Source organism: Mya arenaria, chromosome 9 (assembly GCF_026914265.1).
Source record: "Mya arenaria isolate MELC-2E11 chromosome 9, ASM2691426v1".
Taxonomy (NCBI): Eukaryota; Metazoa; Mollusca; class Bivalvia; order Myida; family Myidae; genus Mya; species Mya arenaria.
The window spans coordinates 3,787,504-3,859,592 of record NC_069130.1 but is presented as its reverse complement, the minus strand read 5'-3'; the positions used below and the strand labels follow the sequence as shown (position 1 = coordinate 3,859,592).

The 72,089-nt window shown below is 34.9% G+C and overlaps 5 protein-coding genes across 5 annotated transcripts; 1 reads left to right on the top strand and 4 right to left on the bottom strand.

Annotated features, from left to right (window-relative positions):
• Positions 1-15,311: 15,311 nt before the first annotated feature.
• On the bottom strand, positions 15,312-23,572 carry LOC128202824 (neuronal acetylcholine receptor subunit beta-3-like). Its single transcript, XM_052903979.1, has 3 exons — positions 23,003-23,572; positions 16,357-16,454; positions 15,312-16,107 (listed from the first exon to the last, which is right to left on the bottom strand). Exons 1-3 carry the CDS (start codon positions 23,570-23,572, stop codon positions 15,312-15,314), a joined length of 1,464 nt encoding a protein of 487 aa, XP_052759939.1.
• Positions 23,573-23,790: 218 nt separating this feature from the next.
• LOC128202823 (uncharacterized) lies at positions 23,791-34,749 on the top strand. Its single transcript, XM_052903978.1, has 4 exons — positions 23,791-23,818; positions 33,736-33,883; positions 34,094-34,181; positions 34,624-34,749. The coding sequence occupies exons 1-4, from the start codon at positions 23,791-23,793 to the stop codon at positions 34,723-34,725; spliced, it is 366 nt and encodes a 121-aa protein (XP_052759938.1). The 3' UTR covers positions 34,726-34,749.
• A 256-nt stretch (positions 34,750-35,005) lies between these two features.
• LOC128202822 (putative nuclease HARBI1) lies at positions 35,006-37,123 on the bottom strand. The gene is made up of 4 exons (XM_052903977.1): positions 36,604-37,123; positions 35,929-36,064; positions 35,363-35,513; positions 35,006-35,206 (listed from the first exon to the last, which is right to left on the bottom strand). The coding sequence occupies exons 1-4, from the start codon at positions 37,121-37,123 to the stop codon at positions 35,018-35,020; spliced, it is 996 nt and encodes a 331-aa protein (XP_052759937.1). The 3' UTR covers positions 35,006-35,017.
• A 5,766-nt stretch (positions 37,124-42,889) lies between these two features.
• Positions 42,890-51,013, bottom strand: LOC128203437 (uncharacterized). Its single transcript, XM_052904850.1, has 5 exons — positions 50,922-51,013; positions 50,605-50,783; positions 48,641-48,712; positions 45,620-45,946; positions 42,890-45,518 (listed from the first exon to the last, which is right to left on the bottom strand). Exons 1-5 carry the CDS (start codon positions 50,935-50,937, stop codon positions 45,249-45,251), a joined length of 864 nt encoding a protein of 287 aa, XP_052760810.1. The 5' UTR covers positions 50,938-51,013; the 3' UTR covers positions 42,890-45,248.
• An 18,490-nt stretch (positions 51,014-69,503) lies between these two features.
• LOC128202821 (5-hydroxytryptamine receptor 3A-like) lies at positions 69,504-70,178 on the bottom strand. Its single transcript, XM_052903975.1, has one exon. It carries the CDS (start codon positions 70,176-70,178, stop codon positions 69,504-69,506), a length of 675 nt encoding a protein of 224 aa, XP_052759935.1.
• Between the last annotated feature and the right edge of the window lie 1,911 nt (positions 70,179-72,089).

Sequence of the window (72,089 nt, the reverse complement as noted above, 5' to 3'; positions counted from 1 at the left end):
CGGAACCTAAATTTTACCCAATTTTACAATTGATTGTATTTGATTGTTTACAGATGTGCCAGTTATATCATGTCTTATTCTAAAACAAAATTGAATGACATATTCGTCTCAATAAAACTGAAAGTCACTGGATTTATACTTGTTTGCATTTTATGGAGTCATTAAAGTTTCATTATGTGTGGAAAAGTGATAAAAAAGCTTGTAACAATGAAAAGAATATTATTCCAACTAGGTCTTTTGTTAAGAATTAATGAACAATGTGACAGGGTTGGCATACATTGCCGAAAAGCTTTAGAGACTTGACTTGATATTTCATATTTTAAGCTTATTTGTACAAAAAATGTTCAACTGAGTATCCATCAGTTATTGTTTTGTGTTTTTTTTTATAAAAAAACACCAATTTACTCAAAGAAATTAAGATTAAGATTAATTGATTAGGACAAACCTTTTGCGTACGAACGTTTAATGTATTGGCTTATCAACTTATGGACTTAGGTAGGAGGAAAAGTGACCTCTATTTGAAACATGATTTGCCGTGAACAAGAACTAGTAAAGGTCTGCCAACTAAGCTATCTCGGCTTTTAATCCAACGCACTTTGTATGGTACTCTGTCCATTAAACTAAGTGGTTAGCTGATCCCCTACCAGTCCCAGCCCCATCTCCACAGGACTTGGCACACCATAAATGATAAGGGTGCAGCCCGAACCCTATGTTACTGAAACAGTTTCCCAATTGCTTTTTGAATTTTCTCAAATATGTTGGATAATGGCCCCGCTGTTCCGATTGGAATAAATAAAGCCGGAACAACAGGAATTGCTCATAAGAGATACGATAAAGCTATTCAACTTCCTTACCTAGGTAAAAATATGTTATCATTTATTTTAATAATAGAAAGGATCATTGTACAAACTGGGAGGAAAAAACTCAGAATGAAACTATAATAAAACAATATAAAAGATACAAATTCTGTGTAAAATATTTCAAACCGTATGAAACAATTGCATGTGTGTACCTATTGTAAACAAAGTATAAGTCTTGTAAACTGTTATTGAACACAGACTAATTTAGTGATTAATCGCTTACGTAAATATATTGCTTTCAGAAAAAGATTTTGCTACTAGCTATTTGACATATGAACTTCTGTAGAAAAAAACTTAATATTAAGTCAAGGAATATCCTGATTGGCATATGTAAGATGTAAGTAACAACACAATATTATTCCGATTTGATACAAAGAAAACTCATACATTAAGACAAATGCATACAGATACTGGCCTGATGTACACAAATTGAAATCAACTCGATTAGGCCTTCAATAAAGATTTAAACCAGTAGTATCTAAACTTCATCATGGACTTTCCAAACCCCTGATAACAGCTATATTGGTTCAACCAGTTATTGATTTGATGAATAGAAAGTATTTGTCTCTCTAATATTTGCTTATGTGGAGTACCTATGAAGTTTTCAAGACGCTTTTTCTCAGAACATAGTTTAATATATATGTTCATAAAAGAAATCAACCATTTGAATCGACAACAAAACAAATTTAATTTAACCGAAGGCCTGAACAAAGGTTTTTACTATGTGGACGACGTTGACGTCAGAAAACAGCATGTAGTAACTTCGCTGTTTGCACAAGAAATTCTAAGTTCGAAGGAAGCGAATAAAAATGAGTAAAGTAAATAGTAGGTAAACCTTGAATCTTACAGTACACTACGTAAAGAAATGAAACAAATAGGCAAAAAATACTTCAGCAAGAGCTATTATCTTCTAGAACTTACGTCACTAGCCAAATCGATGAAGTGTTACATATTGATTCTAATCTTTAATATCAAGTTGTGTTAAATGATGATCATGATAAATACAGTAGCAAAGTTTATGAAAATTCTGAAATAAATATGTTTTGGTCCATCAACAATTCTTTAGATGTAGTCAAGGATTTTGTACACTTACACAAATAATGTCTTTCAAAATGATGTTATGAACTTTTGTTTATTGAAAGATAGCAAATCGAAACGCTTGATCCGATTCGATTCAATTATCGATAGCAAATGGTGTCCGATTTTCAAACACTACTTGGGGTCATATCATAGTTGTGTTTGACCCGTCATATGATGTACTATCGAGCCACGTGACGAAAATAGTTTGCCGCGTGAAGCTCCAAATGTATTGCACCTACTCTCATAAAAGATTTCACAGAAATTTGGTCAGCATGCGCGGTTGTACACCTGCGATATGTTTGTTACAGTTCAATTTAACAAATGTGCAGATATAGCCCAAATACATGAGTTAGTGCGAAAACAGACATTTCATCTTCTGTAACTAAGTGCATGACCCAGTACCGTTATAACGTTCCAAGGGCAAGCAGCTTGATTACCAGGGTAACAGGAACAACAGGCCCGCACAGCTCATACCAACGGCCAGGGGCTCGAGTGGGTGTTATATACGCATTGTTTGATGGAGGAGACCACTTGTCACTACTCGTGTAGTCAATATCCAATTGGTATTCGTTATTATCAGAAACATTTTTTCATAATAAAGCAAGTAAATAAATATAATCAGTTTCCTGATCATTCGTTTGCCGTTTTGTTTGGCAGAATGGATTTCTTTTGCTTTAACCACATAATATAATATTGTTATACTTGAAACGGCTTTGCGAAATGTTATGAGCCCAACAGCCTTTTAAACCCGTTTCAATGTTCAGGGTAAAAGCAGACATCAAAGCATTTAAATCCAGAAAATGAGTTTTTTTATTGAAACAAAAATACACGTCATTCATGAAAAATAAATACATTGAACCATTTAAATACAATTTTGTTTAACTGTTTTAACATTAAAATAATAATAATAGTAATACATGTTCAGATAATACAGGTTTATTTATTGTATATCAAGAGAATAACAAATATCTTGCCTCGGCGTTTTGTGGTCGATTATAGGTGATATCTAAAAAGGTGTATATTGTCTCAGCGTCGGTTACATTTAAAATGAGTTCTGAGCACGGCAAACACATATATTTAATAACTATCAAAATTGCAAAACATCAATAAGAAAAATCAGCAAACCTTAAAATAATCACACAATCCATTAAAATGATAGCAATTTAGATAATGAATTTTTATATTTCTTCTTAATATATAGTCTTGTATTCAAAGTATTTGTTTTAATTCAGACCAATGCCTTATATGTGGGAAAAGTTCGCTAAAACGATCTGAATAACAATTTTCCTGGATTCATCTCTATAAATATTTAATTTTATTCTTTGGAGGAAGTATGCTAAAGAATGCAGTGTTTGTGTTCGAATACGTCTTTCTTGTTATTCGCTTATAACGTTTTCAAAATACCTATATAGTATTGGCATATCTCCAACTGTTACCTAAAATTAAATCCACACTCTGTAATATCATTTTCGTTATAATAGGCATTATGTAAGACAAATACAGACAACTATTGGAGAGGGTGTTTGATCAGTTTCTTTTCCATTTGTTTTTTAACATTTAAAATACCGAGCGTATAAATATCTGCCATTTTTATATCACAGTCAGACTGATCATTTTTTTTTATTTAAGACAATCTTTGGATGTATTCGTTGTACTCCGATTTTAGATGCAACACTTGCATAATAGTCATGACAAGGTTTAAAAAAATCTTTAATACATAATAACACTCATGTGGATGAATCATACAACGGGTAAGTATGTAAACATGAGACAAACATGAAGTACAACATGAAACTAAGTTTAATGAAGTCATAAACCAGGTGTTGCAGGCTAAAACATCAGGAAATTCTTACCAGCACACAGAACACCAATTAGGAGGATGACCTAATGCAAAAAATGTGAATGAGAAAAATGACTTCAAAGTTAACCAATATATAATCACATATAATCACATCAAACCAACAATGGGCCGATTGTGAAGAACTTTTTTAAAGTTAACAACGTGATTAAGGTCATCGATGTTGACTTTTAAACATAAACTATTTGATAATGTGCTATATTAACAAATAAACAGTTACCTCAAATCTTGTTAACTTTAACAAAGATCTAAACAATCGGCTAAGTATATATATAAAAACAATCCGAAATAAGGTCATGGCAAAATATTCTTAAGTTTCTAAGGCACATTCTATAAAAAATGCTATGGAGAGCAGGATTCCAAAACCTTTGGGTATGTGGATCTTGTATCACAAAAATAAGTATTAAACATAATACTATTTCAAAAGATTTGAGTTTTTGGAGAAATTGTACTGTAAAATATTTGTTAATAAAATGTTAAGTTCGCTAGGTATTGATATTTATGTTGCTAGTACGTACTTACAATGTTTTTGACTGCGACTCAATCGAATAACTATTTAGCTTGTGTTTGTATACTTAAAATCGAATTTAAGTTGTCTTCATAATAGTGTGTAATCTCTCCCACTTACTCTTTATAACTTTCGCTTAACCTGCTTACAACAAACAACAGCTGACTGATGATTTATTGAAGTAATGTATTATTAATTGAATTTGAAGAACAATGCCTTCTCTTTGGACAAAATATAATGTTGACCGCTAAGTTGATTGATTCCATTAATAATAATATGATAAATAAATCACACAAGAACATTTAACAGCATATTCAATTTAAAACAAATCACAGCACAGCACAATACAGCACAGCAAAAACACAGAAAACAGCCCCCTGCAAGTGAGATGTTAACATCTTTTTGATTTACGTATTTTAATAATAGTATATTTATATACCCTATAAGTATTATATGGTCGTCTCTTGCGTATAATATAACGTAACAAATCGGAGATTATTATTCTTTATCACGTCTCCACCATGATTGTTCAACACCATTGGCCAAGCCCTGGTTACGCGATGACCCCATACCTTTCCGTATTGGGTCACTAACCTTTATATCGTACCAAAATGGCTTCCCGATACCGATGAATAAATGAAACATTACCAACAAGTGTTGGCGCCTTGATCAATGTAAACAAGCTGTCATCGTTATGAATACGTCACGTTTTAGTAGGTGACCCGATATGGGATATACGGGGCGCATGCAACCATATTCGGTCACAATCTTCGCTCTCTCCCGACCTGGTTTATATCGTGTCACCTAACAAACAGTTATATACTTATAACAGTTTTGAAAAACATGAGGATACATGCAAAATAAAGCACAATGATGTATTTTCTAAGAATTCATTCAAGGTAAATTTAAATGTACATAAATTGTTTTCCCGGTTTGAACAAATATACATCAATTCGATTTTGCAGTCGTATTACAACTTCTGAAATCGCAAAACCGCCAATATGCATAGCAACTTTCGGTCTGTCTAATATGTGAACACTTTGAGTAGCAAGGCAGAATCTAAGACTTTTACTTCAAGAGTTATCCCATGACTTTCAAAGTGATTCATGTTGTGGAGGTAAAATAGATTATCACAATAAAATGACACCGAACTCATTTTTAAATGTCAAGTGGGGCGTCGAAATTCATATCTTACATATGTATTTTATGACTTTTGATCATGGAGAAAATATAAACTTACCGAATTTGAATGGATCGAGAGTTCATTTAACATTTGTATCTCCGATACAACTTTTTTTTAAAAAACAGAACACAAATATGGCCAAAATTTTTATATGTTGCCACTTTACTCTGTACTAATAAACTAGTGGAATTTAAAAATGAAATAAAAATTATATTCAAATTTCATAGCTTAGATGGGCTTAATGTAAAACGTTATGATTGAATGTTTAATGTTTAAAACTCTGGTGAGGTCGGAGAGGAATTTCATAACCTATTCAAGTGTACCTTTTTACAAAAACGAACAGCACTTATTCCAGAACTTCATTAAAGTAATAGTAATTGTCTATGATACGAATCCCTTATGCAAGCAAAAATTAAGCAAAAAAGTTACAAACGCTTTGTCAACTATTCAAACTTGTAGCTCTTATAATGCAACACTATAAATACCTCCCCCCTCCAACCCCAACGACAGGTCGTAAAATTTGTAAAGATTTGTTGAAGCGTTAATTCACATTTTGATATGTGTGCTCCCGCTATTTCACTTATAAATTACCACTGCCTGTTTATTAAGATATATTATAAGAAGTATACTTTATTAAAACTTCTATCACACGTACTCGAATATATGTGCTTAGTGTACAAATAAACTTGCGTAGAACGCCATTATTGAGCACCGCTAAACTGGTTTCAATTGTCAGTTTGAACATATCAATAAATTTTGATTATGTAATTTAAAGCTTCTCTCCATGAGTAATACATTTTTAATTTTCAATATTTGCATAATTGGTGTTAATATGTAAGGTTTCCACGAAACTTTTGAATATAAAAACAAATGGAGGTTGACATTGTGGAATTGTGGAGTCCATGTATCAATAATATTAGGCAGCAGCAGTGGTGAGCACAGGCATTGACCTGGTCGTGGCTTCCGGTTCCATATTAAGGTCAGGGTCGTCAAAGGTCACATTTCGAAGAAGAATCGAAAAGAAGATCCCGGTTACCAAGGTGATGGTCACGAGGAAAGATCCGAACAGAAATGTGTCCAGCTGTTGAAAGAAGTTTCTCCAAGTATATATAACTGTGTTCACAGGGATTTCAGGGTCCACAGGAACTACTTTGTTCTGACCACCTGCGCGCCGGAACCAGTTAAGAGGACACTCCTTTTCACCTAAAGCGTTTTCAAGTTTTGATTGAATGATTGTGTAAAAGACGGACACAACACTGAGACAGAGCAGGACGATGATAAACATAATGAATAAGGAAACCTCAACGGAATTGTGTGGTAATGTGTCGCTCAACATCGAAATGTAGACGGAATAGGCCAAGAAAACCGTGATGGAAAACGAACCCTTCTCACCGGAGTTGGACGGAACAAGAAATACACAGATATTGAGGAGCTCTAACATCATAAGAGGTGCCACTACGGTAAACATGGTGAAGTCAGCTCTTCGCTGCATCCGGAACTCGATGTCGATGTTGTAGTTGTTGTCGCGGATATAACGGGTGCGACTGACGCCGACGATAATCCAGGCTGGGTTTTCAACGTATTCGCTCATGTCAACGTTCTTGTAATGATCCAGCTCTAGTGTGTCTACCGACTCGCCGGAAACGTAAAACGTTAACGTGCATAATTGGGTTATTCCAGATATCTGAGAAACCTGCCTTGTCTAATAAATTCTTAACATTAGATGCCCAATTGCTTTCTTTTCTCGAGCAATGTGAACTAACATAATATCGTATTGTGTTTGTACAATTGTATTATTAGATTCTAGTATTTAACACATCTATTAATATACAAAGGGTATCTCCCAAGCTCGCCATACACGGCTGGTGTAGATGTTGAAGTTTTGATATATAACACTGTTGTACAGAATTTCAAATGGTAGGTTCTAGTTCCTTGTTCTTACTAAATCCCCATATCTCACATTCGTAATTTAATTAATAAACATCAAAGGCATCAAATAACGGACACACAGTACTCAGCTTAAACAAAGGTTTAATATTTTCTAACAATTTTTAAATGCCTCTAATCCTTTACCAATGAAAGTGCTTTGACTGAGTATGGAATTTCCAGTGTAATTAAATACAGTACCTAAAAAATTAAAACTACTTAAAACTTCTAGGGTTAAATCACCATCATACAGTGCACGTTTATCTATTTTAAACATTAACGCAAAATTATCCCATAGAAATTGCGCTGGGTATAAGACATTTAGTTATACATGCCGCAGTGTTTAAGGAAAGAATACTGTTGAACTTTATTTTTAAATCGAGATTAAATGTAAGACCAAACATTATTCAAAGGAGATACTTTGAACAAACGTATGCTGATGCTTTTAGATAATTTATCTTAACAGATTGAAATCTGGTTTTAGGCATATCAAGCATGCATGCTGTATCCTATTATTACGTCTTTAACAAAGGCAGTGATTTTCCAGGCCACAGAGTTATGATCAAAAGGGATGTTTTGATATTATTTACCAACGAGTATTGATCACAGATTATTTCTTGGTAGAGAAGCTACAGAAACAAGCTCAGTAGCAAAAAGTTTAAACATAAACCCGGTTTACTGGCACTGGGTAAACGCCAAAGACATAGAACATAAAATCACAAACACGAAACATGGAAGAACAGCACAAAACTCCTCAAACAGCATAGTGCATAAATACATTCAAGACTTTCTTAGCTTATATGGATTGTGTTTAAGCATTGAAATATTTCTTTTCTATTGTGAGCCCTGAACCGAAACATTATTGACAGTCATGAGAGTTTTTGCGTTTTTGTTCAAGCATGCAGCCTCCGAATTTATTATTAGTTTCCAAATAAAAAAAACAAGTTATACTTGGTATCGATGTGTACAATCCATTGAAACTTACTAACTGAAGTACCACAAAGTTTACAATTAATTTATTTTCCGCAGTTTTGTCGTATTTTCCCATTAAAAAAGATTACTAGGTATGTCTACCTAGTAGAAATAGTTCATTATGCGTGATTGGCTAGTCGATGTTATCAGTTGTTACCAAGTTAGGTATATAGCTTAAATATTCCAACTGTTTTGGGTAAGCCTTCGTAGCACTTGACTGCAATTTTGGCGACACCGGTTCGAAGCCGGTCTCCGTCTCGATTTTGTTTACATTTTGGTATATTTTGACAATTATGATATTAAAGAGTAAAGCATTTTATTAAATAATTGTCCTGAGATTCGTTACAGAAAAACTCTTTTTTGGTGCCAATCTAGTGTACAGGCCTTTTAAACATTACAACTATTATGAAGTCTCCCATGCTACTCAATTTACATAAAAGGGCTTTGCAAAGTTATAAAAATGCGAGCGGAACCTAAATTTTACCCAATTTTACAATTGAATGTATTTGATTGTTTACAGATGTGCCAGTTATATCATGTCTTATTCTTAAAACAAAATTGAATGACATATTCGTCTCAATAAAACTGAAAGTCACTGGATTTATACTTGTTTGCATTTTATGGAGTCATTAAAGTTTCATTATGTGTGGAAAAGTGAGAAAAAAGCTTGGAACAATGAAAAGAATATTATTCCAACTAGGTCTTTTGTTAAGAATTAATGAACAACGTGACAGGGTTGGCATACATTGCCGAAAAGCTTTAGAGACTTGACTTGATATTTCATATTTTAAGCTTATTTGTACAAAAAATGTTCAACTGAGTATCCATCAGTTACTGTTTTGTGTTGTTTTTTTATAAAAAAAACCCCAATTTACTCAAAGAAATTAAGATTAAGATTAATTGATTAGGACAAACCTTTTGCGTACGAACGTTTAATGTATGGGCTTATCAACTTATGGACTTATGTAGGAGGAAAAGTGACCTCTATTTGAAAAATGATTTGCCGTGAACAAGAACTAGTAAAGGTCTGCCAACTAAGCTATCTCGGCTTTTAATCCAACGCACTTTGTATGGTACTCTGTCCATTAAACTAAGTGGTTAGCTGATCCCCTACCAGTCCCAGCCCCATCTCCACAGGACTTGGCACACCAGAAATGATAAGGGTGCAGCCCGAACCCTATGTTACTGAAACAGTTTCCCAATTGCTTTTTGAATTTTCTCAAATATGTTGGATAATGGCCCCGCTGTTCCGATTGGAATAAATAAAGCCGGAACAACAGGAATTGCTCATAAGAGATACGATAAAGCTATTCAACTTCCTTACCTAGGTAAAAATATGTTATCATTTATTTTAATAATAGAAAGGATCATTGTACAAACTGGGAGGAAAAAACCCAGAATGAAACTATAATAAAACAATATAAAAGATACAAATTCTGTGTAAAATATTTCAAACCGTATGAAACAATTGCAAAAGATACAAATTCTGTGTAAAATATTTCAAACCGTATGAAACAATTGCATGTGTGTACCTATTGTAAACAAAGTATAAGTCTTGTAAACTGTTATTGAACACAGACTAATTTAGTGATTAATCACTTACGTAAATATATTGCTTTCAGAAAAAGATTTTGCTACTAGCTATTTGACATATGAACTTCTGTAGAAAAAAACTTAATATTAAGTCAAGGAATATCCTGATTGGCATATGTAAGATGTAAGTAACAACACAATATTATTCTGATTTGATACAAAGAAAACTCATACATTAAGACAAATGCATACAGATACTGGCCTGATGTACACAAATTGAAATCAACTCGATTAGGCCTTCAATAAAGATTTAAACCAGTAGTATCTAAACTTCATCATGGACTTTCCAAACCCCTGATAACAGCTATATTGGTTCAACCAGTTATTGATTTGATGAATAAAAAGTATTTGTCTCTCTAATATTTGCTTATGTGGAGTACCTATGAAGTTTTCAAGACGCTTTTTCTCAGAACATAGTTTAATATATATGTTCATAAAAGAAATCAACCAACTAATTTTGAATCGACAACAAAACAAATTTAATTTAACCGAAGGCCTGAACAAAGGTTTTTACTATGTGGACGACGTTGACGTCAGAAAACAGCATGTAGTAACTTCGCTGTTTGCACAAGAAATTCTAAGTTCGAAGGAAGCGAATAAAAATGAGTAAAGTAAATAGTAGGTAAACCTTGAATCTTACAGTACACTACGTAAAGAAATGAAACAAATAGGCAAAAAATACTTCAGCAAGAGCTGTTATCTTCTAGAACTTACGTCACTAGCCAAATCGATGAAGTGTTACATATTGATTCTAATCTTTAATATCAAGTTGTGTAAAATGATGATCATGATAAATACAGTAGCAAAGTTTATGAAAATTCTGAAATAAATATGTTTTGGTCCATCAACAATTCTTTAGATGTAGTCAAAGATTTTGTACGCTTACACAAATAATGTCTTTCAAAATGATATTATGAACTTTTGTTTATTGAAAGATAGCAAATCGAAACGCTTGATCCGATTCGATTCAATTATCGATAGCAAATGGTGTCCGATTTTCAAACACTACTTAGGGTCATATCATAGTTGTTTTTGACCCGTCATATGATGTACTATCGAGCCACGTGGCGAAAATAGTTTGCCGCGTGTAGCTCCAAACGTATTGCACCTACTCTCATAAAAGATTTCACAGAAATTTGGTCAGCATGCGCGGTTGTACACCTGCGATATGTTTGTTACAGCTCAATTTAACAAATGTGCAGATATAGCCCAAATACATGAGTTAGTGCGAAAACAGACATTTCATCTTCTGTAACTAAGTGCATGACCCAGTACCGTTATAACGTTCCAAGGGCAAGCAGCTTGATTACCAGGGTAACAGGAACAACAGGCCCGCACAGCTCATACCAACGGCCAGGGGCTCGAGTGGGTGTTATATACGCATTGTTTGATGGAGGAGACCACTTGTCACTACTCGTGTAGTCAATATCCAATTGGTATTCGTTATTATCAGAAACATTTTTTCATAATAAAGCAAGTAAATAAATATAATCAGTTTCCTGATCATTCGTTTGCCGTTTTGTTTGGCAGAATGGATTTCTTTTGCTTTAACCACATAATATAATATTGTTATACTTGAAACGGCTTTGCGAAATGTTATGAGCCCAACAGCCTTTTAAACCCGTTTCAATGTTCAGGGTAAAAGCAGACATCAAAGCATTTAAATCCAGAAAATGAGTTTTTTTATTGAAACAAAAATACACGTCATTCATGAAAAATAAATACATTGAACCATTTAAATACAATTTTGTTTAACTGTTTTAACATTAAAATAATAATAATAGTAATACATGTTCAGATAATACAGGTTTATTTATTGTATATCAAGAGAATAACAAATATCTTGCCTCGGCGTTTTGTGGTCGATTATAGGTGATATCTAAAAAGGTGTATATTGTCTCAGCGTCGGTTACATTTAAAATGAGTTCTGAGCACGGCAAACACATATATTTAATAACTATCAAAATTGCAAAACATCAATAAGAAAAATCAGCAAACCTTAAAATAATCACACAATCCATTAAAATGATAGCAATTTAGATAATGAATTTTTATATTTCTTCTTAATATATAGTCTTGTATTCAAAGTATTTGTTTTAATTCAGACCAATGCCTTATATGTGGGAAAAGTTCGCTAAAACGATCTGAATAACAATTTTCCTGGATTCATCTCTATAAATATTTAATTTTATTCTTCGGAGGAATTATGCTAAAGAATGCAGTGTTTGTGTTCGAATACGTCTTTCTTGTTATTCGCTTATAACGTTTTCAAAATACCTATATAGTATTGGCATATCTCCAACTATTACCTAAAATTAAATCCACACTCTGTAATATCATTTTCGTTATAATAGGCATTATGTAAGACAAATACAGACAAATATTGGAGAGGGTGTTTGATCAGTTTCTTTTCCATTTGTTCTTTAACATTTAAAATACCGAGCGTATAAATATCTGCCATTTTTATATCACAGTCAGACTGATCAATTTTTTATTTAAGACAATCTTTGGATGTATTCGTTGTACTCCGATTTTAGATGCAACTCTTGTATAATAGTCATGACAAGGTTTAAAAAAATCTTTAATACATAATAACACTCATGTGGATGGATCATACAACGGGTAAGTATGTAAACATGAGACAAACATGAAGTACAACATGAAACTAAGTTTAATGAAGTCATAAACCAGGTGTTGCAGGCTAAAACATCAGGAAATTCTTACCAGCACACAGAACACCAATTAGGAGGATGACCTAATGCAAAAAATGTGAATAAGAAAAATGACTTCAAAGTTAACCTATATATAATCACATATAATCACATCAAACCAACAATGGGCCGATTGTGAAGAACTTTTTTAAAGTTAACAACGTGATTAAGGTCATCGTTGTTGACTTTTAAACATAAACTATTTGATAATGTGCTATATTAACAAATAAACAGTTACCTCAAATCTTGTTAACTTTAACAAAGATCTAAACAATCGGCTAAGTATATATATAAAAACAATCCGAAATAAGGTCATGGCAAAATATTCTTAAGTTTCTAAGGCACATTCTATAAAAAATGCTATGGAGAGCAGGATTCCAAAACCTTTGGGTATGTGGATCTTGTATCACAAAAATAAGTATTAAACATAATACTATTTCAAAAGATTTGAGTTTTTGGAGAAATTGTACTGTAAAATATTTGTTAATAAAATGTTAAGTTCGCTAGGTATTGATATTTATGTTGCTAGTACGTACTTACAATGTTTTTGACTGCGACTCAATCGAATAACTATTTAGCTTGTGTTTGTATACTTACAATCGAATTTAAGTTGTCTTCATAATAGTGTGTAATCTCTCCCACTTACTCTTTATAACTTTCGCTTAACCTGCTTACAACAAACAACAGCTGACTGATGATTTATTGAAGTAATGAATTATTAATTGAATTTGAAGAACAATGCCTTCTCTTTGGACAAAATATAATGTTGACCGCTAAGTTGATTGATTCCATTAATAATAATATGATAAACAAATCACACAAGAACATTTAACAGCATATTCAATTTAAAACAAATCACAGCACTGCACAGCAAAAACACAGAAAACAGCCCCCGGCAAGTGAGATGTTAACATCTTTTTGATTTACGTATTTTAATAATAGTCTATTTATAAACCCTATAAGTATTATATGGTCGTCTCTTGCGTATAATATAACGTAACAAATCGGGGATTATTATTCTTTATCACGTCTCCACCATGATTGTTCAACACCATTGGCCAAGCCCTGGTTACGCGATGACCCCATACCTTTCCGTATTGGGCCACTAACCTTTATATCGTACCAAAATGGCTTCCCGAACCGATGAATAAATGAAACATTACCAACAAGTGTTGGCGCCTTGATCAATGTAAACAAGCTGTCATCGTTATGAATACGTCACGTTTTAGTAGGTGACCCGATATGGGATATACGGGGCGCATGCAACCATATTCGGTCACAATCTTCGCTCTCTCCCGACCTGGTTTATATCGTGTCACCTAACAAACAGTTATATACTTATAACAGTTTTGAAAAACATGAGGATACATGCAAAATAAAGTACAATGATGTATTTTCTAAGAATTCATTCAAGGTAAACTTAAATGTACATAAATTGTTTTCCCGGTTAAGACAAATTTACATCAATTCGATTTTGCAGTCGTATTACAACTTCTGAAATCGCAAAACCGCCAATATGCATAGCAACTTTCGGTCTGTCTAATATGTGAACACTTTGAGTAGCAAGGCAGAATCTAAGACGTTTACTTCAAGAGTTATCCCATGACTTTCAAAGTGATTCATGTTGTGGAGGTAAAATAGATTATCACAATAAAATGACACCGAACTCATTTGTAAATGTCAAGTGGGGCGTCGAAATTCATATCTATGTATTTTATGACTTTTGATCATGGAGAAAATATAAACTTACCGAATTTGAATGGATCGAGAGTTCATTTAACATTTGTATCTCCGATACAACTTTTTTTTAAAAAACAGAACACAAATATGGCCAAAATTTTTATATGTTGCCACTTTACTCTGTACTAATAAACTAGTGGAATTTAAAAATGAAATACAAATTATATTCAAATTTCATAGCTTAGATGGGCGTAATGTAAAACGTTATGATTGAATGTTTAATGTTTATAACTCTGGTGAGGTCGGAGAGGAATTTCATAACCTATTCAAGTGTACCTTTTTACAAAAACGAACAGCACTTATTCCAGAACTTCATTAAAGTAATAGTAATTGTCTATGATACGAATCCCTTATGCAAGCAAAAAAATTAAGCAAAAAAGTTACAAACGCTTTGTCAACTATTCAAACTTGTAGCTCTTATAATGCAACACTATAAATACCCCCCCCCCCCAACCCCAACGACAGGTCGTAAAATTTGTAAGGATTTGTTGAAGCGTTAATTCACATTTTGATATGTGTGCTCCTGCTATTTCACTTATAAATTACCACTGCCTGTTTATTAAGATATATTATAAGAAGTATACTTTATTAAAACTTCTATCACACGTACTCGAATATGTGTGCTTAGTGTACAAATAAACTTATAAACTTGCGTACAACGCCATTAGTGTGCACCGCTAAACTGGTTTCAATTGTTAGTTTGAACATATCAATAAATTTTGATTATGTAATTTAAAGCTTCTCTCCATGAGTAATACATTTTTAATTTTCAATATTTGCATAATTGGTGTTAATATGTAAGGTTTCCACGAACCTTTTGGATATAAAAAACAAATGGAGGTTGACATTGTGGAATTGTGGAGTCCATGTATCAATAATATTAGGCAGCAGCAGTGGTGAGCACAGGCATTGACCTGGTCGTGGCTTCCGGTTCCATATTAAGGTCAGGGTCGTCAAAGGTCACATTTCGAAGAAGAATCGAAAAGAAGATACCGGTTACCAAGGTGATGGTCACGAGGAAAGATCCGAACAGAAATGTGTCCAGCTGTTGAAAGAAGTTTCTCCAAGTATATATAACTGTGTTCACAGGGTTTTCAGGGTCCACAGGAACTACTTTGTTCTGACCACCTGCGCGCCGGAACCAGTTAAGAGGACACTCCTTTTCACCTAAAGCGTTTTCAAGTTTTGATTGAATGATTGTGTAAAAGACGGACACAACACTGAGACAGAGCAGGACGATGATAAACATAATGAATAAGGAAACCTCAACGGAATTGTGTGGTAATGTGTCGCTCAACATCGAAATGTAGACGGAATAGGCCAAGAAAACCGTGATGGAAAACGAACCCTTCTCACCGGAGTTGGACGGAACAAGAAATACACAGATATTGAGGAGCTCTAACATCATAAGAGGTGCCACTACGGTAAACATGGTGAAGTCAGCTCTTCGCTGCATCCGGAACTCGATGTCGATGTTGTAGTTGTTGTCGCGGATGTAACGGGTGCTACTGACACCGACGATAATCCAGGCTGGGTTTTCAACGTATTCGCTCATGTCAACGTTCTTGTAATGATCCAGCTCTAGTGTGTCTACCGACTCGCCGGAAACGTAAAACGTTAACGTGCATATTTGCTCGTCGAAGGGATAGAATCTGACGTTCACTTTACATACAACTCTGAAATAGAAAACCAATTCCATGTAAGATCAGTGATTTTAGTTCGCATGCCAAAGTCCCACATACATACATAGTATTGCACACTATTGATATGGCATTATTCACATAATTGTCAAATGCCGAAATGTTGTCCCATTGTCGTTCTATACACATTTCCATATTAAATATTCTATTTCTAGTGCTTAAGGTGATAAAAGTGTGTCATTTTAAATTAACATTCCGGAATAATTCTAGTTCAAAGCGACTTACGAATAAGTTGCCTCGGGAACCCACTGTACGTGGCCACGCCAAGAGATGTAGATCCGGTCAGTCGCCGCATCTCCAATCAAGCCACGTCCGTCCACCGACTGAAACACCAGTGTAAATTTCTTGAAATGGTAGTGTCAAATTTTAGCAATTATAAGGCATTCGGGGTACGTCTTAATAAATGATTATTATGAAGAAATACTTATTTCACTAAAAAATATATACAGTCGAAGCCCGTTGGCTCGAACATCCAGGGACCAGCGGAGATATCTTGAACATATGAAAATTCTAGCCAAGCTTCAATGTTCACCTTCAGTTTGAAGAAATCAATCATTTGCATCTAATTGAGCATACGAGGAATTGGAGCCAAAGGTTTTTTTTATACGAAGGCAGGACACTGTTTTCAAATATCATAAACACCAGAAAATAATCTATTAAAATGAATTCTATATTAATTTTATTTTGTGAGATTTTGACCGTGTACTGGTAAAGCATAATATCGCCTTCATTGCTTTCGTTACAAAGCCAGTAGCTGCATAGATACATCAGTATCGTCATTCTTTCACATATCTATTTAATAGATATACCTTTTTTATTCTGTATATTACTATACAATTATGCCGACATTTCGTTTTACGTTTGCACAATATTTAAAATATACACACTTTATATTGTGAGCTTGTGATGCAATGTTTTTTAAATATTTCAAATAATATTTGTTATTTAAATATTTCGTATTAAACGCACAAGTCTCTTTAGAAAAAAAAACCACGTTCTTTTCTTTAAGTGACTAATAAGCAGTTTGTAGCTGAAATATACTGCTTGGTTTTTGTTTGTTTTGTTTTACGAAATGATAGAATACAAATACAAACATAGTAGCCCTTAAAGCTGCCGATTGACACTGCTCGCCCCAAGGAGGAATTTTGAAGGTTACGATTTTCTTAAAGCTTAAGCAAAACGCCACAAAATAAGATATGTTTACGCTTTGATGGAGAGGGGCATAAGTGAGTAACGGACTTTTAAACTACGTTACCCTAAGCAGTTACTTTTAAGTTTTATCTATACTATTTCTTCTATCTATAATGATCGTTTATGAGATAAAAGTTGGTAAATTGGTTTCAATTACTTTACTGTTAAAACGTAACATAAAAAGTAACGTTTTAATAGCATTTAAAAGGTAATAAATCGGCTGGTAGCGACTGTCTATTAAATGGGTACTTTATTAAATGCGTTGACATATTAACAAGCAACCTTTGGGATATATTTAAGCGTTTTAGTGTCGGTGTTTTTTTCCAGAAAAGTGGACAGAATGTGTCATTATTCCTCTCCATAAAATGTGTCTGTTAATGATGCCAATAATTACAGAGGAGTTACACTTGTTATTTTTTTTCAAAAGAATTTACAACAATATTAAATAAGCGCATCGAGTCATTTTGTTAAGCTAATGCCACTATTTCGGATGCACAATTCGGATTTCGAAAAGGTTGCCAAACGGTTCACGCCATTTATATTATAATGTCTATTGTGCAAAAATATATTAATGATAATGAAATATTATATGTTATAAAAGTCGACATCCTGAAGTGTTTTGATAGTGTTTATCGCAATGATTCGTGGCTTAAATTGTATAAATCTGGTATAAAAGGTAAACTATTTAAAATAGTGAAAGATATTTATGAAAATATTAATTATTGTGTGAAATCATGTACATCCTTTTCCGAATACTTTAGTTATGCCGTTGGCCTGCGCCAGGGGGAGGTTATGTCCCCGATTTCCCCCCCTGTTTGTAGAGGACTTAGAACTATATATGCAAGATAGCATCACTTCCGATTTCAGTATTGATGATATTGTATTGATTATGTTGCTATTTGCTGATGATATGGTCATTTTAGGGAAATCGTCCGAGGAAGTCCAAAACCATTTAAACACTCTTTACTCGTATTGCAACGCATGGGGATTAAATATAAATACATAAATTAAAAAAAAAAAAAATAATATTTTGTAAACGGGGTGGTATACGTCGTAATGAGCACTGGACATATAATGGCAATACTATCGATGTTGTTGATAATTTTAATCAGGTACTGTGATAAATTACACTGGAAGTTTTACATTGAATCAAGAACATTTGGTTGGAAAAGCCCTAAAGGCTATAAATACTTTATTATAAAAATGCAAACAAAACGAGCTTAAACCTAAAATATTTTGTCAATTATTTGATTATATTGTTGGCTCAATATTGAATTATGTGAAATTTGGGGTTTTAGTAAGCCAATAGAAATAGAACGTATACATTTAAAATTTTGTAAGAAATTGTTACATGTTAAAATAAACACATGTAATGCTACAGTGTATGGAGAACTAGGTAAATATCCTCAAAACATTAATAGATATGTAAGAATGATTAGATACTGGTTCAAGATTTACAACAGTAATAATATTATAATAAAGTCCGTGTATAAACAGGCCATTGATGACTGTAATAAGGATTGTATGAACTGGGTTTCTAAGGTTAAACAAATGTTGAATGACTATGGTTTTGCATATGTATTTAAACACCCAAATATTGTACATGTTAATGTATTTATAAACGAATTTAAATGCAGAATTATAGATACATTTAAACAAGAATGGTATAGTAATATAAGTAACAGTTCTGTTTTGGATATGTACAGAATATTTAAAACTTCCTCTGATTATGAAATATATTTAGATTTAGTTCCAAAGTATTTACGTGTGTACTTTGTTAGATTGAGCGTTTCTGCACATCCGTTAAGAATACAAAAAGGACGTTATGTACGTAATAATATACATCGTAACGAACGATATTGTCTATGTTGTAATAGTAGGGACATTGAGGATGAATATCACCTCATATGAATCGATTAATGTCAGTTACGTAAAACATAAATAAAACGATTCTACCATGTTAATCCATCTGTATTCAAATTCCATCAATTATTGGTATCATATGATAAAAAGGAAGTTATGAATGTTTGCAAATATATAAAAGAAACATTTGTTATATGCAACTCACTAATACATAATATAACTTATAAATTAATATAGTAGTTATGAAACTTTCCCTCACTGCCAAAGTTAACTTATTTTGTATTCAATTTGCATAAACTTTTTGCCTTCCTTACATTCTATTTTATAATATTATATTATGTTTTTAAGGTTAGATATAACGACGATGTACTCCTGTATAATTCGAATAAACTGTCTGTTCTGTCTGTTCTGTTCTGTTACATGTTATTTTGCTTGATGAAAGAGGTATGACATATCTTAAATACCTATTAGACGATTTCATTAATAAATCCCTAAACTTTCTTATGATTGTGCAGATATCGAGTGTGTAATTTACGTTAGTTTTAGTTATATTTTGCATAATAACGATTGATGCTGGTAAATTATGAATACCCTTTACACAGTTATTCGCTTTAGTTGTTCACACATTATATTTTGGTTTTATTTCTAATTTGATCCAGTGATAAAACCTACATAACCATTATTACGTTACTTAGGCAAAAGATTTGAATGTTATTGTTAAGTTTCATATGGAAGATGGGTAGGATCAAAAGAGTTGCAATCAATTAAATGTTATTACATAGAAATATAAAAACATATGTAATTGTTCAACAGAACATGTATAAAGGCATAAAAATAGATATTTTTATTTCATACTCAATACAGCGTGAAAATTCATTAAAATACAGTTTACAAATAAACACCAATTGATAAATAAGTGGAAAAACTAAATTTTATAAGATAAATTAGATTTAAAATTGTGTTCATGGAACGGGCTAGGCAATTATGGAATATGTCATTAAAAATCCAATTGTTAACAAAACTGCCCCTTTCCTATAGTCAAGTTAGATGGTCCTTAGAAACTGCTGATGGCTTTTAAAACCATGTGAGGATGTTGTACAGACATATGTCGGCAATGCAAAACTTCAAAGCCTACCTTGAGTACCTGATACATTCAGAAAATTGGTTGATTACCCTGATTTATTCAAATCAGTTGAATGCAGAAAAAGAACTTCGCCAACATTCTTGATATCTGGACCCGAAACAGGAACTCCTACAGATGGATGGGCAACAATGACATACTAATAACCTAAACGTCATGTTTACTTTTCGACCAAAGGAAAATTGATAACTTTGCAGAACAGTTTTGAGACCCCGTTATTCTAAGAGAAATATGTTAAAATCTTACAAGGCTTGAAGGTGCCAATCTTGAAATATTTTACAAGAAGGCATTTTTTTTCATCCCAACAAGAGGCAGGCATTAAAACTTTCATTGTTAGATCTCTAGAGGTCCTAGTGGTTTGAGCATGGTATTTCAGGTTTTTCATACTGGTGTAGGTAACAAGCGGCGATTTCTCTTTGGAAATGAAATTAGTCAAAACAAAGGAGAATATATTTGTTCAGTAATATTAGCCATTCCTAGCTTCACAATGTGTGATACAACAATAGCGCCCCTTCAAATCCTAGAAAAGGACTATTACCAATTCCATATGGGTGCACTGTTTAAACGTGGTCACATTTTTGAAAGAATCGAATGCTTTGTCTGCTGAATGGTAAACCAAAATATACACAGGTGAACAGATTGAGATATGACACATTCTGCAAAAAAAGAATGTAGGTTCTCAAGGTTTCTATCTAGACTCCAATAACAGTATCAACATGCGTTGTAGAGCACCCCTTATCAATGCATGGCCAACTACTAATTGTTCGTCTGGCAATACTCGATATAAAATGAAGTGGTTGGATAAAGTGTCAAGTCGTATCGAAAACGTGTGGACATGAAGTAAGATGTCAAGTCGTATCGAAAACGTGTGGACATGAAGTAAGATTGTTTCACAAGAAGCTATTAAAACTGTGTGTACTAGGGAAGAAGAAAATTACAGTGACTCGGAAAAGGATGACGAGGAAGAGGAGCTTGATTATATGCCTGACATCGTATTTAAAGATGAATCTGATACAGACTAGAAAAGGATGTTGCTTTATTACGAGCATATCTGTTAAGATGAAACTCTTATTCAAAATCAATACACACACATGTATAACAAACCTAGATTTTGAGTAAAAAACCTTTTACTTTTGGAATTTGAAACTTTGTAACGCAATAATGCATTTTTGTAAAATATTATTTACTTTTAACAAGATTGAAATAGTGTATTTATTATCTTAACACTCAGTTTTCTGAGATTTGTGAGTACTAAAGATTTACTGTGATCTATTTCCGTCTCATAAGGAAAAAATACCGTGAGTCTGGGTCTGCATCTACACTCGGTATCCTTTATAGGAACATTTGTTTTCGACGCTTATTTATCATTTTTGGTTTATTAAAATATCGTATTATTTGTGGTAAATCATATTTCGAATAAGAGTACATCTTTAAAAGTATTACGAACATTAAATGAAGTTACTTGACTTCACTGATAGCAGAATGTCTTTCAAAATGCATCTATATTGAATGATTTTTCAAAAAGTGTAAACGTGTAAGATGTATGAGCATTACAATTTGTCACGTATATGACACATACTGTTAACAGATGTCAAGTTGATTTAATGTCATGTAAGAGAACTGCATGTAAAGGAACACACGAGTCTGTACAGCAAATTTCTAGACTATGATTTTTAACATATTGTGTACAATTATAATATATATTGTCCCGTTGCATTGTTAACGATATTCTTGTTAACACTGGTAACGTAAACTACAATTGACAGATGCAATAGTATTCACATTTAAATATGTAATTGATATTTCTTGTCCATTAAAATAACATATATTTGAGTGGTATGTTATGACTTACCGAATCAAAATGTCAAGTCATGAAATAAAAATTTTAAGTAAATTATTTCATATGCAGATAAGTATTTTTTGTGACATATCTTTAATTTAAATTTAATGATGTCATGATCGAAGTTTGAAGTTAATAAATCTAGTCCTGTTTACTTAACAACTTGTCTGTAACGTAGTTTTTACAAAGTAACGTATTCTACATGCACATTCATCAGAAAATGTGATTGCTTTTCTTAGTTATATTTGTAATTTGCTTTTGTGCCTTAAACATCACTGTATAGATAGGATTTCAAAATGACGATATATGCTTAATGTAGGCATTATCTGTTTAATATGTATAAACAGCCAACATATTTTTCTGATGATGTAACTTAATATAAATGTGAAAGTTTAACTTGACATTATGCCTTATTCATCAGTTCTGTCTGTTTTTAATGTCAAATTAAAGATTTATTATCAAAACGATGCAGTTTTTTAAGCTTGTTTTTCTTCATAAATTAATGCAGGTTTTGAAGTAACGTAAATTACAGTATGAAACGTATTTTACAAGTGAAAGCTATGTTCGAAAGTTTAAAATTATTTGGTAACGAACTTTAAAATGTTGTAGTTTCCAAACGCCCCAACGGGGGGGGGGGGGTCATAGTCAATAGTCATATTTGTGAGACAGTTTGCATCCGCGTGCTTCTGATGCTGGTGTAGGAAGATTATTTTTTTTAAAAACAACGTAAAGTTTTAAACTGCTATGTACTTGTTGACCAGATAGTTTCTCTTTTAAAATACTCGTACTACATATCTATTCATGAGGTTTTTCTTTGTAAATTTATTATCCGTTACCTTCCGCAGAATCAGGTTTGGGTTCCATATCTGCCTGGTCGGTACTCGCATGGACGTGGTAAAGCTGTAGAACCTCGGCCTCCAGTTGATGTTGTGGTCAATCCAGTCAATCCTAATGTACGCCAATATAGAGAATTGTTGACGGGTGGTGTCAAAGTCAATCAGACTCAACGCGACGAATTTTGTATTGACATATATAGGCTGTGATTGGTTCTGAATCGGTCGTATTCTCGGATCATAACCGCTTAACTCGACCTCATACAATAGTTTCTTGTGTGTAAGAGAAATATCCTCGGTCTTTTTTGTTGTTGTAGCTAACGGTGTTTCAGTTGTCGCTGTTGTAGTTATTGTTGGATTTGATATAGTCGTTGTTGGTGATGACAAACTTGGTAGAGCCACCGTTGTCGGCGTAGGAGATGAAGGTGGAGTTGTTGATGCAGTCGGCAGCGGATTAGTTGCAGTTGTCATGAGCGTCGTAGAAGCGCTGTTAGATGTTGGTTGCGAAGATAACGTTGTCAGCGAAACTATGCTTGAAGTCGTCGTAGGCGGCAGAATTGTTGTAGTAGACATCGTCGATGTAGCTTTTGTTGTTGTTGTTGGTGGAATATAAACGTATGGTGTGGTCTCCACTAGTCTATATTTCGTGACCCTTACACCTGATAGATAATAATAGTATTCTTCATATGCTGCACTGCGCTTTATTTCTCCTCCATTTTCCTCGTCGATGTAAAACCCCTCTTCCGGATCAATTAACGTGTTCTCCGCTTCAACGCTTACATGTGGCGAAAATGCTAAAAACACCAACACTACTGAAAGGTATGTCGTCGATGTATGTTGAACCATTTTCAAAGCAAAAATTCTCAATATAACATCTATATGTCCATGGTTGGTGTACAGTCGTACGAATAAAACTAAAAATTAAATGAAAATGATGAAAGTCGAAGTGCCGGTGAGCTTGTCTTCGTTCTAGTAAGTTAATAATACTTTCCTGTTATGTCAATAACCGGTCAATTGTAACTCAGTTTTGCAAGAAGTTCTCAAACATGACACTATTTACATACAACGTTGGTGCCTTCTTATTGTAGAATTGTTAACTGTCATATCGTTTATTATAATATGTTCTTAGATCAAATGTAGGTGTCGGCTCAAATCGTCCTGAGAGTAAACAAAAGTAGAAGAAAAGAAACTGTGTCGTTGTAAAGGGGAGCTTGGTATTCAAAACAGAAATTTGGAATTGAATTGAAAAAATAACAAATAGAAAATGCTTGTTGCAAAAAACCGTAGATTGCATTAAACTTTTATATCGTACGTGGCAATTAGTTTCTTTTATGATTTAGCTAGATTATTTTAAGACCATATTCAAAACATTTTCGCTGATCGTTGCGTTTTTTTTTCCAAAAAAGTATTTCGAAAATATGAAATATTTTTGCGGCAGACTTTCCCCTGTAAAATTATCCAACAAGACAGATATTCAATTAATTGTAAAACGTGACTTCAATTCACTTTCTGTTTACGAAAATGCAAATATTATTTAAAAATAAAAACAATCACTACTACAATACATTCTTGATTTATAGTGTTACAAATCCGATCTTCTCAAACAACACCTAATAATGTTACACTTTTGCATTAAAACTCTTTTTGCACAATAATATACGAAATATTTCCTTTCATAGCATACGCTTTCTGATGTAAAATGACGTAAAATTTGAGTGTAATTGGAGATCAGGCGAAACAGAAACCAGTTTTTACTTATATTGCTATATAGTATCCTCTTATTGTTTAACCAGAGAAGATACCGGAAAAAACCTAACCCATATGTTTACTTTGGTAAATGTATTTGAAAATTTTGGTATTTAGGTGATTTCTAAACAATTGTGAGTACAGATTTTAAAATAAAATGAAAGTACTAAAAATCCTACTTGAATAAAGGTGATGAGTAAGATTGATATGGTGGTTGTTTTCTTTCATACGATAGGGAACGTTACGTAAGAAAATCAAAGAGTATGTCACATGTATGAAAAGGAAATCAGATGCATCTTTGTTTACCTTCTTCTGCATTATTTAAACTATATTGGCCAAAGATCACGAATATTTTCAATGTAGATGTTCAGATGATAATTATCGACCCCATATCATTTATTGCCTTAATTTAACATGGGCATTTTTATGTATGAAATGTTGATGAAGCAAAATAGTAAAATCAGAAATTAAAAAATGGGTAGTCTCTACGAAGTCTTTAACACAAGAGAAGAGATTTCCAGCAGTAACTCAACTAACCTAGCTATATTGTATTCAATAGAATTTTTTTATTCGGGATTGTTTATTCATTATCGATTATTATTTGCGATATTTAGTGTGCATTTCAAAACACTTTTATTGTCGTCACTAGATGTTAATATGTTTGTATTTAGTATACTGAAATATATCTAAATATAAATCTTCATAAAAAACTAGACCCCTGTTGTTTAAGCATTGTTTTAAACAAATACAACGATTTCATTGTCTCCGGACATAAAATAATATTCAGAATTATTGTAAAAAAGCCTTGTTATATTTTAGTAATGTTAACTTAACAAAATATATGTATATCCAAATGACTTTTTTAACCTTTCGGACATGTTTTAGCTTTCATGATGATAAAAATATGTATTTATCGAAATTAAAAACATGCACCAAATCCGAAGTTTATTCTAAATTTAGCGCACACGACGTCATTATAAAATTTGTATATCACGTGACTTTCGTAATGCCGGAATGTGTGTGAGTTTATTTACACTCGCACTAGGGCAATACTCTTTCGGTGAGTGCTCCGATAAGAGTGTTTGTAATATACGTTTTTGAAGCAAAGGGCATCAACAGAACGTTCCCCTGGTTAGAGCTACCCCTGGTTCTTTAACGTGTACCAGTGTATAGCACTGTCATTCGGGTCTAACATTTAATTTCCATCCCGGAAGACGATTGGTATTGTTTTAGTCTTGCAGCGGAGAATCGAACCTGCGACCCCTGGATTTACAGTCAAGTGAATTACTACTAGACCATGCAATGCCAAAAATCTATACTGCTTCATATACTAATATTTTAATGTTTCTTGTAACATGATTATTTTTATTTACAAATTTGATGATCACTAGACAACCAATAGAATATGTATAAATATATGAAGTACATGATTGATATCTAAAACAAAGGAAGAAATAGAGCAATCTTATAATACAAAATTAAATCGCATTATTAGTTCATGTAAGTAAAGCGTTAACACAAGAAATGTGGTTGGACTTGCATTTTATGCATGTATATATTTACATAACCAAACAAGTTTATAGGGTTTGCGTTTTTCAAATTAATTGTATGAATTCCATAAAACCTTGATCTAATATAGTAAGTTTTCTTCAGATATTTAATCCGAATAATTTCACAGGTTCAACAAACAAATTCAAAATGATACTCTTTTTTCAAGATCTATAGAACCGCATATAAGACATTTGTTATGATTATGATCAATTTCCTTACTGTCGTTTCTACCAGGTTTAATGCGTAAAGGGAGCGAGGATAGCGGTAAGTTTTCGGACGTTTGTCGAAATATAATGAAAACACAAGTTCATTTTACATTCTTTGAACACATTTTATACAAAGAGTATCTATACTACAATATTTGCTAACTGATCTAATAACGTTTGTTTTAAAATGTTTGTTTTTTAATTTTATATTAATTGGGTTATTCCAGATATCTGAGAAACCTGCATTGCCTAACAAATCCTAAACATTAAACGCAAAATTACTATATACCTATTAATAAACAATACCTAACCCAAGGTCGTCATACACAACTGGTCCAGATATTGATATATTGGTGTGTAATTATGTTTTACATAATTTCAAATATATCGGTTATATTTTTAACTGACTCAATCCCCATAACTCACATCCATAATTTAATTGAAAAAAAAAAAGACAAAGGCATCAAATAAATGACATACCGTACTTAAAACAAAAGATTTCAAATCTTGTTATGTGTTTAATGCCTTTAATCCTTTGACCAATTAAAGTGCTTTGATTGAGTAAAAAATCCAGTGTTTTAAATACAATACCAAAATAATCAAAGCTATCTACACTTTTTACTCTTTTTTCACCCTTATACAGAGCACGTTTGTTCACTTCATACGTTTACGCAAACTTATCCCATACGATTGGCGATGAGTATTAGGTCTCAAGTTTATAATAAATACAACTATTCAAGTCAATGCCTCAGTGTTGCAAAAATAATGTCATAGAACTTAATTTTTAAATCGACATATTATGCAAGACAAAACGGTATTCAAGGGAGATACTATGAACAACGTATGCATATGCTTAATAATAATATATGTCACGTGTGTCCGTTCCGGATAGAAAAATCAAACCCGTGGGTCGGATTTTTCTATCCGTAACGGACACACATGATAGATATTTTTCTAGCATACCTTTAATTACATTTGTTGTGCAGAAAGTACATAAGAAAGCGCGATTTTTTACATATCACCAAAAAGCGCGTGCGATGATGTTTACTGACGTCATAACTCGCAGTAATTTGTATTCACTGCATACGTCAATAAGTTCCGTCGCTATCACGTCTTTTAAGGGTTATTTTGTTTTGTTTTTAAGGAATATATTTGTAAAGTTAATGTTAATGGATCTCATCTATTGAAATCTCATAACTATGGTTACATTAAGTGTTTAATAAAAGAAATTGAAAGTATTACGTCACAGCGCGTGACTGATCTGGCATGGGTGATGCCAGATTGAGTTTTTCAGCACGGCTGAATTTACCGGAAATGCCTATCCGGTGTGCTAGAATAATCTATCTTAACAGTTTAAAGTCTTGTTTAATGCATAGTAAGTTTACATGTTGTCTCCTATTTGTTAGAGGTTAATGATTTCTTGCTGCTCGCCATTATGTGATAATCGCCCGAAGATTTCCATAATGAAATGTTGGATTGGACATCTTCGGGCGATTATCGCATAATGGCGAGCAGCAAGCAATCATTAACGTCTTTAATACGTATGTGTCAACATCATTTTAAGCGTACTAAGAATACCATTTCAGAAGTTACTTTTTTGGCTAAATCAGTTTGCTATTTTTACAGAGCTTAGAACATTAATTTTGACAGGTTGAAGAGATATCCTAGTTTTTTGTTTCATTCTTTGTTGTATTTTAACCATTCTGTACAACAAATAACAAGCCATACTTAAGCCATATTAATTTTCGAACAGAAATATGAAAATCTACGATCTGATTTCTTAAATCATTGGTTTGCAGATACGCAAAAATTTGCCCTTTCCAAGACCAAAAATAAAAAAGTTGTAAAAATGGAAAATCTGTGAGAGTGCAGCTTTATCAAATTTAAGTAAAAAAGTTAACTGGTTATTTTTAAAAATGATAGATATTGTTTTTTTTTTTTATTTTTTTTTTTTTTTTTTTTTGGGGGGGGGGGGGGGTTAAGTGTAAATTAAAACTGCGGCTAATTAGTAGCTTGTTCAGTTGTAAATAAACACTGCGGTGGCCAGGGAAGAAATACTCAAACAGAAACATTGTTTATATCTTAAAATTGTAATATTATGGGATATGCCATTTAATAATTTCCGTTTATTGTTCCTTAATAATACATCGCCTTGTCTTACTAAATTCAATATAATGGTTTTCAAACCAATGTCAACATTCAGTTAGCAGATCCTTCTCTTCTCATAGTCTGATCACAATGTTCTCAGGGTGATTGAATGTATATCCACTGAAAAGTGTCTGAGGTTTTGACAGTATATTAGAGACACTTAAAGTTCCTCCTGGGCTTTGTGCAATTGAAATATCAACAACATTTTCTCTCAATGGAACTTTTTTATAACTGTTTATGTTCTGCAGAGTGTTTTCAATCTATTTTGTTATTCAACCATGTTGTGCTAATGGGAGCCTTTAGACTTTCTGAAAATAAACAAATCGATAAGAACAATTAAAAAACGAAGCTCAATTGTAAAAAATATTTGTCTGGGGGAGGGAAGTCCAGACTAGTAAAAATATATTTCAATACCGTTTGCTTTATGGACGTTATAGAACAAAACTTTTACACTTATCTCCCTTGGCATTGTCACTTAAAAACTTAACGGTGTCAATGTAAACAAATAGCTACCAAACCGTTTACTTACTTATTTAAAAACTGTGAAAACACACTTATCAACAGAATGTTGTCTTCCCTTTAATAAGTAAATATGAGGAAACATTTTTCTCGTTGTTATTTACTGCATATTTAGATGATTCTAACGTATGTTATTAATCTTAGGCCGTAGGGGGGGGGGGGGGGGGCACAGTGCAGTTTTTGACTTACCGGGTCCAAGAAGTTGCTCAAAATGGAGTTTCTGTATTTCCGCGTCCGTGAATCTGTCAGCCCTGTTGGTCTTATTTCCAAGACCCTTCTCAAATCTTTGGCCTAGCGTGTGGCAGAACATTGATGAGGTTGTTAGATATTCAGAATAACCCTTTACCACTAGATGTCATCGGATCGATGAAATTACTCTTTGTATGGTTGTAAGCTCCAGTTCTTCGCCAAATTTTGTATTTTTTTAAACCCAAAAGGAAACGGGACAATAAAATATCAAGTTCAATTGCCGGGGTGTTCTATAACTTACTGTCTTCCCCATCCGTTCGCAGCCATTCTTTGACCTTTTTTACGTCGCTTTTTGTTTTCGAAACTGTCGCCGTATTTTTCTAAGAGTCAACGAACTTCAACGTATCTTCAAATGTTATGTTGTTCGCTTTAATCTTTCCATCAAAGTCTAAAAGGTTGTTAGATAAGGACTCCGACGCCGTGATACTGATAGCTGATGACGTGTCTTTGCACGTGCGTTTATTCACTCGCCAATTATGGGAAAATAATACCTAGCACGCGTCGGCCGATATTGCATTATGCCGCAAAAAGCCGCATATTGACCTCAAACCCGTGCCATTTGTGTTACAATATATAGTAACATACGTATTGAAACGATTAATTGGTCTTCTAGGCCACAAAGTGATGATTATACGGGATTTTATTTTACCTTCTGATTGGTAGAGAGCCCCAAGACTAACTAAGCTTAAACGGCTGTCTATTGTTAGCCCTGAACTAAAACAATCTGGACAACCATGATATATTTTGCGTTTTTTTATTAAGAAAATAACGCAATCAAAACTACTGGGACAAGCCAAGGAGTCGACAATTCAAAAACATACCCTAATACTGTAATACGGCAAAGGCCTTAACGACAATGAACTAGACACATACACATATTAAAACCACAAATACAGAAACCACACCCCAACAAAAATGGGATTACCGCCTTGCTACGGTCAGTGAAACAAAAATTCAATGGAATCCGAGTCTACTAAGGGGCTTTAACTTATCATGGCCATAAGCTCACACTCGTCCCATCATTCATCAGTAATTACTTAATTAATTAATATAAGTCTCATCATAACACACATCGACTTCAAAACTATGAAGAATAAAGCAAAAAATAACATTACTAATTAAAAAACATCAAGGCCTAAATGATCGGATACCGACATCATCTGTAAACAAAGGAAACAAGCCGAAGCAACGGTGCTAGCTCTGAGAGAAATGATAAAGTCAGGCAAAGAGAACCATCTGGCATAGGTCTCATTAACAAGGTTTAAAAGTATGTCTTCATTTAGTCCAGGAATGAAAGTATCATTTTACAAACTAGGAAGAAAAACAGAACGAAAATATAATAACACAATATAGAATTTATAAATGCTGTGTTTAATAGTTCACACCGTAAGACACACTTACATGTATGCACCCATTAGGAACATGATATAGGTCTGTAAAGTTTTATTTAACACAGACCAATTTCTTGATTCATCTGCTGACGTAAATATATTGTTTTCAGAAAACGATTTTGCTTCTTGCTATTAGACATGTAAACTTCTGTATAAAGTATTGAATATTAAGTCACAGAAAATCCAGATCGGCATAAGTAACATGTAAGTTACAATTAAATGTTTTCCTATTTGATACCAAGTAAACTCATACAGTAAGTCAGATGCATACAAATACTGGCCCGATGTACAAATTGAAATCACCTCGATTAGGCCGTCTTTAAAGATTGAAACGCAGTCGTATTGAAACTTCAAGGTGTACTCTCCCCTGATAACAGCTATACTGGTTTAACCAGTTATTGATTCAATGAACAGCAAATATTTGCCTCTCTTTTATTTTTTCATGTGGAGACTTACTGAAGTTTTCAAGACGTTTATTTTCAGAACTCTTCAACGCCTGTCCAATTGGCAAAAAATTGGATACAACAAAACATAGGAAGACATTTCTGTAGCTTCAAAGGTTTTCAAAACGCGTTCAACGCCTTTGTATTATAAGTTATTGTATTTGTGCATAAATGAAATTAACAAAAACATTTTGAGCCGACGACAAAACAAATTTAATTATACAGGAACCTGGGGACCTGAACAAAAGTATTTGCTATGTGGACGACGTTTACGTCATAATAACAGCATGCAGTAACTTCGCTGTTTAAACAAGCAATTCTACATTCGAACTAAGCGAATGTAAATGAGTAAAGTAAACATTGATCATATGTATACCTTGAATCTCGAATAGAAATAAAGCAAATATGCTTTTTTTTAATTACTGACAATACGTCTGACAGCATAGCGACTTGCTGTAATATAGTGTACTGACCCAAATATCAAAAGCAAAGCGATACGGCTAACCCAGGGACATACAATAATATCATTCCTATCTATATCTAATTTAAATTCAAAATATGAAATTGGATATTGCTATCAGAATCGGTTTGCAAACGTTCAAACCCACATTAGTCCTAAAATGTATTATACAGGCAAATTATCTTTCTGAAGAGTTTTAGCGTGAGATTCATTTACCAGCACTTCTTAAATGTGAAATATTTCAAAACAAACGATACTATACTTACTCCCTGTTTCACTAAACAAAAGACAAATGCTTGCTTTAGAATCAAAATAACACCTGTTTTGATACATACATCGTTAAATCCAACACAAAGATGTTGTCTTGCTACTACATATACAAACAAACAGAGGCTGTGATTGCAGAATCCAGGGGCCGGTTGCTCAAAACCTCTGTTAAATATAACGCTACGTTACCTTAATAGTCCGTTAAATCCTTAACGGAGCGTAAGATAACGCTCCGTTAAAATCCTGTTGCTTAAAGAGACTTAACGCTGCCGTTAAATTATGTCAGCGTTATGTCCATAACGCCAGTGTTAAATCCTTAACAGGCTGTTAAATTTCTACTTCCTGTCCCATAATGCATCATTCTCCTTCCATGATGGCTGACTTGTCTTCTGCAAAAAAAAGAGAAAAACAAACTTTAATAAAAATGAAGTTTTGATGTAAGAGGAACTTATAAGTAAGAAACTAAAGAGCTACTTAGCTCTAGCTTCAGTAACAAGGTTACAAATCAGAAAAAAAGAAGAATGGCACCGAATTGCTGGAATAATTTCCTCTTTGGGCTTTGCCATAAGATCTGCAGAAGAAGTATCAAACAAATGGCAGAATATAAGAAGAATTGCAAAGGAAGAGGTGACAATGTGAAAATATTTGTTTAACTCTTAGATATATAGAATACTGCAAAATAATAAATAATACCAAATGTCATCTTTAAAAAAATAAGATATTGTGATGTTGATAATTTCACTGGTTTGTTATGTTGTTTTCATTTGAAGATGTTCACAGCACACAAAATCATTAGAATTTTTTTGTTACTAAACTGTAAGTAAAGTTATTGGTCATGGAATAATAAAATTGTCTTAAAAAATACAGTGAAAAGCTGCAGAGACGCGAGAGTGGTAGGGGCTTGGCAAGTCTAAAGGTTGCATCGGAGCAATCACAGAGGATTGTCTCAGTTCATGGCAATGCAAGCTTCAGCGGCATAACAGGAGGGACGGACATTGACGAAAATGGTTTGAACTTTTGCAGTGTATGTGTTTGAATAATGTACGATTACTAAATAAATACTGCTATATGGAAACCCCAATGTTCTAAAAATAAACGTACATCATGTTGCTATTAATAGAAATATATTATTACTGAAAAGCATTGACGAATAAGAGAAATTTTACTCTTCCAAGCTGCTTAAACATAAACATAAACATTAACACGTACCTGTTATTCCATTCACTTGTCGAAACATCCACAGTAATCACCATTTTTTGTCAGTTTTATAGAAACACGATCACATGGCAAGATCAAGCATTTAACTCCCAAGTATAAATATCGCAAAGAAAACTATACCAAGAATTGAATTGCGACGTTGTGACCTCCCTTTACGAGCTGTTGCAAAGTGACACAATATTAATTGGAATTCATTTACATTGTTACTTAATTTAATTGGAAACTAGATTTTGTCATGTACAATCGTTATATACATACAACTTAGTTACAAGTGTATATATATTATACATTTAGTCGACTTTCAAAAGCATGTTAATGGCATGATAAATCGATAGTCATTAACTGTCAATTGACTTTCCTGTCTTTCTTGTTGGTAAATTTTGAAAGAAGTCAAAACGTACTTTAATTCTTTATTATTTAATACAGATTGTTAGAAACTTATTATGAAATAAGTTATATGATTTCTTCAATATACAATGTTGTTGTGTTGTTCCTTTATCTTGAAATAAACGTCAACTTATGCTTTTTTTAATTGCAGATGGTTTGAGCTATATTGCTAACATCCCATCAGTGGTCCCACAGGAGGGAGAGGAGCCCTCTGATTTCGAGCCAACATGCCCAATTGAAGTGAAACAGGACCCCTGCACCTCGAGCTTACGGGCAACGTTTGCAGGGAGAGCTTCTGTGTTAGTTTATCATTTTCAGTAATATGGTTATTTGTTCTCTATACAAAATAATATATTTACTAACGTGTAACAGTCAAAGTGTAAACCGGCTTTTGTGTTGATATGGAATGCGTATACGAACCAAGTTTACGGCAGCTTCTAGAATATCCATTTAACAGTTTTAACTTAACCTTGTATTGATAATTGCATTCTCTGATTTTATGTTTGCAGACCAAAGCGAAAGAAACCCCTAAGCGAGGAGGTTGCCGAGTGGCAAATTCGTTTCTTCAAATCTCAGGTGGCATTGTCAGAGAAGAAGGTATAAACATCATTTATAAAATCAATTTCCTATTATTTTTATTGTTTTCGTGATTGTTGCAGCTAATTATTATTATTGAAAGTAATAGAATTAGAACTGGAAGTGAAGTAGTACTAGTTATAGTACTAGTGGTAGCAGAAGTAGTAGTAGTAGTAGTAGTAGTAGTAGTAGTAGTAGTAGTAGTAGTAGTAGCAAAAACAGCAGCTGTAGCAGCAGCAGCAGTAGCATTAGTAGAAGTAGTAGCATCAGAAGCAGTAACAGCAGCAGGAGCAGTACCATCATCAGCAGTAGCAGTAGGTAAAGTAGTATTAGTAGTATCAGTATCAATAGCATTATTATTATTATTATCATAATTATAATCAATGTTATTATTATTATTATTATTATTATTATTATTATTATTATTATTATTAAATTAATTAGTAATAATAATCTTTTTCAGCAAAAGCTGGTTGAGACACAGCAACGGGTACTAGAGAAATATGAGAGGCGTATGGACAACGAGGACGTTGACTCTTTCATAAAAAGCCAATTTTTCAATTAAATTAAATTTAATTGTATTGTATTGTAAATAGATATGTAAAAATGAAAACGAACAAAACAAACTGTTAAAGCTATTCTTTATTACAGCATGATGATGATGATGATGATGATGATGATGATGATGATGATGATGATGATGATGATGTAAACTTGATGATGTGAACATGATGATGATGATGATTATCTGAACATGATGATGTGAGCATGATGATGATGATGATGATGATGATGATGATGATGATGATGGATGATGATGATGATGATGATGATGATGATGATGATGATGATGTTGATTAAAAGTAACTGTTAACAATAAAATCCCGTGTCGCTGTTCCAGTACCAACATCATCCTGCACATTATTATCAATGTTTTGTATGACATCTACATCATCTACCTCTGGCATATTAAACATGACTGCTACATTATGTAGAATTGCACAGGCTGTAGCTATGCGACAGGCCTTGTCTGGACTTAGTCTGATCTGAAATAAAAATAAATAAATAGTAATCATATCATGTCATCACATATGATAAAGGCGAACAGTAAAGTTAAAAATGAAAGCAGTCACTTTATGCACTTAAACTATAGACTGAATAAACTTAGTCCGAGTATTCAAAAAACATATGCAAGAAAGTACCTCACTGTGCAGCACGTGGAAGCGCCGCTTGAGCCTACCAAAGGCCCTTTCTATGAGAACCCGGGTTCTAGTATGGGCTAGCTGGTACCTCTCCTTGGTAGGAGTGTCAGCGTTCATAAACGGCGTCATGAGGAATGGCCGTAAAGGATACCTGTGGCGGGGAATAAAAACAATATCAATAATAAAATTGACAAAAAAACGTCCCGATGTTACAATCTTGTAATCATACGGGTGTGTGTAAGATTGTTTATACTCGCCCTCGGGCCTTGCTCATTCAGCGATTGCTCCCTTAAGAATATTAGTCATTTCAATTTTTGGAGCATGCTGTGCACAGACAGAATGTAACCCTGGTTTGAGCTACCCTGGTTCTTTAACGTGCATCAGTGTATAGCACTGACCCCCATTTAACGTCCCTCCCGCGAGACGATTAGTACGTTTAGTGATGCGACAGGGAATAAAAACATGCGACCCCTTGATTGAAAGTGAAGTGTTTATAATTTACAACTAGACCACGGTTCAGCTACGAATTTCATCTGATGACATCATGCTTTGTATATGCTACTTACCCACTATCTCCAAGAAGCACCCCATCTTCCAGACATTGATTGTCTCGTTGTAGCCTGTTGCACAGCCCTGATGTCCTGAACACGTGTGCATCATGGCACGAGCCCGGCCAACTGGCGTTGACACTTGTGAACAATCCTGGGAAAATCATGATTTAGTTATTTCCCAATTAGCTTAACAGCACGTTCAGTCTTACAATTTCATGACATGATTATAAACAACATTTTTTTAATCATCAATTCAATTCAAACATTTATTGCATGAAGGCCTCCAGCCCATATCATCAGGGACGGTTCTTTAATGTTCTTTAATGTACAATCATAAATGTAAAGTTTATTTGTGTCGATGTCGGGGGAGAGAGGGAGCACTAAGAGCTGTATGTCCCAACTAAAATCCCTCAATCATCAAATTGAGCCATCCCTGCGTATGGTTAGGTTTGAGTGGTAAACTGTATTAAGTTAAATGAAAAACATTTAGGGGACCATTTGTAAAACTTTCTATGATAATTGTCACATTCTGACCAAACCGAATATGCCCATTATTGATCGATAATCGGGGTAAATTTCAGATTTTATGACCGTTTCGGTCTAAGACGAGTTGACAAAAAATATTTGATAAAGCGTTTACAAGAAAAGGATCTTTAGAATGTTTATGGTGAAATTTCAATCATTTTTTACCTTCATGATCGCAAACTGCCTGCATGTTGATACTATGATAGCCTTTTCGGTTGACATAAGCTGGCTCATCAACAGAAGGGGCCTGGATACGGATGTCAACGCACCCCACTACGTGAGGGAAACCTGCCGATGTGAAAAATCCGCTCTTCACTCTATTCTTCTCTTCGCCGGAAGGCCATACAATGAATCGTTTCATTCTTTTGCAAATAATATCTGTCACGTGGGTTACCACACGAGAAACTGTTGATTTGTGGTAACCCATGCTGTCTCCTACAACATTGAAAAACGCCCCTGTGGCGAGGAACCGAAGGGTTATAAGAACCATCTGTCGCACACTGAGGGCTCTGTTCCGGTGAGTGTCTCTTTTTATGTTATCCTTCAAGATATCCTCCAAAAATGCTACGCCATCATTTGTGAAACGATACCTCTCGTGCATTTCCCCATCATCAAGATGCTGAACATGAGGAGTATGTCTATACTGACGCTGTTTCCTTACATTTGGTAAAAATACACCTGCCATGGTAAAGCTGCCGTTAACTTTAATCGAGGTTCTTATCTCAATTAACTTTAACGGTCAGTTCCACCGTTAACTCCATCGTTAAAACTTAACATTTCTTTGAGCAACAGAAAATTAACGCCATGTTGAAATTTAACGGACCGTTAGCTGTTTAACGGTCCGTTAAGCCTAACGGAGGTTTTGAGCAACCGGCCCCAGGTCTCGATCACTTAAAGGAATTAATTAGGAACTCGCTCAAAATTTGACAGCAAAAATATTTTTCTCAATAAATGCATCTACAATCTCTTATAATGTAACTATTTTGCTCATTGATACCTGAACTGCAGAAAATAACACTTAAAGCATAACATATATTCTGGTTCTAGTGGGTTGCAATCCATTTCCGGTACAATTACGGAACATTTAGAAAACTGACAACAAAAACATGGTCTCATACGCTAATAAGGATAACTTAACCTTTTAGCCATTTTCTGGATCGCATTACTATCGTTCCTCAAAATCGTGGAATTCAAAGACAATATTTGAGAATATATCAACATTAGTTGAATGTTCCAATCGTCAGAATCTTAGTTTTCAATCTCCTTATCATTTGTAACACTTGATATGGTCATACAAAAAATGCAGTTTACAAAACAATGATTAAGTCCTTTTAAGGCAACAACAGTGTCGGGTATAGGCATTGACATTGTCATAGCTTCATGTTCCAGATTAAAGGCACGGTCATCAGATAAATCAAGAAAATCCCGTTTCCCTACATGATGCTCACAAGAAAATATGCGAATAGAAACCATGCCTTTTATTTAGAAATGGCGCATTACCCATTTGGTGACGAGGAAAATTAAGACAAAACTAACGAAATATTTATGAAAAACGTTACAGAAACAAAAAGTTTAAACATAAACCCGATTTAGTGGCAATAGGCGAACGCCGAAGACATAGAACACAAATTCACAAACAAGAAACATATAGTTAAGGAAAACTTATCCTTAAGACAATATTCGACAATACATCAAGATTAATTGAATGGTTCCAACCATCAAATATTTAGTTTTGAAAATCCTAATCATTTTCTAGACTGTATATGCTCATGTAATCAATCGTGTCAAGAGTTAGACACCCGTATATGTACCAGTCAATACTGTTAAAGAGTTGGACACCCGTGTATAGACCTGTCACTGCTGTCACAGAGTTGGACACCCGTGTAAATTCCAGTCACTCGTGTTACAGAATTGGATACCCCTGTATTTACCGGTCACCCGTGTATAGACCTGTCACTACTGTCAAAGAGTTAGACACCTGTGTATATACCAGTCACTACTGTAACAGAGTTGGACACCCGTGTATATACCAGTCACTTGTGTTAAAGAGTTTGACACCCTTGCAAATACAAGTCACTCTTTTTCAGAGTTGGACAGCCGAGTATAAACAAGTCACTCGTGTTACAGAGTTGGACACCCATGTATATACCAGTCACTACTGTTACAAAGTTGAACACCCGTGTATATACCAGTCACCCGTGTTACAGAGTTGGACATACGTGTATATACAAGTCACTCGTGTTACAGAGTTGGACACCCGTGTATATACCAGTCACTACTGTTACAAAGTTGAACACCCGTTTATATACCAGTCACCCGTGTTACAGAGTTGGACACTCGTGTATATACCAGTCACCCGTGTTCCAGAGTTAGACACTCGTGTATATACCAGTCACTCGTGTTACAGAGTTGGACACCCGTGTATATACCAGTTACTCGTGTTACAGAGAAAGGCACCCGTGTATATTCCCATCATGAATTCAAACGCAATATAAATCCAAACATAAAGTAGTCTATATTCATCTCCAGTGAAATACGTCAGCATTCAACTCTGCTGTCTTAGTACTGCATTTAATCCAGAGTTTTGCATTCGAATGTCGTTGATATTTGCAATTTTTTATTGTATTTGGACAGCGGCTCATGGAATCCGAGTCGTGAAAAATATGTTTGTGTCCAAAACAACATACCGAATCAAAACGCAATACGAATAACTCTATTTCATTTAAAAACTTCTTAAATGACCTGTCGATAGTAACTGCTATATGGCTCTTCAATAGGTAGGTTGCCGCTCAACGTGTTGAATGTTCGTGTGTGTTAAACATTTTCCTTTTAATGCATATTCTTTCATTTCGTTATAAATTGTAAAGAAAAACAACATTAAAAACAAATTGTATTGGATACTTTTAAATCAAATAAAAAGAATTATCGCGAATAAAAACAATATATATTTATTATATTAAACATTCAAGTTATATTTCGAGCTGTTCCTAAAGGTAACGCGGTTCTTACTTTCTACTTAACAAAGCAGCTTGTTTATATTTGGTAAGTAAGAAATGGAAATATAATGTACATAAGTAACTGCCAGTACGTGTTTACTATTTGCTGTACCATTGTACATTAACGATCGAATTATTTTATGAATATTAAAAAGACATTCAAATGTTATGCAATAAAGCTCTTATCGAAAGGAATGTCAGTCAATATTGCCAACCATTTGCCCTCGGTCGGGGTAAGAATAACTCAATTATAGCTAAATCGTCCTTCACCCGATGACAAAAGTTGACGTTCGACGTTTCGCTGGTGTTTGCTGACAGAAACAAACACCCCTCTAAAATTATAGCTTTATCGTTCTTTCCCCGACCCCGGGAAAGTTGACGTTCGAAGTTTCGCTGGTGTTTGCTGACAGAAACAAACACCCCTCTAAAATTATAGCTTTATCGTTCTTTCCCCGACCCCGAAAAAGTTGACGTTCGAAGTTTCGCTGGTGTTTGCTGACAGAAACAAACACTCATCTGACCGGTATCAATAAATTAGTGGAGTACCTAAGAAACACATATTTGAATAAACACAATAAACATTTACTTTAATTTAATATTTATAAAAACAATTCTAAAAAATAGTTTTATGTATTATTCAAATGCAGCCAGTTCACACAGATGATGAAGTTTATCTCTAAATAGCATACGAGCAACAAGCGCCAACACTCCATAGAAAGGCTGAGAGCGGTATACATGTTTGCCTCTCACTCACAAGAGGTTGTGGTCTCGATCCAAACAAGGAGTACTTTATCATGGCCTCTTAAAATAAACACTAGTAATAATTTCTATCTGGAAAGCGAACTCAAGCGTGATTCTAGACGTCACAATCGAACTAAAATAAATGATAATAATAAAGTCAAGAATAATACAATGAAATAAAGCAGCCGCGACAAGCAGAAAAACACACACACTATTTTAAGAAAACTCAATACAAGAACGTTTAACAAAGAAGTTCATACCAGAGAGGAACAGTAAAAAATATGAAAGCCGGACAAGTTTTCTCCGGTAACTCCGGTTTGCCCCACAACACAAGGGCACACTCTCGCGCAACATCGTGCCAACAAGAGTGACTTAGTACAAGTTATTATTAATCAACTATTACGTATTTTGCGAGACACAGAGACAATTGCGGTACCAATACCAGACGATTGAAGACAATATATGCCAGAACTCGGCCAATATCAACAAAACTCGTCTAATATGAGTTTCCTCCGTTTTGATTGGCTTAAACACTCGCCTATTATAGGATTTGAAAAATGGGCCATTTTCATTGGCTGTCGAAACTCGCCTAATATGAGAAATATGCCGGAAATTATTTTTAAAGGTAGCCATTTTGTTTTTAGTTTTCCGACTGTTTTGAAAAGTTTGTGCTTCTTATAAACCTATTTGGAATATTTGAACCTATTGAATGATTGAACCACCTTGTACGGTTTGATATTACTGTACAGTTGTATTTAACCAGTTTATGGATTTTACGACTATTACGATTTTGTACACCGACATAATGGACGACGAAGGTGAAACATTTGACGTTTGGCAAATGCTTTACGAATTTAAGACGAAAAGACATGCGTCCTTACAATGTACAGTGCTTTATTTATAAGTATGTGCAATGTCACTTTAAGGATGCATGTCAAAATCAGCAAAGTCAAGTCTAGAAAAGCAGACACCATGAATGAATAAGGGATAAATACGGCTTCACTGTGAACTTTAAGGTAAGTTATAAGAATGTTTTTAACCAAAATGGTAATAGTTAATTAATAAAATACTTATTAATTTGGTGATTTCATATTGGCCCAGTTATTTGTCCTCGGTCAGCTGTATTAGCCTTCGCCCTTTCGGGCTCAGGCAAATACAGCTAACCTCGGACAAATAACTAGGCCAATATGAAATCACCTAATTAATAACATTATAATGAAACTGTCTTCACAATCGTTGTAAAATGAATAAAGTATGAACCAACCATTTGGCAGCATCTAAGGCCTAGGCGTCATCACACACATTACTCAAGGAGGCACACACATATTCTACTTCAATATTAATACAAATCAGACAGCTGAGGTTAAAGTTTGGCATAAAACTGCTTTAAATACAAATATAGCACCATCCGTACGTAGCAAGGTGCAGTTTTACTAAGAAAGATAACTCTGGTAAGAAGAGTTACTTGGCCTAACAGGCAGAATCTCCCTTTAGTTATTATTTGTTATACACCAATGACTTTGCGGTTAAACAGTAACGTGATCACTGGATTTTATGGAATGGTAAAAATTGCATTATGCTTGATGGCATATGTATTATGGTTGATGGCATTCCCGTTCGGGTAATCAAACTTACAATATGTATTATGACATGTAGTACTGCATAATTACATTTGCATTCTGCATGTTGAAATTCCAATCCTATTTAGAGCAATTACAATTACAACATTATTTACTAACTTCACATTGTTTAAGTGACTGTTAAAATCAATGTATGCATCTATTGTTACAATCTACATAACTTCCTTTTTTATATCATATAGTTCTAAATATGACGAGGCCGAATAGAAATACAAGTACGCACAAAAAGAAAACAATCACCAAGCATTATATAACTATCCGAATGAAACAGTCCGAATTAGAAGAGCCGAATGAAGAAAGCCAAATGAAATAACCATAATGCGGTTGCCAAGAAACAGGCCTTACGAATAATGACAACAGGGGGCGCTATATGCACATTCATTTGTTTCCGTACATATTCGTAGTGATCGTTCTCCTTATTTCGTACATATTCGAAGTTTAACGAGTTATATTCATTGCAGTTATTTCACTGACAGAGTATAGTCAACAAATATATGGGTCGCATTGTTTGCATGTAGTGAAAACATTGTATTCTAACCTATACCCATAACACTGTCACAAAGGGATCAACAATTAGTCCCAGGAATTTTGCCGATAACAGATGCTACAAGGGATATGATTTTGCCGTTGGCCAATAATATTTCGAACTACTGTATGGAAACTGTGGAATACGAATTTGAGTCTATACAGTAATAGCTGTTTTGACCCAGCTGTCATTTTGATGTTTCATCGGTTTCGGACAGATGCCTTCGACGCTTTTTAAAACGAGTGCTAATGACCGTAAGCGTCTGAGAAAGTGTTTGTCTCTAACTTATTGATAAATATCATTTTGGGTACAATGAGATAAACAACACATCTGAAGATGTTATGCCTTTGTTATACAAGAAAGAACAAGGTATATAACTCAATCTGACCGGATTTCACGGTAGAGTCCAATCTTAGAATGGTCGATTCCCTTTGAAATAGTATGCAATATGTTGGTATAACTATAGTGTCTTTAGACAATAATGCATAATTCAATGTTCCATGCTCGTCCTTTTCTCCTGTTCCCGTGTAAACATCACCACACAGAGAAAGTTTTTAAGTGATTTTATGCTTCTGTGTATAGATAATACAATTCCATTCTGAAATATCACAAAATGAATAGCACCACAATTTTAGGAACAGCCATATCAATCTTCAAATCAAATCCAGTTAAAAATAACGTTTTAAGCGGCCATTTTTCTGACAAGCGCTCAGATGATGGCCTTAATTTTGACCAACCTCCAAACCAAGCCAAATATGTTCAACGGAAATTTTCGGGTAGCTGTTAACAAGAACGCGGGAAACCAACCTTGGTTATGTGGCACACGTTAGAGCCGGTACAAAGATGATATTTACATGAATTTACACATGTCAAAGCCATCATCTGAGCGCTTGTCAGAAAATATTAATATAAATATAAATCAACAGTCTAGAGACAATCATTGAGGGTGTCGTAGTAAAAACCAATATCGTGGCGTATTCGCTAGAAAGGGAAATGACTCTAAGCGCCTGTACAAGCACATTCGTACATTGTCGACATTTTCCGTATCCTTTCATAAGAAGAAGCGCCATCTGCCAGTCTTTTCCCTCAAAACACCTTGTGACAAATTTAAAATGCAGTCAGGCAAGAAAGAAGGATAAATGAATACACACGATACATGAAAGAACGAATGTTGCAATGGTGAAGAACATATTTCAGATATACAATTGACAAACTACAGTATACATGATGCAACCATCTTTGCGCGATAACTTGCACCCAAATTGTAAACACAGGCATGCATTGTTCAACAAGGAAAATATAGTAAGGAAGCTTAATAGTTGATACACATACCATCAGGCAACAAGCAATGAGCAGAATGGAACGTACAATATTAACAGTTGGAATGGAGTTGTCATAAGGCAAAATACAAATGTCATAAAGCATAATCAAGCAAGGTTTTCATTGTGTACAAAAATTGAATGATTGAGTCAGACATTGTTTACTTGTTTATGGTTTTTAAGTGATAATTCAGATACAATGGTCAGTATTTGGTAGCATTTGTTCTCTTTTGTATTGTAATGGTTTTGCAATGTTTTTGAATGAGCAATTGTTCATTCAGCCTTATTTATTTAAGTATAGCACTTTGTGACCGTACTTATGTGAAAAACTACAGAAACAAGCTCAGTAGCAAAAGGATTAAACATAAATCCGGTTTAATGGCACTGGGTAAACGCCAAAGACATATAACACAAACACAAAAAATCACAAACAAGAAACATGGAAGAACAGCACATAACTTCACAAACAGCACAGTGCAAACATACTATATATATATATAAATAGGTATGTTTATCAAGGATTGTTAAGTACCGCCTTGGAACAGTCAGTAAAATGTAAATTTACTGGGGATTTAAACCAGTTTACGTGCACAAACCTCACTCTTATCCCAATTATCCTAAATAAAAAATAAACGTAAAAGGTAAATCTTATCATTAACTTGAGGAAACTTGATAATAAAACAAATCATAATAAACTTATAGGTTAACCCCAAGTACTTCAATGATTGGAGATCCAAACTCTATCTGCAGACAGAGGAATACAATTCAGAGCACCTAATGCAAAAAGTTTTCAAAGATACGATGCAGTCACTGTATGAAACTATGAGCATCACACACAGTCTGCCTTATTCAATAAAAGGTTTTAAACTGTGTGATCATAGAGTTTCATAATAAAAAGCAACATTGTACTAAAACTGGGAACAAATAAAGAACACATTATTAAAAATAAAAGCGACATATGTAGGGTTATATTTTTTGTATTAAAATCGAAACGACAGTTCTGTTTTTAGTCTTTAGCCTATTTCCATTACTTACACATGTGGGTTTCGTTTACAATTGATAATCAGCATGGAAATAATACGGACACCTTGAGAGAAAGATTGAATCACATTGTTGATGTGATGTTTTGTGTGATGTGCATGGTTTTTGTGATACGTTGCCATGTAAGTGTGTGTAAGTAATTTCATTTAAGCTGCCATTGCACACGATTAAATTATATAATAGAATAGACTGTTAACGATGTTAAGACAGTCATAAAATAGATTATTTTTCATATGCTTACGATTGTTAATACTTATCCTTTCAGAGCGTTCAATTTGGATTTATATGAGCGTTGTTGACGTTTAATAAATGTGAACAGAATACAGAGAATTGATGAACATATTTGTGTTGTTAAGTTTACCCAAGGATTATACATAACTGCTGATTGTACATAGGACAATATCGAAACCCACCCTCAACAAAACAGATCCTTATAATCAAATCAAGGAAACCATAGAAAGTCACACCTAGCAATACTAAGTAAACATTTAAAAAGATTGATAAAGATCATTTACAGCACTAAAATGGTGTTCGTATCTGTGCAACACTAGCAGGAATGTTTGTCGTTTAAAACTGCCTCAGGGTAACTTGGAGGAGCTTCGTTTTGACTTCTTGCGTCCGGTTCTAACATCGGCATACTATGTGGGATAGAAAGGCTTGCTGAATCTGCAGTCACTCCACCAGCTGCCTGCTGTTGTGGGGCGGGTTGCAAAGAAAGCGGCATGTTGGAGTGATGCGGTTGTTGTTGTTGTGGAAACGAGGTCGTAGTTCTGATTTGGCCTTGTTGAGGACCAATTGGCATTGTGAGTCCTGAACCCTGAAATATATTACAGGAATTGTAGTTATGTGGATGCACTGTAAATATCAAACATAACAAAGAATTTAAAAACAATATTGATAGGTTTCAACAAAACTTACGTTAACTGGAACACCTCCTCCTATCTTGCTAAGTTGTGGGTGGTTCACAACCATCATGTCAACGCTTTGATGTGAACACTCCCTGTCAACACCATCCATAAAACAGCATCCATACATGTAAACGAGACAAATCGAGTAAAGATTGAAGATTGTCAGGACGATGTTAATGATCAAAGCAAAGGCAAATACTGTGTTCAGCAAATTCATTCCTTTGTACCGGCCGGCGCCAGACTCGAAAAACCAAAAATCCCAGCAAAGTGCAAACACGATAATGTATGCACCGTTGAGGAAAAACATCCATACGAATACACTGACAAGTCCGCATCGCTGGAAAAACAACAACATTAAGCAATATAAAGTGCAAATTCATGTACAATGAACCAATATTAATTAAATATTCGTTAAAAGGGCTCGTTCATGTTTTAGCACAAAAAAATTCTCCCGGAACTGCATCTGAAAATACTTATGTTATAATTATTCTACTCATTGATACCAAAATTGCACAAACAAAAACACAATAAAAGAATAATAAAATATGTCGGTTTTAGTGGGGAGCAAACTCACGCCGATAAACTCAAGATTTGTTATTATAACACCAAAGCCTTACACTCGTCCACAAGGATTGATACAACATGACATGGATATTTTCTTCTTTATAAAATACATTGGTAATATCACGTGATAATATGATCAACCAATCACACAACAACGCTTTGACAAATCACCTGCTAACATTTTTTTTGCAAAATTATTGTCCTCAAGGGCAATATTTGAGCTAATATCAGAATTTGCTGAAGGGTTCCAGCTGTCAGTACCTGATTTTAACACTTCTAATGATTTGACCAACTTTATTTCGTAATTTTGTTCGTAAAATTACATTTTTGCAACATTACTGAGTGTGTTTTCTTTGCAACATATTGTGTGTATTAAACACAAAACGACTGAACGTGTGTTTTGAACGCCACCTGACTGTTTGTTTTTTAAGCCCACGTGACTGATTGTGTTTTCAGATGTTATCATATAATGAAAGAGTCCCTCAATATTTAACCATTTAATATAAAACGTACTCGTTTTAAAGTCATAATATAGTTATGTAAACTTAAAATGAATGCTTAAAATACTCCCACAATGTATTGTTTTTATTATAAAGTAATTTAAAAATAAAGCTTAATAACGACAAATCTTACAAAACGTTTTGGACTTCGTAAACTTTGAATTGGCCAAATGATATCATACACTCATCAAGCAAAATGTTAAAGGCTATCATTCTTTGTACCCATAATATGTTTATTATCATTAGGGATTTGACCTAACTATATAGTTATCTGCCTTTGCAACGTTTCATGACATAAAAGCACGGCGGTACTTAAAGGGAATCAAATCTTTGCTGCTTATATTTATAACGTAGCAAATGTGTCTGTGTGTACACAAGGGAGGTAATTTGCTTATTATCTGCGTGATTATTTTCTTTCTTTGACTTGGCGTAAAATAAAGGAACATACATAATCGATCTTAGGCCACCGGTACAGTATGATTTTATGAAGATAAACATTGGCCCCGTCATATCCTGGTTTCTGCCATTAAGTGATAAAGGCTTTGAGGAATACCATACTGGAATGTCCGTTTAAAACATATCCACTATTAAATGCATCTTTCTGTTTTGACATATAATTGGAAATTTACAATTACGTAGGTTTTATACCAAGAGATAATGAAAATAAATATTCCATCGCATAGTAGTTTGATTTGAGGCAAAACAAAACATGAAATATCTGTGTGCTGAGGTAGGTAACCTTAAGACGTTCATAAGCGTTCTTTGAAGGCCTTTTATAAGTATATTATTGTAAATATGAACATATTCCTATATAGAGTTTGTTCAAACATGTTTATTATACGACTGAGTGATAATATTTCTATTTGGGACCTAAAACACAAGTAGGTTTACATTGGGGTTAGTTGTTATTGGTCACACTGTTATATGTAAGGCACCACTAAATTTCGAGTTCAGTTGCAATGGGCTTGATAGCTACTTGATAGGCATGATTGAAGTAAACGCCATTTCTGACCCGAAAGAGCTCTTTTGTGATTTATTTGGCACCAAAGGTGCTAAATTGTAACAACAATTTAAGCTATTTGGCACCGTACGATATGATTAAAGCCTCACTCTGTTTTTATACTTGTACTAAAAATGCCTGATTATGTAAACGCAGTATGGCTATTATATTCAATATTGATGGGTGCGAATATAACCCTCTTGTGATGTTCATGTGTATTTGCTATCAAATAACTTCATATTGTAGACATAACTAGATTTTTGGGCCCTCAATGGCTAAATAAAAGCACTCTCTTGATCAATCGGAAACTGAATTGGCTTCTTCCTATCAAGATGGGTATAACTCCACATTATATTGGATTTTTATCGTCATTCTCAGATCTGTCACAAGCAAAATGCATTTCAATACGGCGATGATATGACATCTCCGGGCACTGGTAAGCACTGGTTACGCTTAGGTAGAGCTCCTGCAGCGAGTGTTAAATTGCATTCAATAAGATGGGCTTAACTGTAACCACAATAAGCTTTGCTGTGCAATTAATGGGTTTGGGTATAATAATTCCGTGGAAAATTTGGCACTCCTTGGTTTTAAAGGGCTTGAGTATTTTCCCGTCTAAGCACATAACAACAATTCCTATCCTTAGTATTACCAAGCTTAATGGGCATAACTAGCTAATTCATGTCCCTATTGGATGGTCATGTGACGGAAAGGTCATGCTAGGGAGATTGAACACTGTTTCCTATTATTATTTTTGTCTAACTCCACATACAGTATGTATACGTACCGGGTAAAATGAAACACACTCCACTTTCTCCAATGTATCATGAATGAAGGTACAACATAATGTAGACTGCCTCTTATACAATGCAATAACAATTTTACAGAAAAAGTCGTAGACAAACATCTTGTACTTTTTTGAAACGTTTTAATTCTTTTTCTTTAAGTGTTTTCTTTTAGGGACACTTGCCTTTTCAAATTTTGTGTATCGGGAACAATCTGAATAACAGCAAGCAAGCAAGCTTAATGGACTCAAAATGCTCTGAAAAGAGAAAAACGACGAATAAACCTCATGGATGTAAGAATTTCTTTAGATCGGAACAGTTTATTAGTAATGCTATCGATTTACTAATAGCTTAGTGTGCATATAACATCATTCATGTAGCTAATGCTATCGTTCTACTAAAAGCTAAGTGTGCATATAACAATATTTATGTCTTTGAAAAGTCAAGTTTAGTGTCATTCAGTTGCAAACGCTTTTATTAAAACGAAGCATTTTCAGACTTAATATTTATTATGAAAGAACAATTTATTTATTAAGAGATTTGATAAAGCTCTATTGGATAAGGTCTCGACACAAGTATTTTCTTTTAATATGTAAACAACATGTGTCTGTACTTGATAAAACATTAACAGTAAGAGTGTTTTTGTTAATAACTATTTATATTCCGCCGAAAAGCGTTAGTATTTAGCAAGTACCAACGCTATTTGAAATGGAATCAATGTAGTTTTAATGAAGAATTATTGACGACTAACTATTGTTTGAACAATAATTGTTTATAAACACAGCAAAAACCCCAAATCTTTTAAATTCTGTCCAAAAATAAACTGAGTCTATTCCTATAATATGAACTAAGGTGCTGTCTCTACTGGCTTCAAGTATAATTGCCGGAAACGTTATAGTTAAAGTTAATTAAATTACTAAGTGAAACGGAAACGGGGAAGGAGAGGACGGAAAACGTTTATCAAATGTTAATGCTACTTGGAAGCCTTTCACTTCAACCTAAATAACAGGCAGTTCTAATGTAATTGGGAGTTTATTTGATACATACACAAACATGTACAAGAACATACGTGAAATATATATGAGGCTCAACATAATGCTCCAAAAAGAGTGACAGTGTTGTCTTTTTGTAAAAAATGATGTAAAATGATAATACCATAAGGAAAATAGAGATAAACAACATATCAAGATGCACTAGGTAGTGAGAATATATATTTAAAACTATAAAATGCATGATCAAAAAGTGAGTTGTTCTACTAAGTTAAGCTTAAAAAGAGCTTCTATGCATTGGATAAAGTACAAAGTACACAAGGGTAGTAAAAGAAAATGAAAGAAACAAAAAAAAGAAATAAATTTGATCACATAACAATAATGATTGCACAGAAGAACATTACTTTCAAGAGTTATTGTGTTATTACTAGAACTGAATGAACAACAATCCATTTAAATATATAGCTAAATGATGTCTTGACATTTATTCAATTAAATATTAACATTAATTAAGCAAATAAATCCCTAACTCTAAAAATTAAAAGCTTCAAGGAATGTAACTCATCATTTAGTAAATAATGTCCAAATTTGGAAGAGAAGCAGTCTGAGCAAATCTTCAAAGTTTTTTTTTTTGGAGATGCTTGAATTTCATTTTAAATAAAATAATTTATATCTGCACTATTCACCAGAAAATGTTTGTTTTATCAATCTTTAGCGAGTTGCGGGTTTTCCTCGAATTATGGACACTTCGTACCAGTAACCCATTTACCATAATACCAGGTGATTTCGTAAAATTCGGCTGGAAAGAGACACCAAGTATGGTGCGATATAGTAGTGGAACGATATTGAAGCGGTACAAAGATTCCGACATCCGCTCTCCTCACATTTCTGAGACAATGTAAATATAAACATTTTAACATTTACATTCACCAACTTTTCTTCATTATGAAATGTACATAATAATTGTCGAACATGTACAATTTGCTTTCCAGTCTGCAAACTGACATTCTGGTTCTCATTCTATCGTTCAATAGTTTACAAAAAATATAGCTATCACTCCGGCAAGGAAAGGAAGTAGTCCATTCATGCGAATCGTAAATGGACTAGAGTCAGCTTCGCTGACTTTAAGCCAGTAATAATATTTGAATTCAATTTCTTACGAAAACTGCAGTGACACACATAAGAAATGCAATCATGCTAGGCTGTATCGTAAAGGTAACGACAACGAGGATGATGCTTAGGAAAGCAAGTATTCTTGTGGCCCATGCCGAGATATGGACCAGCTGCTTGGTGCGATTGGCTGGTGATGACCTTGCGCTCGCGGGCGCGTCTTCATTTGCTGATAATTAAAACAAATACGAGTCGTAAAATGCAGATAAATTAAGGAATATATATTGCTAACTCTTTCGACTTTTATTTAAAATATAAAAACAATATGGAAATTAAATACTGTATAAGGTGATATTGCATAACTTACGAAATCGAGAGCACATTTTTAGTCCGAGTTCTGTCAATTCGTCGTCCTTACGAACTCACAAAGAAAGTGTCGTTAACCACATCCAATCTGCGCATTGCTTTTAACAACTGCCGTGATTTTATCCAGACTGCTTATGTTTACGTAAACATTTTTTTTATTCGGCCACACCAAATCGATGTTTCGTTCTCCGGATTTACCGCAACTACTTTTCTTAAAATGTACAAAAAAATCAATAATAAATAAACGACCGCCCCCATTGTTCAAACGAGAAGTCGAAAACTGCCCAAAACTTTTTAAGACAAATGCTGTATTTAGCAACACCAAAGCATGTATAATATGACCTTCGGAAGACTGAAAGAAGTACGTATTGGCATTAATATTCCCTTGGTTTCACCCTGAATAATGTACAGGAATATTATTCTAAATATTTTGGAAAAAGGAAACATTGTTCTTTTATTTCACGACCTAGTTCTATTTTGATCTGCCAAGTACAAAGAACAAACATTTCATTGGTTATGCCTTATAATGCCGGGTATGTGATTAACTAAAAGTTATCGGATATATTGTACTATTTTATCTGCAATGTTTACGTTCTCTGAATAAACTACCTTTGTGTAAATTAAGCCATTGATATAGGTTGTAAAGAAATACGAAATCATACAGTCGGATTATTTGTAGTTGTTCAAAAATGCGATTGTAGTTGATCAATAATTGGAGAATTAATTAATGATATATAATTCAAAGTTTATTGTGTTCCTGGATACAAGGACTCATAGGAGAACGACAATCGCATTCGAGGTAGAGATGGTAGTGACGAGAAAAAACTCTGTGTTTTAAAATATGATTAATGTAATAGGTTCCACGTCCAATGTCTTATGTCATATGTATACTGTCCAATTAGTTATGTAATATGTATCCCGTCTATGAGTCATGTCGTATGTATCCTGCCCTATGAGTCATGTCATATGTATTCCGTCTATGAGTCATGTCGTATGTATCCTGCTCTATGAGTCATGTCATATTTATCCCGTCTATGAGTCATGTCGTATGTATCCTGCCATATGAGTCATGTCGTATGTATCCCGTCTATGAGTCATGTCGTATGTATCCTGCTCTATGAGTCATGTCATATTTATCCCGTCTATGAGTCATGTCGTATGTATCCTGCTCTATGAGTCATGTCATATTTATCCCGTCTATGAGTCATGTCATATGTATCCTGTCCTATGAATCATGTCATATGTATCCTGTCCTATGAGTCATGTCGTATGTATCCTGCTCTATGAGTCATGTCATATTTATCCAGTCTATGAGTCATGTCGTATGTATCCTGCCCTATGAGTCATGTCATATGTATCTCGCCTATGAGTCATGTCATATGTATTCTGTCCTATGAGTCATGTCATATGTACCCTGTCCTATGAGCCATGTCACATGTACAGTGTTCCATGAGGCATGTCATATGTTTCTATACTATGAGTTATGTCATATATCTTCTGTCCTACGCGTTAAATCATATGTCTACGGTCCTGTGATTTATGCCATATGTATGCTGCCCTATAATGTATGTCATATATGTAAATCATGTGCTTTAAGTCATGTCATATGTATCCTGTCCTATGAGTCATGTCATATGTATCCTGTCCCATGAGTCATGGCGTATGTATCCTGTCCTATGAGTCATGTCATATGTATCCTGTCCCATGAGTCATGTCATATGTACCCTGTCCCATGAGTCATGTCATATGTATACTGTCCCATGAGTCATGTCATATGTACCCTGTCCCATGAGTCATGTCATATGTACCCTGTCCAATGAGTCATGTCATATGTATCCTGTCCTATGAGTCATGTCATATGTATCCTGTCCTATGAGTCATGTCATATGTATCCTGTCCAATGAGTCATGTCATATGTACCCTGTCCCATGATTCATGTCATATGTACCCTGTCCCATGAGTCATGTCATATGTATCCTGTCCCATGAGTCATGTCATATGTATCCTGTCCCATGAGTCATGTCATATGTATCCTGTCCCATGAGTCATGTCATATGTATCCTGTCCTATGAGTCATGTCATATGTACCCTGTCCCATGAGTCATGTCATATGTACCCTGTCCCATGAGTCATGTCATATGAACCCTGTCCTATGAGTCATGTCATATGTATCCTGTCCCATGAGTAATGTCATATGTACCCTGTCCCATGAGTCATGTCATATGTACCCTGTCCCATAAGTCATGTCATATGTACCCTGTCTTATGAGTCATGTCATATGTATCCTGTCCCATGAGTCATGTCATATGTATCCTGTCCCATGAGTCAAGTCATATGTACACTGTCCCATGAGTCATGTCATATGTACCCTGTCCCATGAGTCATGTCATATGTACCCTGTCCCATGAGTCATGTCATATGTATCCTGTCCTATGAGTCATGTGATATGTATCCTGTCCCATGAGTATTGTCATATGTATCCTGTCCCATGAGTAATGTCATATGTATCCTGTCCTATGAGTCATTTCATATCTATCCTGTCCAATGAGTCATATCATATGTATCCTGTCCCATGAGTCATGTCATATGTATCCTGACGTATGAGTCATGTCATATGTATCCTGTCGTATGAGTCATGTCATATGTATCCTGTCATATGAGTCATGTCATATGTATCCTGTCCCATGAGTCATGTCATATGTATCCTGTCGTATGAGTCATATCATATGTATCCTGTCGTATGAGTCATGTCATATGTATCCTGTCCCATGAGTCATGTCATATGTATCCTGTCGTATGAGTCATATCATATGTATCCTGTCCCATGAGTCATGTCATATGTATCCTGTCCCATGAGTCATGTCATATGTATCCTGTCGTATGAGTCATGTCATATGTATCCTGTCGTATGAGTCATATCATATGTATCCTGTCGTATGAGTCATGTCATATGTATCCTGTCCCATGAGTCATGTCATATGTACCCTGTCCCATGAGTCATGTGATATGTACCTTGTCCCATGAGTCATAACATATGTATCCTGTCCCATGAGTCATGTCATATGTACCCTGTCCCATGAGTCATGACATATGTATCCTGTCCCATGAGTCATGTGATATGTACCCTGTCCCATGAGTCATGTCATATGTATCCTGTCCTATGAGTCATGTCATATGTATCCTGTCGTATGAGTCATGTCATATGTATCCTGTCCCATGAGTCATGACATATGTACCCTGTCGTATGAGTCATATCATATGTATCCTGTCGTATGAGTCATGTCATATGTATCCTGTCGTATGAGTCATGTCATATGTATCCTGTCGTATGAGTCATGTCATATGTATCCTGTCGTATGAGTCATGTCATATGTACCCTGTCCCATGAGTCATGACATATGTATCCTGTCCCATGAGTCATGTCATATGTATCCTGTCCTATGAGTCATGTCATATGTATCCTGTCCCATGAGTCATGTGATATGTACCCTGTCCCATGAGTCATGTCATATGTATCCTGTCCTATGAGTCATGTCATATGTACCCTGTCATATGAGTCATGTCATATGTATCCTGTCCCATGAGTCATGACATATGTACCCTGTCGTATGAGTCATATCATATGTATCCTGTCGTATGAGTCATGTCATATGTATCCTGTCGTATGAGTCATGTCATATGTATCCTGTCGTATGAGTCATGTCATATGTATCCTGTCGTATGAGTCATGTGATATGTATCCTGTCGTATGAGTCATGTCATATGTATCCTGTCGTATGAGTCATGTGATATGTATCCTGTCGTATGAGTCATGTCGTATGTATCCTGTCCCATGTGTCATGACATATGTACCCTGTCGTATGAGTCATATCATATGTATCCTGTCCCATGAGTCATGTCATATGTATCCTGTCGTATGAGTCATGTCATATGTATCCTGTCGTATGAGTCATGTCATATGTACCCTGTCGTATGAGTCATGTCATATGTATCCTGTCCCATGAGTCATGTGATATGTACCCTGTCCCATGAGTCATGTCATATGTACCCTGTCATATGAGTCATGTCATATGTACCCTGTCACATGAGTCATATCATATGTATCCTGTCCCATGAGTCATGTCATATGTACCCTGTCATATGAGTCATGTCATATGTATCCTGTCCCATGAGTCATGTCATATGTATCCTGTCCCATGAGTCATGTCATATGTATCCTGTCCCATGAGTCATGTCATATGTATCCTGTCCCATGAGTCATGTGATATGTATCCTGTCCCATGAGTCATGTCATATGTACCCTGTCCCATGAGACATGTCATATGTATCCTGTCGTATGAGTCATTTCATATCTATCCTGTCCCATGAGACATGACATATGTATCCTGTCCCATGAGTCATGTCATATGTATCCTGTCCCATAAGTCATGTCATATGTACCCTGTCCCATGAGTCATGTCATATGTACCCTGTCCCATGAGTCATGTCATATGTACCCTGTCGTATGAGTCATGTGATATGTATCCTGTCGTATGAGTCATGTCATATGTATCCTGTCGTATGAGTCATGTGATATGTATCCTGTCGTATGAGTCATGTCATATGTATCCTGTCCCATGAGTCATGACATATGTACCCTGTCGTATGAGTCATATCATATGTATCCTGTCGTATGAGTCATGTCATATGTATCCTGTCGTATGAGTCATGTCATATGTATCCTGTCGTATGAGTCATGTCATATGTACCCTGTCGTATGAGTCATGTCATATGTATCCTGTCCCATGAGTCATGTGATATGTACCCTGTCCCATGAGTCATGTCATATGTACCCTGTCATATGAGTCATGTCATATGTACCCTGTCACATGAGTCATATCATATGTATCCTGTCCCATGAGTCATGTCATATGTACCCTGTCATATGAGTCATGTCATATGTATCCTGTCCCATGAGTCATGTCATATGTATCCTGTCCCATGAGTCATGTCATATGTATCCTGTCCCATGAGTCATGTCATATGTATCCTGTCCCATGAGTCATGTGATATGTATCCTGTCCCATGAGTCATGTCATATGTACCCTGTCCCATGAGACATGTCATATGTATCCTGTCGTATGAGTCATTTCATATCTATCCTGTCCCATGAGTCATGACATATGTATCCTGTCCCATGAGTCATGTCATATGTATCCTGTCCCATAAGTCATGTCATATGTACCCTGTCCCATAAGTCATGTCATATGTACCCTGTCCCATGAGTCATGTCATATGTACCCTGTCCCATGAGTCATGTCATATGTACCCTGTCATATGAGTCATGTCATATGTACCCTGTCCCATGAGTCATGTCGTATGTACCCTGTCCCATGAGTCATGTCATATGTATCCTGTCCTATGAGTCATGTCATATGTATCCTGTCCCATGAGTCATGTCATATGTACCCTGTCCCATGAGTCATGTCATATGTACCCTGTCCCATGAGTCATGTCATATGTATCCTGTCCCATGAGTCATATCATATGTATCCTGTCCCATGAGTTATGTCATATGTACCCTGTCATATGAGTCATGTCATATGTATCCTGTCCCATGAGTCATGTCATATGTATCCTTTCCCATGAGTCATGTCATATGTATCCTGTCCCATGAGTCATGTCATATGTATCCTGTCCCATGAGTCATGTCATATGTATCCTGTCCCATGAGTCATGTCATATGTACCCTGTCCCATGAGACATGTCATATGTATCCTGTCGTATGAGTCATTTCATATCTATCCTGTCCCATGAGTCATGACATATGTATTCTGTCCCATGAGTCATGTCATATGTATCCTGTCCCATAAGTCATGTCATATGTACCCTGTCCCATGAGTCATGTCATATGTACCCTGTCCCATGAGTCATGTCATATGTACCATGTCATATGAGTCATGTCATATGTACCCTGTCCCATGAGTCATGTCGTATGTACCCTGTCACATGAGTCATGTCATATGTACCCTGTCCCATGAGTCATGTCATATGTATCCTGTCCCATGAGTCATGTCATATGTACCCTGTCCCATGAGTCATGTCATATGTACCCTGTCCCATGAGTCATGTCATATGTACTCTGTCCCATGAGTCATGTCATATGTACCCTGTCATATGAGTCATGTCATATGTACCCTGTCCCATGAGTCATGTCATATGTACCCTGTCCCATGAGTCATGTCATATGTATCCTGTCCCATGAGTCATGACATATGTATCCTGTCCCATGAGTCATGTCATATGTATCCTGTCTCATAAGACATGTCATATGTATCCTGCCCTATGAGTCATGTCATATGTATCCTGTCGTATGAGTCATGTCATATGTATCCTGTTCCATGAGTCATGACATATGTACCCTGTCGTATGAGTCATATCATATGTATCCTGTCGTATGAGTCATGTCATATGTATCCTGTCGTATGAGTCATGTCATATGTATCCAGTCGTATGAGTCATGTCATATGTATCCTGTCGTATGCGTCATGTGATATGTATCCTGTCGTATGAGTCATATCATATGTATCCTTTCGTATGAGTCATGTCATATGTATCCTGTCGTATGAGTCATGTCATATGTATCCTGTCGTATGAGTCATATCATATGTATCCTGTCCCATGAGTCATGTCAGATGTATCCTGTCCCATGAGTCATGTCAGATGTATCCTGTCCCATGAGTCATGTCATATTTATCCTGTCCCATGAGACATATCATATGTATCCTGTGCTATGAGTCATGTCATATGTATACTGTCCCATGAGTCATGTCATATGTATCCTGTCCCATGAGTCAAGTCATATGTATCATGTCATATGAGTCATGTCATATGTATACTGTCCCATGAGTCATGTCATATGTACCCTGTCCCATGAGTCATGTCATATGTATCCTGTCCTATGAGTCATGTGATATGTATCCTGTCCCATGAGTATTGTCATGTGTATCCTGTCCCATGAGTCATGTCATATGTACCCTGTCCCATGAGTCATGTCATATGTACCCTGTCCCATGAGTCATGTCATATGTATACTGTCCCATGAGTCATGTCATATGTACCCTGTCCCATGAGTCATGTCATATGTATCCTGTGCTATGAGTCATGTCATATGTATCCTGTCCCATGAGTATTGTCATGTGTATCCTGTCCCATGAGTCATGTCATATGTACCCTGTCCCATGAGTCATGTCATATGTATCCTGTCCTATGAGTCATTTCATATCTATCCTGTCCCATGAGTCATATCATATGTATCCTGTCCCATGGGTCAAGTCATATGTATCCTGTCGTATGAGTCATATCATATGTATCCTGTCTCATGAATAATGTCATATGTATCTTGTACAATGAGTCATGCCATATGTATCCTGTCCCATGAATCATGTCATATATATCCTGTCCCATGAGTCAAGTCATATGTACCCTGTCCCATGAGTCATGTCATATATATCCTGTCCCATGAATCATGTCATAAGTTTCCTGTCCAATGAGTCATGTCACATGTATCCTGTCCAATGAGTCATGCTATATGTATCCTGTCCCATGAATCATGTCATATGTATCCTATCCCATAAGTCATGTCATATGTATCCTGTCCTATGATTCATGTCTTATGTTTCTTGTCCAATGAGTCATGTCATATGCATCCTGTCCTATGAGTCATGTCATATGTATCCTGTCCCATGAGTCATGTCATATGTATCCTGTCCTATGAATCATGTCATATGTATCCTGTCCCATGAATAATGTCATATGTTTCTTGTACAATGAGTCATGTCATATGCATCCTGTCCCATGAATCATGTCATATGTATCCTGTCCCATGAATCATGTCATATGTATCCTGTTCTATGATTCATGTCATATGTATCCTGTCCAATGAGTCATGTCATATGTATCCTGTCCCATGAGTCATGTCATATGTATCCTGTCCTATGATTCATGTCATATGTATCCTGTCCAATGAGTCATGTCATATGTATCCTGTCCCATGAGTCATGTCATATGTATCCTGTCCTATAAGTCATGTCATATGTATTCTGTCCTATGAGTCATGTCATATGTATCCTGTCCTATGAGTCATGTCATATGTATCCTGTCCTATGAGTCATGTCATATGTATCCTGTCCCATGAGTAATGTCATATGTATCCTGTCCCATGAATCATGTCATATGTATCCTGTCCTATGAGTTATGTCATATGTTTCTTGTCCAGTGAATCATGTCATATGTATCCTGTCCCATGAATCATGTCATATGTTTCTTGTCCGATGAATCATGTCATATGTATCCTGTCCCATGAGTCATGTCATATGTATTCTGTCCCATGAGTCATGTCAATATGTTTTTTGTCCAATGAGTGTTGTCACATGTATCCTGTCCCATGAGTCATGTCATATGTATCCTGTCCTATGAGTCATGTCACATGTATCCTGTCCCATGAGTCATGTCATATGTATCCTGTCCCATGAGTCATGTCATATGTACCCAGTCCCATGAGTCATGTCATATGTATCCTGTCCCATGAGTCATATCATATGTATCCTGTCCCATGAGTCAAGTCATATGTACCCTGTCCCATGAGTCATATCATATGTATCCTGTCCTATGAGTCATGTCTCATGTATCCTGTCCCATGAGTCATGTCATATGTATCCTGTCCTTTGAGTCATGTCATATGTATCCTGTCCTATGAGTCATGTCATATGTATCCTGTCCCATGAGTCATGTCATATGTATCCTGTTCCATGAGTCATGGCGTATGTATCCTGTCCTATGAGTCATGTCATATGTATCCTGTCACATGAGTCATGGCATATGTATCCTGTCCCATGAGTCATATCATATGTATCCTGTCCCATGAGTCAAGTCATATGTACCCTGTCCCATGAGTCATATCATATGTATCCTGTCCTATGAGTCATGTCTCATGTATCCTGTCCCATGAGTCATGTCATATGTATCCTGTCCTTTGCGTCATGTCATATGTATCTTGTCCTATGAGTCATGTCATATGTATCCTGTCCCATGAGTCATGTCATATGTATCCTGTTCCATGAGTCATGGCGTATGTATCCTGTCCTATGAGTCATGTCATATGTATCCTGTCACATGAGTCATGGCATATGTATCCTGTCCTATGAGTCATGTCATATGTATCCTACCCTATAAGTAATGTCATATGTATCCTGTCCTATGAGTCATGTCATATGTATCCTGTCCCATAAGTTATGTCATATATGTATATCCTGTGCTTTAAGTCTTGTCATATGTATCCTATCCTATGGCTCAAGTCATATGTATCCTGTCTTAAGATTTATGCCATATGTATACTTTACTATGAGTTATGTCATATATCTACTATCCTACGCGTTAAATTATATGTCTGCTCACCTATGAGGTATGTCATATGTATGCTGCCCTATGAGTTATGTCATATATGTGTATTCTGTGCGTTAAGTTATGTCATATGCATCCTGTCCTATAAGTCAGGTGATATGTATCGTGTCCTATGCGTCATGTCATATGTTTCTTGTCCAATTAGTCATGCCATTTGTATCCTGTCCTATTATTCAAGTCATATGTATCATGGCTTAAGATTTATGCCATATGTGTCCTGTCATACTGGTCATGACATATGTATACTGTCCAATGATAACGCACCATGTCATGCGGCTAGAAGCACAAAAGTTATGATTGTGGCAAACAACGATCGAACACTACAATGGCTTGCAAAAAGTCCGGATTTAAATCCTATCGAGCACGTGTGGGACCTTTTGAAGCGCAAGTAACATGCCCAGCCGCTGTAACCAAATCTCAGGGTGCTCACGCGTGTTATTCATCAGATTTGGGCAGCCATACCATAACAGTATATTTACAGATATACAATATCAATGAGGATAAGGTGACTCGCTGTAATTGCCACAGCAGGTGGACATTCAAAGTATTAAAACAAAATCAAATACGACGTGATTTGATCTTGCAGTTTTTGTTTTTAGGGTGTCAATGTTCACCCTCTCTGTTAAGTTTGTTCCCGTGATCATATTTTTACGTATGAATAAATCGTATTTACCTTATATTTGGTTATTTGTATTTTTCTCCGAATACTTTTCCTACAATATGGTAAAAACTAGGTGGCCAATTAGAAATTTGTTGTAGTTTGGTAGGTTTTAAACAGCTGCATGGCAAATGTCAAAAATAGTTGCTTAACTAATTGTTCTCAGACAGTTAACATGATGTTAGAAGAAGTTCATACATTTAACTCTACCACACGTACTGAATTGCCTTTCGTGTGCAGGATATATATTATGTTCGTTTAAAAGCAATATTTATATTTTATCAGTTAAACATTTATCTTTAAATTTCTATTGTAAATATTACTTGATCTCATAAATAAATACAAACATTTTTTATATTATTTTAAATATTCCGTTTAAAATTATATAACACGATATTTGATGATGATGGCACAAGAAATACATATTTGACAGTTCCAGATAAAGTTAAGAATTATCAATAACACTGGATCTATATACGCTGAAAATATGATGAAATGACGCTGCCAATATATAAATGAATCCATGGATTAATCATCAGTTTCATCACTTATAGCTATACAAAGTAAAGAACGAAACAGAAAGAACACTTTATCAATACGTTCAAACTGAATATTTACTGAATTGTTTCGGGTATTTAGAGAGAGAAATGCTGTGGTAAAAAAGGTTTACAGTATAACTACGGCAGACAATTGGGGAAGTTGTAGGACAGTCGTCGATGTTTTGTATAAGCTTCTGTTGTCTTACTTGGGAAACGCCGTCATAAAATACGTGTTCAAGAGACAATTGGGGAAGTTCATTAGGACAATCATGATGGTATCGTCCGATATTCGGAAGTTTTGCGACGGAAAATGTATTTGTAGACGCTTTAAAATGTAAAGGTCACCACCAAGCCTAACTGATTTCGTAGGTTTGTCGTGCGGTACCCGGCGTCCTCCAACGAGTGTTGGGACATACCTACGAATATCGTACAACAACTGTTTGGTCATCTGAGGCCTTCATACTCAAAATAATTTATACTGATTGTCCTACGTCAAACATGAGATTGTTTCTGTAGTTTTTTCACATAAATATGCCAGGCCTACATACGATCTAAGTCTTTTTGATCAACTATAATTGTACTAGTTAATCGCACGAATCTAATCATATCTTACTATTTTGTTGTATTGCGCCAACATTTTTTTTATAGGGGGGGGGGGGGGGGGGGGGGGGGGCTGGGGCTCATACATTTGTCGTCGAAACATCTTCCCATTCATCTTCGACAATCTTGACCTCTTTCCCAACAACAGTCACAACTTTCAAACATCTCCTCCAAAAACCTAGGTCAGAACGCTCTGTCTCAGCCTCGTTGAAATGGTACGACATTAAAAGTACATTGTATATGACTTGGGCTTAAATAAGATTATGTTTTGATGTGGTTAATTTATGTATCTTTAGCTTTGTCAAATACCTGCTGTTTGCATTTAACCGAAAAACAATTACACTTTTTAGATAATAGGTAGGATAAATGAGGACTGCTTTATTGTTGTCGCCAATCCGAAGCGATATTTTACAGCACCTATACTGCTCATAAGACCAGCACCTAACGATAATTGACATTCACTACGCGCCCCATAACGCCAGTACATCACACTGTTTTAAAGCCCCTATAACACCAGGCGATATTTTAAAGCTCCTATGCTTCCAATAACGCCAGCATGTAACGATATTTACAACATCTGTATTAACAACAACAAAAATTCGTGTTGATATTTTACAGCTTCCATAATGCCCATAACGCCATAACATGGTGATATTTCACAGCCACTGTACTGCCCATAACGCCTTAGCATAGTGATATTTCACAGCTTCTATAATGCCCATAACGCCATAACATGGTGATATTTCACAGATTCTATAATTCCCATAACGCCCTGGCATAGTGATATTTCTAAGGTTCTATAATGCCCATAACGCCATAACATTATGATATTTAACAGCTTCTATAATGCCCATAACGCCCTGGCATAGTGATATTTCACAGCTTCTATAATGCCCATAACGCCCTGGCATAATTATATTTCACAGGTTCTATAATGCCCATAACGCCATAATATGGTGATATTTCACAGGTTCTATCATGCCCATAACGCCATAATACGGTGATATTTCACAGGTTCTATAATGCCCAGAACGCCATGTTCTATAATGTCCATAACGCCATAGCATGGTGATATTTCCCAGGTTCTATAATACCCATAACGTCATAACATGGTGATATTTCACAGCTTCTATAATGCCCATAACGCCATAACATGGCGATATTTCACAGCGTCTGTACTGCCCATAACGCAAGAATGTGACGGGTTTTCACAGCTTCTATAATGCCCATAACGTCATAACATGGTGATATTTCACAGCGTCTGTACGGCGTTTAACGCCAAAATGTGACGGTATTTTACGGCCTCTATACAACCAGAATGTTATGGTATTTTCACAGCCACTGCACTGCCAATAATACAAGAATGTGGCGATATTTTACAGCCCAAAACTGCTCATAACATAAGAACGTGGCGTAATGATTCTGCCTCAATAAAGCCCATAACGCCAATAAGTGGCAATATCTTACAGCCTCTATACATCCTCCAACGCTATAATATTTTATAGACGCTGAACGGTCAGTAACGCTAGTACGTGGCGATATTTTAAAGTCTCTTTATTGTCAATGACGTCAGCAATAACATGTTCTAATGCGTTTACCTTTCGCTAAATAAGACTTAGTGTCCATACGCATGGTACACGCAAGACAGCCGTTGCACTTTGTTTGATAAGCATTTGAGTGTTTTCACTTGAAGTAATCTGGTCAGATTGATTAACAGTTGTCGTTGTCTGTGTTGGAACACTTTCTAAGCTATTGATGCCGTTACATCATTACCTACAGAAGGTATCGTGGTTAGAGAATCGACACCAGTGTTGGTGGTGACGCAGCTTTCCCAAACCAAAGTTATTGTTGTTAGATAATTGCCACCAATTGTTGATAGCGGTATATCATTTCCTCTTTCAACTATCGAGGGTTGGAGAAATGCCACGGGTTCCAAAAAACACAAACAACACTGAAACATACATAATACGTAAATCTTGTAAGATATTCTATCTGTTATAAACAGACCTGCAAATTAAAATGTAAAGCATTTTGAAAAAAAGTTAAACCTAACACTATCTATACAAAACAGCGAAAACAGACACATAACTATACACAGTCAGTTTGTTTATTCTATTTTCTAGTTGTACACATTATGCTTATATTACATTCAGCCATTAAATTCGGCTTCAACGAAAGCATTGTTTCTCGAATTCCTTCAGCAATTGCTTTCCAATAAATAACATACACAATTATTTTATAAGTGATATAATCAGTGACCGTTTGTCTAAAGAGCCGACAGATTTTCACCCAGATCATATCATGTTCAAACAATATTACCTTTTACACAGTTATTCTAGACTACAACTTTAACGATTGGTTATAATCTTGTGTTATACACAACCAATGGTCATACAAAGTTTATGTATACAAATGTGAATAACCCAAACAATAGCAACTTTAAGCTTAACAGTCGCCACATGCAATGGTATCGACAGGGTTGCACCTATGACCAGTTTCAATCTGATACCGCTGTGTTTCATGTAGTGTTTACTTACAATGAATTTGATATGTTTTTTTACTGATTCCAGAATTAAACCTGCTGTATATATGGTGAAGAATAAATTGACATTAGATATATCGCAAGAAACACCGAGTTTCCACAACAACACTAGACGAGACTCTTGCCCAAAGCCGTGTCAAAGAAAATGACTTAGCAAAAGTTAATATAATTTCCTTCTTTACAATTATGGTTATTCACTTATTTTAACCATAACCTCTTGACATTGACAGGGTGGATCTTTGGCCATCAATAAGTTGCACACAAAAAGTAAGTAAAGGAAGGGAATGCAAAGTACAACAACAACAACATCAACAACAACAACATCCATACCAACATGTTAATCATAAACATCAATATCAGCAACATTATCAACAACTATAGCAAAAACGTGCATGACCGAGTACAGATATATTGATCCAAGGCAAAGCAGCCTCATTCCCAGGGTAACAGGATCAACAGGCCCGCATTGTTCATACCCTCGGCCAGGGGCTCGAGTGGGGGTAATATAATCATTGTTTGATGGAGGAGACCACTCCTACTACTCGTATAGTCAATATCCAATTTGTTTTCGTTTTTGTCAGAAACCATTTTCATAATAAAGTAAATGATCATAATCAGTTTCCTGATCATCAGATTCACCGTTTTGTTTGTCAGAATGGATTTGTTTTGCTTTAATCACATTGTGTAAAATTGTTATACTTTAAACAGCTTTGCGAAATGTAATGCGCCCAACAGTCGTCTAAACCCCGTTTCAACGTTCAGGGTTAAAGCAGACATCAAAGCAATTAAATCCAGAAAATGATCTTTTTTTTATTCCAACAAAAATACACGTCATTCATGACAAATAAATTCATTGAACCATTATATTAAACTTTTAAATTTATTTTGTGTAACTGTTTAAACAATGTTCAGGGAAGCATGAAAGCAAATATAATAATAGTAATGCATATTCAGATAATACAGCTTTATTTATTTTATATATAGAGAATAACACAAATCTTGTCTCGGCGTTTAGTGGTCGATTATAGGTATTATCTATAAAGGTGTATATTGTCTCCTCGTCAGTTAAATATAATAGAAGTTCTGAGCACGGCAAACACATATATTTAATAACTATCAAAATTGCTAAACATCCATACGAAAAGTAAGCAAACCCAAATATAATTACACAATCAATTAAAATGATAGCAATTTAGATGATGAATGTAGTACTTTTTTATATTTTTTTCTGAATATATACTCTTGTACTCATTTTGTTCAAGATTTTTTTATATTCAGACCAATGCTTTTGATGTGTGAAAAGATCGTTAAAATGATCAGAATTACAATTTTCCTGGATTCATCTCTTTAAATATGTATTTTTATTCTTTTGTAGGAAGAATTGTAAAAAATGCAGTGTTTTTGTTCCAATATGTATTTTTTATTATTCTCTTAAAACATTTTCAAAATATCTATATAGTATTGGCATATCCCCATAAAAGAAAAACAACAATATTTCGGAAAATGTCGGTGTTTAATATATTCAAATATTTGATCTTGCGAAGTATAGTTTTTAAAATATTGAAAAATATCGATTTCTTGTAAGGAATTTTAAATTAAATGTTTTGGCACTTAGAATTCACTAACACTCTAATTTTTCCGAACTATTATCAAAAATAAATCCACAATCTGTTATGTCTTTTTCGTGATAATAGACATTATCATAATGATGAAATTATAAGACATATATTGGAGTGGGTGTTTGATCATTTTCGTTTCCATTTGTTCTCAGGACACATTTGGAATATAAAGAATACCTATAAACATCGCATTTTTTTAAATCACGGTCAGAATATTCAAATTTTATTTAAGACACTCTTGGATTTGTTGTACTCCGCTATCGGATGTAACACTTGTATAATCTAGTCAAGAAATATTTGAAAAAAATATTTAATCTTTTTAACATAATCACACTCTAATGGATGAATCATACATCGAGTGAGAATGTTAACATGAGACAAACATGAAACACAACATGAATATAATTTTAATGAATGAAGTCATAAACCAGGTGTTGCAGGCTAAATAAACAGGAAATACATAATACAGCACACATAATACCAATTTGGAGGATGACCTAATGCAAAATATATGAATTAAAAAAATGATATCAAATTAAAACTTACCAAGTTAACCAATTAATAATCACATCAAACCAAACAATGGGCCGATTGTTAACATTTTTTTTCAAGTTAACACCGTGATTAAGGACATCGCTGTTAACTTTTGATATGAAATACTTGATGTGTAATATCAACAAATAAACAGTTACCTTCTGCCTTCTGTTTGGACAAAGTATAATGTTGACCACTAAGTTGATTGATTCCATTTATAATAATATGATGAGCAAATCACACAAGAATACTTAACAGCAAATTCAAATTAAAACAAATCACAGCACAGCACAGCAAAAACACAGCAAAAACACAGCAAACAGCCCCCGACACCTTTTATTTAGGCATGTATATGACCCTATAAGTACTATATTGTCGTTTCTTGCATATAACATTCTTACAATAACGTAACAAATCGGGGATTATTATTCAATATAATGTCTCCAACATGAATGTTTCAACACCATTGGCCCGACCTGGTTTATGTCTTGTCATCTACCAACCCTGTAACTTATAACAGTTTTGAATAACATGAGGGTACATACCAAATAAAGTACAATTATGTATTTTCTAAGAATAAATACATGGTAAACTTTAAATACAGTCAAATTCAAACATAAATTGTTTTCCCGGTGTAGACAAATTTACATCCATTCCATTTTGCAGTCGTATAACACCTTTATGAAATCGCCAAACCGCCATTGTGCATAACAACTATTGGCCTGTCTAATATGTCAAAACGTTGAGTAGCAGGGCAGAATCTAAGACGTTTATTTCAAGAATTATCCCATGACTTTCAAAGTGTTTTATGTTGTGGAGGTAAAATAGGTTACCACAATACAAATACACTGAACACATTTGTAAATATCAAGTCGGGCTTCAAAAGTTATATCTTACATGTGCATTTTATGACTTTTGATCATGGACAAAATATAAAACTGACTGATTTTTAATGGATCGAGAGTTCATTTACCATATATATTTCCGATATAACTTTTTATCCCAAAACAAAAGTAAATATTTATCCATTCGACATTTGACGAAAATTGATTGCGATGAAAACGAGTTAAGCAAACAGAGCCAAGGACCGGCATGTAGGCCTTGAATCGTGTATAGCAATGCAACAAATGGTCTAATTGATCTGGTAATTAATGGACAGATTGACTGAACTATACGTGTGACAGCAAAAACTTTTTGTAATCAAAGATCAAAAGAAAGGCGATGCAGTTAATCAAACACCTACAAAGATATCGTGGTTCCTTGTGTAACAGCTTATTTTAAATGTCATTTTATCACATTTTTTTTTAAAGAAATGTTTGATATTGGTCATATTCTTGATTCTGTTGTACCGATTTTTTAAAACAAACGAGATGACCAACAACACTTTAGACCTTATACTAGTTTGAGTTTTGAGGAAAATTATTTACTGCTGTGTTAAATTGAAAACCTTCAGAATTATAATTTGTTGAATAAAAATTAGACAGGGTTTAAAAGAAAAAAAAAGTGCCATAGCACTAACGGCCAAATGTAAACAATTATCAAAAATAGGTGAAGTAGTTTTAGGTCTTGTATTTCTGTTAACATTAAGCTGTTAAAAGTTTTCCTTTGTGCTGGTAGTAAATGTCATGGTTAAGCTATTTCACCGATACTTTTTCTCTGTTTTGTGACAAAAATGACAATGAAATTTTCGACATTCCTTTTAAAACTAATAGTTGAATTTAAATATATGGAGGTGAAGATTTCAGGTCGGTGTTTGACACTTTTTACAAGTACTGGAGTCAATTGAAATTTGAAAGTAACTTTGACGAAAATAAGGCTATAGTATTTGGTTGGAGATCGCATCCATAAAAAAGGTTACTAAAATTGACCACCAATTTGAGGTGATGATGACATTTAAATACATCGTTATATTTTTTTCTCATAAAAGACAGTTAACATTTGCTAAAATGCATACTATTGAATAGGTAATGAAATGCTTTTTTTAGTCTATACAGATAAACAAGAAATATAAATATATATATTGAATTCCAATTTTAACCCCTCCATTCTAATGTTTATTCAATTATCGCATATGGTTGTGAAATCTAGTGTTGCTCGGATAAAAATCTATAAGAAAAAGTTCGTACTTACATTATTGGGAATATATAGCATGTTATTGAAGTACTCCTCATATAATGCTGTATTGCGGTTTTGGGAGTCATCCCTTTCATTTTGTTATTTAGAAGCGAAATATAAGCGTCTGGTATAACATCCTGTGAAATACTGCTAATATTTCAATGCTAAAATGTAAAGGTTTGTGAAGTCCACTTTAGATAAATGTGACTTGAATACTGTTGGATAAACCGAAATTTTTATGTGTCTTGAGTTTCCTAAAAAAACAAGTCTTCATGACCAGTATTTTCAAATAGTGCATAGTAACGTTTCTGCTTCTAGTTAATGTCCTTATTATCGCATGTATAAAAATGAACGCAAGTATGAACTAAATTTTGACATGTTGCCACTTAACTAAGTGCAAAAAACTTGTTAACTTTAAAATGTGTAATACAAAGTATATTCTTATTGAATAGCTTAGATGGGCTAAATGGACATACCTCGTAAAAGCAAACAGAGGTTGACATTGTGAAATTTTGGAGTCCATTTCTCGATAATATTAGGCAGCAGCAGTGGTGAGCACAGGCATTGACCTGGTAGTAGCTTCCGGTTCCATATTAAGGTCAGGGTCATCAAAGGTCACATTTCGAAGAAGAATCGAAAAGAAGATCCCGGTTACCAAGGTGATGGTCACGAGGAAAGATCCGAACAGAAAGGTGTCCAGCTGTTGAAAGAAGTTTCTCCATGTGTATATGACTGTGATCACAGGGTTTTCAGTGTCCACAGAAACTACTTTGTTCTGACTGGCTGAGCGCCGGAACCAGTTAAGAGGACACTCCTTATCACCGAAGGCGTTTTCAAGTTTCGATTGAATGATTGTGTAAAAGACGGATACGACACTGAGACAAAGCAAGACGATGATAAACATAATGAATAAGGAAACCTCAACGGAATTGTGTGGCAATGTGTTGCTCAACATTGAAATGTAGACGGAATAGGCAAGGAAAACCGTGATGGAAAACGAGCCCTTCTCACCGGAGTTGGACGGAACAAGAAATACACAGATATTAAGGAGCTCTAACATCATAAGCGGTGCTACTACTGTAAACAAGGTGAAGTCAGTTCTTCGCTGCATCCGGAACTCGATGTCGATGTTGTAGTTGTTGTCGCGGATGTAACGGGTGAGACTAACACCGATAATAATCCAGGCTGGGTTTTCAACGTATTCGCTCATGTCAACGTTTTTGTAATGATCAAGCTCCAGTGTGTCTACAGTTTCATCGGAAACGTAAAACGTTAACGCGCATATTTGCTCGTCGAAGGGATAGAATCTGACGTTCACTTTACATACAACTCTGAAATTAAAAAACCCCAACCCAATTCAATGTGAGATCAGTGATTCTAGTTCGCATGCCAAATTCACACATACGTATTATGTATCGTACACTATTTAATATGGCATTATTTACATCATTGTCAAATGCTGAAATGTTGTCCCGCTGTCGTTCGATATACTTTACCATATAGAATGTTCTATTTCTAGTGCTTCAGGTGATAAAAAGTGTTCCTTTTTAAATAAACATTCCGGAATAATTCTAGTTCAAAGCGACTTACGAATAAGTTGCCTCGGGGACCCACTGTACGTGGCCTCGCCAAGAGATGTAGATCCGGTCAGTCGCCGCATCTCCAATCAAGCCACGTCCGTCGACCGACTGAAACACCAGTGTAAATTTTAGTGAAAGGATAGTGTCAGATTTTAGCGATTGTAAGGCATTTGAGGCACGTTTGACTTAATGGTTATTATGAAGAAATTTAAACTTTACCGAAAAATATTCAGTCGAACCCAGTTGGCTCGAACATCCAGGGACCAGCGAAAATACCTGGAGCCCTGGAAATTTTGAGCCAAACGGGAATGGCTCGCTTTAGATCGGTCATTTACATATAATTAACATCTTATTGAGCTTGAGAGGATTTCGAGTGAAAGGTTAATTTTTTCTTTACGAAGGCAGCACACTGTTTTCAAATACAATAAACACTTGAAAAAACCTTTTTAAATAAATAATATATTAATTAATATACCTGGACAGTTTATTTTGTTTGATTATTTTTTGTTAAATAATTTGACCTTAAATGTCGCTGTACAGTTTAGAGCGTACAATTGTCGTCATTGCCTTCGTTACATAGTCAGAAGCTGCATCGATACATCAGTACCGCTATTCACATATCTATTTTACAGATATATCTGAGTATATTTTCTGTAAATAACTATGCAATTTTGCCATCAATTCGTTTTAAGATTGCACATGTTTTTGCTATACACAATTTTATTGTGAGCTTGTGATACAATGTTTATTAAATAGTTCGTATTAAACGTACAACACGTTATAATTTTATTCTATTTAAGTGCCTAAAACGCACTTTATAGCTGAAATATACTGCTTTTGTTTTTTGTCTTGGTTTGAAGAAATGATAGAATACAATTACAAACACAGTCATCTTTGTGAGACAGTTTGCATCTGTGTGCTTCAAGTTCTGGTTTAGAAATATTTTTTTTTTTAAAGTTTTAAACTTCTATGTACTTTTGACCATATAAATTCTCTTTTAAAATACTCGTACTACCCGTTACCTTCCGAAGAATCAGGTTTGGGTTCCATATCGCCCTGGTGGGTACTCTCATTCACGTGGTAAAGCTGTAGAACTTCGGCTTCCAGTTGATGTTGTGGTCAATCCAGTCAATCCTAATGTACGCCAAAATAGAGAATTGTTGACGGGTGGTGTCAAAGTGAATCAGACTAAACGCTACGAACTTTGTATTGACATATATAGGCAGGTATTGGTTCTGAATCGGTCGTATTCTTGGGTCATAGCCACTTAACTGAACATCATACAATTGTTTCTGGTGTGTAAGTGAAATATCCTCAGTCATTTTTGTTGTTGTAGCTACTTTAGTCGTTGTTTGTGATGAAACACTTGATAGAGTCATCGTTGTCGGCGTAGGAGAATTACTATCAGGTGATGTAGATGGAGATGTTGAAGCAGTCGGTGGCGGATTAGTTGTAATGAACGTTGTAGAAGCGCTGTTAGAAGTTGGTTGTGGAGATAACGTTGTAGGCGAAACTGAGCTAGAAGTTGTCGTAGGCGGCAG

Coding starts and splice junctions, on each gene's coding strand:
- LOC128202824 (XM_052903979.1), bottom strand. CDS start 23,572: ATGTCTACTACAACAATTCTGCCGCCTACGACGACTTCAAGCATAGTT. Junction 16,455..23,002: donor CAAACCTGATTCTGCGGAAG/GTAACGGATAAT, acceptor CTGGTGTTTCAG/TCGGTGGACGGACGTGGCTT. Junction 16,108..16,356: donor GTTCCCGAGGCAACTTATTC/GTAAGTCGCTTT, acceptor TTTCTATTTCAG/AGTTGTATGTAAAGTGAACG.
- LOC128203437 (XM_052904850.1), bottom strand. Junction 48,713..50,604: donor TGTGTGTCACTGCAGTTTTC/GTAAGAAATTGA, acceptor TTCTCTTTTCAG/AGCATTTTGAGTCCATTAAG. Junction 45,947..48,640: donor GATACACAAAATTTGAAAAG/GCAAGTGTCCCT, acceptor TTGTTTTTCCAG/CGATGCGGACTTGTCAGTGT.
- LOC128202821 (XM_052903975.1), bottom strand. CDS start 70,178: ATGAGCGAATACGTTGAAAACCCAGCCTGGATTATTATCGGTGTTAGT.
- LOC128202823 (XM_052903978.1), top strand. CDS start 23,791: ATGCTAAAAACACCAACACTACTGAAAG. Junction 33,884..34,093: donor TTTGCAGGGAGAGCTTCTGT/GTTAGTTTATCA, acceptor TTATGTTTGCAG/ACCAAAGCGAAAGAAACCCC. Junction 34,182..34,623: donor TGGCATTGTCAGAGAAGAAG/GTATAAACATCA, acceptor AATCTTTTTCAG/CAAAAGCTGGTTGAGACACA.
- LOC128202822 (XM_052903977.1), bottom strand. CDS start 37,123: ATGGCAGGTGTATTTTTACCAAATGTAAGGAAACAGCGTCAGTATAGA. Junction 35,514..35,928: donor GTGCTTCTTGGAGATAGTGG/GTAAGTAGCATA, acceptor TCCCCGCCACAG/GTATCCTTTACGGCCATTCC. Junction 35,207..35,362: donor TCCACGTGCTGCACAGTGAG/GTACTTTCTTGC, acceptor TTTTTATTTCAG/ATCAGACTAAGTCCAGACAA.